This window comes from Nannobrachium achirus (assembly GCF_963921795.1).
Source record: "Nannobrachium achirus genome assembly, chromosome: 1".
Taxonomy (NCBI): Eukaryota; Metazoa; Chordata; class Actinopteri; order Myctophiformes; family Myctophidae; genus Nannobrachium; species Nannobrachium achirus.
Genome location: NC_137810.1, coordinates 29,832,448 through 29,904,536, shown reverse-complemented (window position 1 = coordinate 29,904,536; position 72,089 = coordinate 29,832,448). Strand labels below are relative to the sequence as shown.

At 44.1% G+C, this 72,089-nt stretch overlaps 3 protein-coding genes across 4 annotated transcripts in view; 1 reads left to right on the top strand and 2 right to left on the bottom strand.

Moving 5' to 3' along the window:
* rfx2 (regulatory factor X, 2 (influences HLA class II expression)) overlaps positions 1-1,577 on the bottom strand; it is a 39,928-nt gene extending 38,351 nt beyond the window's left edge. For both annotated transcript variants that reach the window (XM_080736295.1, XM_080736296.1), the window contains exon 1: positions 1,452-1,577. In XM_080736295.1, coding sequence (XP_080592421.1) covers positions 1,452-1,477 — 26 coding nt within the window. In that variant the 5' untranslated portion in view covers positions 1,478-1,577. The remainder of the gene's footprint in view (positions 1-1,451) is intronic.
* A 25,956-nt stretch (positions 1,578-27,533) lies between these two features.
* On the top strand, positions 27,534-50,021 carry acsbg2 (acyl-CoA synthetase bubblegum family member 2). Its single transcript, XM_080736274.1, has 15 exons — positions 27,534-27,667; positions 32,595-32,718; positions 33,323-33,453; positions 35,810-36,081; positions 37,767-37,855; positions 38,955-39,075; positions 39,286-39,366; positions 39,883-40,032; positions 40,338-40,514; positions 42,737-42,918; positions 43,145-43,387; positions 44,207-44,424; positions 45,128-45,267; positions 46,630-46,876; positions 47,560-50,021. Exons 1-15 carry the CDS (start codon positions 27,661-27,663, stop codon positions 47,676-47,678), a joined length of 2,301 nt encoding a protein of 766 aa, XP_080592400.1. The 5' UTR covers positions 27,534-27,660; the 3' UTR covers positions 47,679-50,021.
* An 8,092-nt stretch (positions 50,022-58,113) lies between these two features.
* mllt1a (MLLT1 super elongation complex subunit a) overlaps positions 58,114-72,089 on the bottom strand; it is a gene marked incomplete at its 3' end in the record, with an annotated part of 14,264 nt that continues 288 nt past the window's right edge. The window contains exons 2-11 of the mRNA XM_080728056.1: positions 71,022-71,104; positions 67,462-67,605; positions 66,853-66,969; positions 65,638-66,282; positions 63,962-64,049; positions 63,280-63,391; positions 60,997-61,096; positions 59,725-59,793; positions 58,562-58,633; positions 58,114-58,242 (exon numbers count right to left, since the gene is read on the bottom strand). Of these exons, the coding sequence (XP_080584182.1) occupies positions 58,114-58,242; positions 58,562-58,633; positions 59,725-59,793; positions 60,997-61,096; positions 63,280-63,391; positions 63,962-64,049; positions 65,638-66,282; positions 66,853-66,969; positions 67,462-67,605; positions 71,022-71,104 (1,559 nt within the window). The remainder of the gene's footprint in view (positions 58,243-58,561; positions 58,634-59,724; positions 59,794-60,996; positions 61,097-63,279; positions 63,392-63,961; positions 64,050-65,637; positions 66,283-66,852; positions 66,970-67,461; positions 67,606-71,021; positions 71,105-72,089) is intronic.

The window sequence follows — 72,089 nt, the reverse complement described above, 5'->3', positions numbered from 1 at the left end:
AACACCAGACTTCCGACTAACATACAATGACTTATTGTGCACAAGCTGTGAGGAATGTGTAGTTTCAGTATATCAAGCCCACCTCTCTTTGAAATGAGACCGTTAGGACAGACAGACATGCAGGACCACCAAAGAATAAATAATCATCACAGCGCCACCTAGCTGTAATATGCGATTGTTTTGTCTGGCGTGTGTGTGTTTTACTCGCAGAAATCTTTACTAACTCGTCTGTTCCAATAAGTAACAACACTAAAGAGGCGATTCAGTTAAGTTGCTTTGGGAGTGAATTCATTAACACTAGTCTGCAGTAACACTGAACGAGGTGCACAAGGCAAGTTATGTTGTGTATACAGTGGTGTAAAGTAACTAAGTACATTTACTTAAGCACTGTACTTAAGTACAATGTTGATTTATTTGTACTTGAAACCTGTACTTGCGTTGTGAGCTTGTAGATCTGCAATTTATTTCAAACATTTTGTACTTTTACCTTTGGTGCTTTAAGTACATTTTGATGCCAACACTTTTGTACTCAAGTACATTTTGGATTCCAGACTTTAAGTAACAGAGTATTTCTATATCGCAGTATTGATACTTTTACTCACGTCAAGTAAAACATTTTAGTACTTTTCCTACCACTGGCATTCAAAGAAAGTTATGTTGTAGGCTACCTACGTGATCGACAAAAATAGATATATAACCTATAAAAAAATACAGCATTTTGGTTGAGTAAGGTTAAACGTTGACGTTAACGTACCGACACAACTAGAATGAACGACATTGGGTTTGCCTGGAGAATGTAAGTAAATCCCATGATCGGTCCGTTCCAGTCAATAGTCTGTTCCCATGCAGGAGCTACAGACTAGTGCCACCTGCTCCCGATCAAAATGAGCGAGCAAAACACAAACAAAAAAAACACACACACAAAGCTCGATCAAACTTTAGGCGTGATCGTTAACGACAGAGACACATTGGCAATGTTCTACGACGGAAAAGATGTTGCACACTGCACGTATAACAGCCGTTCAAACATCGCTGTGGAACTATTACGCCTGTACGTGTTAGCATTAGCGAGCCACCTGTAGCTCGAACAGCAACATCTCCACGGCGTTACTTGCATAGCAACGACTCATAGCGACGACCAAGCCGCTTCCTTACAGTATAATATTTAAACAGCGCGTCCAGGAATGCCCCCGACATTGCCGATGCTTTTTAGCCAAGTTGTTATTACTTATGAGTTGTTGTTGGTGTGGATTTAGTTACATTAAATAAAGAACTGGGAAGCCCCGTTAACGTTACAGTGAACTTGGGGCAGCAGGAAGGAAGCGACAAGGAAGGGAAAGTTATGACATGGAAGGGAAACGGAGGCTGGCAATGCAACTCGATCCGGGTGTATTTTAATAATCCAAAGTCAGATTCATGTCATGTCTCTAATGCTGTAAATATATAGTCACCTTTGCCTTGAGAAAACTTCTGCCATGGTTGTTGTGCTCTCTTTATCCCTCTCTCTCTCTCACTTTCTCGCTGTCTTCCAGTTGCTGCAGGCTGCTGTTGCTGAGTGTTGCTGGTTGGTAAGTAACTGTCTCCACGGCTACAATCACTATGGTGCGAGCCTGGGGTCTCGTTGCTACCCTCCACTGGCTACGTCACTGAAACCACTAAACCCCGCCCAGTTCAATATGACCGCTAGGGGGCGGCCTTACCACTGAAAATATCTAATTGATTGATTGATTGAAGGCTTTATTAGAAGTTTGCATAGGAAAATGTACAGATTCATGACGGTACAGTTCACTGGTACAAGGTCTACTAAAAGGAGATCCATGAAAAGACTAAGCTTATTTCAACAGGAAACCATTAAAGTATCTCATATAACATTGAATGACAGACAAATAGAACACAGTACTATGCAGTAGATATGTAAAGAAAAAAAGAAAACAGTAGGTCTATACAATCAGTAAGTACAGTATATACAATATATACAAGGAAGGGGCAGGTAACAGTAAGTCTAAACAATCAGTATGTACAGTATATACAAGGAAGGGGCAGGGAGGGTAGGGTTGGGCTAGGTTTTTTACCAGTTGTGAACGGCTGCTGCCTGTAAGTGGTTTTTCAGGGCATTTTTAAAGGATGCTAGTGATCCACACTCCTTTATGACCTTCGGTAAGGCATTCCACATTTTTGTGGTGTAGCAGAAGAACGAGTTCGACCCTTTCTTTGAGTTGACTCTGGGTTGAACGTGATCTGTGGCACTGCCTCTGGTGTTGTAATTATGGACATCCTTAACGTTTATAAAGTATTTTGACAGGTACTTGGGTATCATAGTGGTGTGGTGTATCTTGTACACCAGGCCCATTGCAAGTTGCTGTACTCTGTCATCTACTCTGAGCCACCCTACTCTTAACTGGTGAGTAGCGGTGAGGTGAGTCTGATAGGGAAGGTTAAGCAGGACCCTAATTAGTTTATTTTGGGCTGTTTGGAGTTTAGTTTTAAGGGCTTGTGGGGCGTCACGATACCATACGTGGACTCCGTAGTCAAAGAGGGGCTGGATTATTGCACCAGCTATGGTCTTCAGTGTGTTGAAGTTGACCATTGGGGCGATCCTCTGTAGGAAACGAGTTCGTTGGTTGATTTTTTTTATTACTTTTGAAGTCATCTTTTCGCTGGAAAGATTAGCTTCAAGGATACATCCTAAGTAAGAGATTTCGTTTTTTCGTGTTATGACCTTGTCACCCACTTTGATTGTGAAGTCATCTACCTTTTTGAGATTATGATTTGATCCAAAGAGGATGGACTCGGTTTTTCCCAGGTGAATTGATAATTTGTTGTCGTTAAGCCATGTGCAGATCTTACTCAGTTCAGAGTTAAGTGTCTTTTCAACCTGCAAGTGGTCCTTGCCCGAGACTAGGAGAGCCGAGTCATCCGCGAACAGGAACAGGTTGCAGTCGCAAGCAGATGCCATGTCGTTCACGTATATTAGGAACAACAGAGGTCCCAGTATGCTACCTTGAGGAACACCACAGCTTACTGGGAGGGGGGGGGACAGGGTTCCGTTAATCTCCACCACCTGTTCCCTCCCCACCAGGTAAGATTGCATCCAGCTCACTGCTGCGCTGTCAAGACCGATGGCTTTTAGTTTCTCAATCAGAATAGCATGATCCACGGTGTCAAATGCCTTCTGGAGGTCCATCATGACCATGCCACTATATTTGCCCTGATCCGCTTCGCGTTTGATTTGGTCAGTCAAATAGAGAAGGCATGTGTCAGTGGAATGGGATTTTCTGAATCCAGATTGGAACTCGTAAATCAGATTATTCTCATCGAGATAACTTGCAATCTGTTCGTAGACTATTTTCTCCATGACTTTGGATATGGAGCTAAGAATGGAAACGGGGCGGTAGTTTCCAGGGTCTAGTTTGCTACCTTTTTTGTGCAGGGGGGTTACTTTTGCTAGTTTGAAGTCCTGGGGGACATGACCCTGTTCGATGGAAAGGTTAATTATGTGGGTAATGATTGGAGCAATGGTGGCGGCTGAATCTCTGAGAAATCTAGCTGGGATTTTATCAAGGCCAGTGGCCTTGTGCTGAGGTAGGGCGCTCAATTTTTTAAACACTTCATCAGTTGTCACTGTGGAAAGTTTAAAGCTGTCTTTTCTGACGCCCAGTTTTTTTTAGAATTTTTTAATGGGGTCGTTTTCACAGATGTTGTCAACAACGCCAAAGTGCAGTAACTACGAACAAACAAATGAAAAATGGGTTTAAAAGTGTTTCAACTGGTCAGACAAATGAGATATGGCACATAAGCGATATTACACTAATTGTATAGCCTATCTCTTCTTGAGGTAGGTTAATTGTTTATCCCCCAAAATCACAAAGGCTAACCTTTGGGATACACAAACGAGTCAGTGTATCCAAAAACGTAATTACTGCACTTTAGCTTTGTAGGGCTGAATTGTATACTCATCCTCACACCAAGTGAAACATGAGTTAAGTTAATTTGTTTGGAGGATAACACATAGGGAGGTTTACAGGTAAGGATACCTGACTCTGAATCAAAAACTTACCATCACACCACCAGTCAGAGCCTGCATTTAAATAGCCTACACTAGAAATCAATATGCCTGTTGGGCACTGGCCCACAATACCCATTGTGCCCATTGTACCCATTGTCAGAGCAGAGCAGAGTAGGCCTACCTGTTGTATGTTGTCTGAGTGAATACGCATTGTATCCATCTGTCTGTTTGTATGTCTGTGTCCCTTTTATACTCATATGGAGATGATGAGCTCTTTATCTGTCTGTCCTTGTCCCTTTTATTCCCATAAGGCAAGACCATGCAGTAGGCCTATGTTATAGGCCTATCCTCCTCAGACAGTTACATTTATTATAGGTTAAAATTCTCATAAAAAAAATGACCGACAGTACAAAGGCAGGGCATCAATTAAAACATACAAATGTGACTGAGAAGTGAACCTGAAATGTTCACCTAACTTGAGAAATGATGTCCCAACCAGGTAAAACAGTCACATCCGGTCCGGATTCCTGTAGAGCTTGGATGTGTGCATTCTCCAACACTCAATGATGGATTTTTGTTCAGGTGCATCCATCATGAAAACAAATAATAATAATAAAAATGAATACACAACATATACTTAATTTTTGCTATTTTTTAAAGTCTATCTAGAGGCTAAAGACTTGCAGCAGTTTTGGGTCACCCATTACATTATTTAGGTGAAGGCTGCTATGAAGTTGCGCTGCCTGGCAACCTCCTGTTTGTTATGTGGAGTGTGGTGGACACAGAAGCTTCACCTGTGTTTCAGATTCAACTGGTGTGAGGGTAAGTAGATAAGGACATAATTTAGATTTTGGGGTGAACTATTCCTTTAAAGCTGTACATATGTGGCAAGCTGGAACTATTTACTACCTTTACCACTACTGCTTATGTTTAGTATTTTCCAACCAACTCAAAACTTCTGTCACCTATACTGCTATTTATCACACCTGTTTTGCAATATATTTTCTTCTTTTGAGTTTTGAAATGCATTAGGCCTATATTATTAATCTTTGCGACTGAATAAAATATATTTCTGTTGTAGACTATTATATATATATAGGCTAGAAATGACTATCCTCAGACAGTTTACCTTCCACATGCATATAGGCTCCAATATTGTTATACAAATTGTTCATATTGAAAATCACGTGGACACATTGAATGTGTGTGATTTGTCTTTATTTTGTCCTAATTGTTAAGAATTAAATGTATTTGTAATGCAATTTTATGGTCGGATGTTAAAGAGAGAATACTTGTAATGAAACAAACACCACTAACAGGGTAAGTGATTTTCTTTGGTTTAAAAGTGTTAAATAGCTCTATATTCTGATAGTACTCATTGCTATAGAGCGTTTGTTCAGTAACAGGAACAAACACTCTTGCTCTATTATTAATTATTATAGTATGTCTCTCAAGCCCTATGTTAAACAGAAAATGCATTTTCAGGTCAGGATATACCAATTTTATCCAGTCAGGATTGCAAACTCTGTCAGGATACAGATTAAACAAGTGAAATTGGAAGTGATGACAGAAAGAGATGAGCTGACAAAATTAGAACTGGGACACTATAAAAAAATTAAGCTGATAAATGGGTAATCCTACTCTCTCCTGAGTGGCTGAAAGTTTGTCACCTACCTGAAAATGTGTTTTCTGTTTATTAAAGGGCATAGAGAGACCCCTGTGACTGAACAAACACTCTATACCAATTATTACTATCAGAATTGAGTGCTTTAACCTTTTAACAAAAAAAAACCTAAGTTTAAGCTCAGTGTGCCAAGTTCAACTTGAAATTGGCAGTTTTGTCTTCCTCCTGCTATTTGAATCTCAACCACATGATGGCAGCACATATCCATTTTATGGGACAAAGTGTTTTCTATCAGCAAGGTCAGCTGGGCTACTAAAGTTTAGTGTGTGTGTGTGTGTGTGTGTGTGTGTGTGTGTGTGTGTGTGTGTGTGTGTGTGTGTGTGTGTGTGTGTGTGTGTGTGTGTGTGTGCGTGTGCGCACGCGTGTGTGTATGGCATGTAAGTGTGCGTGCGTGCACGTGTGTGTGTGTGTGTGTGTGTGTGTGCGTGTGTGTGTTTGATTGATTAATTGAAGACTTTATTAGGTTTGCATAGGAAAAGTTACAGGACAGTACAGTTCACTGGTACAAGTGTGGCGGAGAGAGTCGCAGCCCCATCCTGAAGCCTCAAAAGTATCTGCTCTCGTTCCATAGGGATGTCCCTTTGGAGTGATGGTTAAGATATTGGACTTTCACGTGGGAGACCCGCGTTCGAAACCGAAGCCGCTTCCAAGGAGTGGCTTTGTGTGTCCCGTACCTGTCCCGTGCATCCCTGCGCTGTGATTGGTTAGTTTTGTCTGTCCCGTACATGTCCCGTGCATGCAGAATTGAGGATTGGTCAAGCTTCACATGACAATTTGGCCCTCCAGACAAAATCATCCATTCATTCAGAATTCATAAAAATATAGAACTAAAGCACACACAGAAAGTATAGATCTAGAACACCATAGAATAAAAATTCACCGCTTCACTTCGAACTGAGGTTTGATTTTTTTCAATTGAGGTCCGCATTAAATGACAGAGAAATAAATGGTGTGTGTGTGTGTGTGTGTGTGTGTGTGTGTGTGTGTGTGTGTGTGTGTGTGTGTGTGTGTGTGTGTGTGTGTGTGTTAAATGGCATGAACACTCCTGCCCTATAGGCCTCATGGCTCGGCAAGGCTTACTTATACTAATTTAATAAAAACTAGAGCATGGCAAAAAGTGAATTAACTGTAACGACGTACCCAAAAAAGAGGATTAATGAATGATTAATGAGTGATTAATGAGTGAGTGATTAATGAATGTATGGTTGCAGAAAGAAAACAAGTACTATATAACTGTTGATCTAAAATCAAATTGATCTGGGGGGGGAAAAACATTAAGAGGGGGAGGAAATATGAATAATAGACCTGAATTTTGAGGTTATTCATTATGTGATAATATAGCAAATATCCAACCCAATGCTTTCCCAGCAAGGACCTGGACCAATCAGTGACGTCTCGATTGGGGCCAGATCATGTCAAACCATGACTAGTCAGATATGGCCTAGAATATCACCTGATTTCAACCAAAATAAATCCTGCCCACGAAAACGGACGTCCTGGATTAATCAGAGAGGGTCCGATCGAGGCCAGATATCTATCATAACTAGTCAAATATGTCCCAGAATATAACCTTATATGCTCATATTTCAACTAACATTACAAATGATTACAATAATCCTGTCAAACAAAAAAGTTCATATGACGTCCTGGTAATGACGTCAAGATCATTCCCATATGGGCTGTGATCTGGCCTTGTTCTGAATGTCACCGGAGTCACTGGAGGATGTTATCATAACATCATCATGACGTCATTTGGCTTGCAGGGTTCCTGCCTTGGCTAGTATGTTATGGAAACTCACATTGTATGTTCTATGCTCAGGTTGATAACCCTGCCTTATCAAATTGTAAATTCAACCATGGTTACCTCTGTGGCCACCCTACTTCTTTATCAGCACCAAATGGATTATGTAATAATGTCTATCCGTTTGTCTGTGGGTTTGTGTGTCAATGACCAATATATCACAACACTTAGTTGCCAGTCTGCATTGCAATGAAATTGTTGATTTTGATGATCCCATCATCCCATGACCTTTCCTCTCATGCCACCATCAAGCCACATTTTCAAAGTTGAAAACTGTTGAGATTTTTATTACTGTATGCTTTGTCAGAGTGGATTCTTCCAGTTAGAAACTGGTTCCATTATACTGTATGTAAAACAACTGGAGACGGTTTATTGTCACAGTAGTTTTCCCCTTATTTTTCCAAGACACACTCCATCATCATACAGTCACATTGTTTGTGCACATGGTGCATCTTGTGTGCTTTTGTGTGATAGCATTACACATGTTTTCCTTACTTCATGAAGATATTCTCAAAATCTAAGAAATTATGTTAATGCTTTAAAATAACTCTCTTGGTAACCTCTATAGCAATGGTGACCTAAGGTAACATAAAAATCAGGCATGAGGGAAACAACTTCAAGCAAGATCTTTAAATAGATTAGAGAGTGGAAATGGAAAATGTATAGTGAAATGAAATGCAGAATAAAAATCCTGCCTGCACACAAGTTCCAAGTCTGCAAGTTCCATTTATTTATTTGTTTTATTTATTTGTTTTAGTTTTTGTTCTTTTCATAAAATAAAGGAAGCAGAAGAGCGGGGCAGACTGTCACGCCTCTCACAGCGCCGTATTAGAGTTCTGTTTGGGCACCCCGCTCTTTTATTCTACCTATGAGGGCGGACAGTGTATTTCATTGGGAATGGAGGTAGAATAAAAGTGTGGTGTGACCATGCCCTTCAGAGGTAATTTAAGGTCTGATTTTGTTGCACAACTAACATTATCAGCAACCAAATGCAATACCTTGGTTGACTGTTGACCTATTTCCCCTGAGAGAAGTTTCTAAATTTAAAAAAAGTGGTGGTAGTTGGGAAAGAAACTGCCATGTGTGTAAATAACCTTTGGGCATGTACACGTGCATGTGTGTGTGTGTGTGTGTGTGTGTGTGTGTGTGTGTGTGTGTGTGTGTGTGTGTGTGTGTGTGTGTGTGTGTGTGTGTGTGTGTGTGTGTGTGTGTGTGTGTGTGCACTTGTGTACCTTTGGGCTACTCAAATACATACACTTCCTTTTAGTGTGGGGATTTAAGGGGAGCAAATGCTAATTTCGTGCAAATTTGTCTTAAAGCGCACAATTTTGCACAGATGTAGCCCAGGGCTGGCTCTAATGATTTAGCTAGGGCGCCCGAGCCGACGACCTTCGGGGTCGCCACAGCGGCCAAATCAAGTTGGCCTCCCATTGACTTTCTATACAGGAGGAAAATACCCAGAAAAACATTTTTTTTTCTGGGTATTTAAGTAGGATCTGAGGGGTCTAACTAGGGGTTTGTCATAATGCTGAATTCATTGCAGGCATTTGTTTTACACAAAAAACATTCCTTGGGCTAGAAATGGCCTCAGAAAACGATGCATGTATGGGTGAGCATTCATGTTAAGTACCATGCATAGTAGTACATAAACAACGCGGGGATACATAACGAACGGAGACGGAGAGTACTTTGATCCGGTCTCTCCGTAACTCCGGACGTAATTGTCTCTGTCCGTAACGTTACGGACAACACTCAACCTAACGGATTAAAACCGATAAAAACGTACGTACACATGAAGTACCCGTGGCGAACTTTTGTCAACCGTGGGGGCAGTAGAGGGAGAAATGTTTCGTCTTTTTTTCTGGTATCCATTTCGTAGTAGCAGTAGTAGGAGGAAGTAAAAAATAAATAAATCACAAACGCTGAACAGTGAACAAGCCGTTCAGGACGCAGACCTGTTGCCACTTGTACAACTGCAGTGCACACAGCAGCAGCGGAGGCAGAACGCAGAAGCAGCAAAGTGCCAGTGTCAGATCATGATACCATTTTAAATGATTATGATTGGTTTTAAAAGTTGTTCTACTTTATCCAAATAATAATATTAATAATAGGCTTAATAACAGCATTTTCCGACGGCGACGGCGTGCAGGGACATCAACTATGGAGTGAAAATAGAGTACGATGCCATTGAAAGAACGCACAGCACGGCTGTAGGCTATTTACTTAATGCATGTAATCGCCGATGCCTATCAACATGTTTGCTCATTGGGAAGATGCATTTGGGTGCCATCTATTGGATACAGTATGTAATTGAACCGTATATAACACAGAGAACGGACGGAACTATGCATGTCGACGCAATTACCGTAAGTTCCTCCTGAACCCCAAACGTACACAAAATCATCCATCCGTAACTATAAATGGCCCTTTAGTCGGAGGCCTTAGGGTTTTTTTTCTCGTGCTAATCAGTCTAAAAGTGCAAAATTTTGCACAGATGTAGCTCAGGGCATGCTCTAATGATTTAGCTAGGGCGCCCGAGTCTGCGACCTTCGGGGTCACCACAGCTCCAGAAAACACCCACAAAACTCTGAAAAGTGATGACTCATCACTTTTCATTACTAAACACAAGTGTTTCGAACGAAACACCTGTTTATTTAGGTCTGGAAGGAGGTACTCCCTCCTTTGGGTGGCGCTATTGCGTCAGCCTCACAACAGAACGTACTCACGTTAACTCCCGCAGGGCGATCCCTGATTGGCCGGAGGGCTTGTCACTCAAGTTTTACGGTACTGGGTCAGTCCCCCATAAAACCTGTGGCATCCCACAATACTGTCTCTTGAAAGCATCTGCTCCGAAAAATCGAACAGAGGGCAGAGACTCGGAGGGAGTACCTCCTTCCAGACCTAAATAAACAGGTGTTTCGTTCGAAACACTTGTGTTTATTTTCGGTCTTCCAGTTCGGTACTCCCTCCTTTGGGTACGTCAACTCCCGTAAGCGACGTCGGCCAACGTCCACTCACCATACACATGAACGGCAAAGGAGACGTCTTCCAGACACACCTTCGCCCACAAGGTCCCCCCCTGAGACCACCGGAATCAGTCGGGGGCAGTGAGTAGGAAAGAAAAGGAAGAGGAGCGCGCCAGAAAGCACAAGGGCAGTCCAAGCGCTCCAGACGAGGAGGAAGACACAAGGGTCCTCCTCATTCTGCAGAAGAGTCAGCAGCCACCTGGAGGACTGAATGCGCTAACGAGCGCGGAGCCACGTCCAACTGGTAATGAGCTGCAAAGGTGGACGGCGAAGTCCAGTTCGCCGCCAAACAAACCTCCTGAATGGTGGTCCCTTGCCAGAGACCCCAAGAGGAAGACATCCCCCTAGTGGAATGAGCTGTGAAACCCACAGGTCTAGCCACATTCGCACTATCATACGCCAACCTAATGGCGTCGACAATCCACCCCGAAAGGGTTGCTTTAGCAATCTCCATCTTCGCGGTGGACTTGCCGTGAGGAACAAACAGGCTGCGCGACTTCCTGCGCGCCTGAGTCCTCTCACAATAAATCTTCAGTGCCCTCACAGGCAAAGAAGATTAAGGCGCCTGTCCTCCTCCGTACCAAAGGGAGGAGGATGAAAGGCCAAAAGCCGCACCGGAACATGCTGCACCACCTTATTCTTCGGAATGAAGTGAAGGTGAGGTTTAAGTAGCACCTGCCGGCCGTCCGGAGAGAACCTCATGCAATCCTCTGACACTGAGAGGGCATGTAGGTCACTAACCCTCTTGGCCGTGGTTAAGGCCAGAAGGAGAGCAGTCTTGTAGCTAAGGAGCTTCAGAGAGATGCTCTCCAGAGGCTCAAACGGGGGTTGCCTCAATCCCCGTAAGACCACCTCCAAGTCCCAGGCGGGGGCCAGGGGTCTCGCCGTCAGGGAGTCCCGCCTAACCGCTGCCATAAACTGTACCACCCACGGGTGTTTGGACAATTGGTCGCCATCAAGGCTCTGGTGACAGGCCCTAATGGCTGCAAGGTAACCTCTCACCGTAGAGGCCTTACAGTTCCTATCCACCCGATCTTGTAGGAACTCCAGAATGATCGGAATTGAGGAGAACACCGGGTTCACCGAAGGGTGTTTAACCCGACACCACTCCTCAAAGGCTTCCAACTTGCCCTGATACACCTTACGTGTAGAAGGAGCCCTGGACCTCTGCATCGTATCAACGACTGAAGGGTTCAGGCCGGCTGCGATCAGCCTTTCCCTCTCACGGGCCAGACCCACAGGTCTAACCTCTGAGGGTCCGGGTGGAAGATCTCGCGATCCGCTTGACTCAGCAGATCCCGTATCTGGGGCAATTGCCAAGGATCCCTGTACAGGAGCGGAGCTATCAGTGAGCTCCAAGTCCCCGTCCTCGGTGCTATTAGAAGCAGTTCGTGACCGTAACGACGAACCCTCTCGAGGGTCGGAGTAATGAGGTCCATCGGTGGGAAGGCGTACAGCAGGCCCTGGGGCCAATCGTGCGCCATAGCGTCTATCCCCAAGGGTGCAGGCCCCCTCAGGGAGAAGAACAGTGAGCACTTCGCGTCCTCGCGAGAGGCGAACAAATCCACCACCGGATGACCATACTTGGTCCAGATCTGAAACGCTACCGACTGGTTCAGGGACCAGTCCTCGTCGCGAACCCTCCTCCTGGACAGCAGGTCCGCCCCGCTGTTCAGAAGACCAGGGACGTAGGAGGCCTTGACCGACTGTAGGTGCACCGAGCACCAAAGGGCCACTTTGCGAGCCAGCACGTCCAGGGCTCGCCGCCGCCCCCCCTGTTTGTTCACATAACACATTGTTACGGTATTGTCCGTCCTGATGAGGACGTGACAGTTCCGAATGAAGGGCTCGAACTCCTGGAGCGCCAGGAACACCGCCATCAATTCCAAGTAATTGATGTGCTTGTTCATTAAGTCGGGGCCCCAAGGTCCCCTCGCCGTACGTCCTTCCAGGGTTGCACCCCAACCCAAAAGACTGGCGTCCGTGGTGACTACCTTCCTGTGAATCACCGCCCCTAGCCTGGCGCCGCTTCGAAGGAAGCCGGGAACCAGCCAAGGGCTCAGGGCCGTCCGTGCTCGCTCGGAGACCCGGACCAGAGTGCCGCCCTGGCAAGAGGGGATGTTCAAAGAGAGCATCCATTTCTGGAAAGGCCTCAAGTGAAACCTTCCCAGACTCACAAGATCCACGGCCGAAGCCATCAGGCCCGCGAGCCGCTGCACCAACTTGAAGGAGACCTCCTCCTCGGAAAGGAAGGTGCTGGCATGGGACAAGAACTTGTCCACCCTCTGCTGAGAGAGGCGGGCGACCATCTCCCGGGAGTCCCACTCTGCACCCAGGAAGGTGGTCCGCTGAGATGGGTTCAGCACACTTTTTTCGTAATTGACTGCGAACCCCAAGGACTCGAGGTGCGCTATCACCACCCGGGTGTGTAGCGCCACCTCCTGGCTCGAACTTGCGCTTATTAGCCAATCGTCGATGTAGTTTGAGATCCTTATCCCCTGCCGCCTGAGAGGTTCTATAGCTGCCTTCGTAACCATCACGAAAACGCGTGGACTGAGAGACAGGCCAAAGGGGAGGACTGCGTACTCGTAGACCCTCCCCTGGAAAGCGAACCTCAGAAACTTCCTGTGAGGAGGATAGATCGACACGTGCGTGTAAGCATCCTTCAGATCTATTGAGGTGAACCAATCGTTCTCTCTCACGGTTCGAAGCAGGCTGGCAACGGTCAACATCCTGAACTTGAAGGTCATCAAGTACTGGTTGAGACCGCGGAGGTCCAATATGGGCCGCAGCCCTCCCGTCTTCTTGGGAACCAGGAAGTAGTTGGAGTAGAACCCTAAATGGAGCTGACTCCACGGGACCTCCCGTACAGACCCCTTCAAGAGAAGGGCCTGTATCTCTTCCTCCAGAATGCGGGCGTTCTCGCCCTCGGCCCTGGTGAAGCTCACCGTGGGGGAAAGCGGGGGCGACATCTTGAACTGTATTCTGTAGCCCCTTGTAATAGTGCGATAAATCCAATGGTTTGGATTGCACCTCCTCCACTGATCTGCACAAGGTGCCAGCGGAGCGTAAAGATGTGTTGGCAGCACCTGCCGAGCTATCGGCCGCGACACTGTAGGCCGTCCGCTGTGGCCAGAAGAAGCTGCCGCCGGCCTGGCCGCGTGGTGCACCGCAGGCAAAGCAGGAATCCACCTGTGATCCACTTTCTTTACCTTTGCCCGACTCGGGCCTACAGAAAGCGTTTCCACCACCTGAGGGGAAGCGCGCTTTACCCTTAGCCTTCCTGGAAAGGTCCCGGAAGGACTCATGGTTTTTAGCATTAGCAGGTTGTCCCTGGGCTGCCGCAGTGGGCAGTTTACCAAAACCTTGTGAGGAGTGGAATGTGAGCTGGGTGTGAGTGGCTCTTGCAGAAAAGGAACTGGAGCCTGAATAGGCAGAGAAACCAAACCCTTGTACAGACTGTGTGAGTGCGGAACTAGCTGAGGCAGCGAAGGTGCCTGAGGAGGCTGAGCACATACAACTTTCTTTGCAACAGAAGATGCACAGGGAAGAAAGACACAGTTTGTATCGAACACACAATTCTTTACTGGTATTTTCGATTGGCAAGGCACGAAATTTACAGCATTGAGAATTTTTGCAGCACACAACACGGGCGGGTTCACAACACAAACACACTGCACACAAGAACCCGCCCTTAAGTGAGGGGCAAGAGGCCCCTGGGGAGGCCGTGCCTCCCTGGGCAAACTGTCATTTACGCTGCTGCCTTCCGCGTCCCTTCGCGGAGCGGGGCTGGGAACGCTGCTGATGACGGTCTTCCTTGGGCCTGGAAGGAGGAGGGGGCCCATAGGTCCGGGCTCGAGACCCCCCTCTGGAGGAAGACCTGGAGCTTGATCCCGAAGCCCTGTCCCTGTAGTCGTTCCTCTGGACGACCTTCACCATAGAACGCGGGGTACGCTGCCTGGTGGTCGACCGCCGAGACGACTGGGCAGCAGGTGTCGGAGGTACAGTCTCGACCACCAACTCCCTGGTCTCCCTCCTGGCAGCCGCCCGCGCCTGGAAGAGAGCGAGCCCGCCCGCCATGATCTCCGTTCCCGAAGAGGGCAGGTTGCGGAGCTCTTTTTTGTCCGCTTCATCCTTCTTCCAGTCAATGGGCTCCAGCCAGCGGGTGGACTCCATCTGCATACACTGGTCCATGGAACGCCCCACCCTAGCCATGGCATGGAAATTGAGCTCGATCATGAGGTCCAGTGAGGCCTTGATCTCAGCCGCCACATCGAGGGGAGGGTCAGAGGCCGGTGGGTTCTGGAGGAGCTTCACATAGGCCGCCAACAGGCCCGCGGCATTGAGAGCCCTCACAGCATGTCCATCAGCTCTGTAAGCCTCCTGGGTGGCCTTGGACATGAACCTTTCCCACTTGTCCTCTAGAAGCGGGTGGACACCCGACAGTGAGTAGGGACTCGGCTCACCAGGCTTATCATGGAGGAACCGGGCCTGGAGCATGGAGGCCAAGGCAGGGCTGATGTGCGGGCATCTAGGAACGCCCATCTCCTGCGCCCCCTCGAACTCCGTGGGGAAGTCCAGTTTTTCCGGATCCTTGTGAGTGGCCCAAGTCTCCTGGAAAACCTGCTGTAGGCCAGTGATGGCCGGCAGGCAAGCCATGACAGGCGGCAGGGGTGGAGCACGGTCCACACCCAGCCGCGGTTGGCAAGAAGTTGCAGGCTGCTGCCGTACAGGGACGGTGAGGTTCTGCAAACGAGCGGCCCTCTCCAGGACAGACCAGGGGTCCATGGGAAGGGGAGGGCTGGCGCCAGCGGCGCCACTTGAAGCTGCTACGGTGCCGGAAGGAGGGAGCTGAGACGCGGACAGGGCCGCCGCCTGTGTCAGACTCGAACTGCCGGCAGCAGAGGGGGCCTGTGACCCCGGCAAGGCGGAGGGAACAGGCTCGGTGCCACCAGGAGCTGGGGAAGCAGCAATGCCTGCTTGAGTCCCAGCCTGAGCGGTGGTAGGGGAAACAGAAGCTGCTTGGCTCGGGGCGGCAGCGAGGCCTGCCGGAACCCTGGCCATAGCAGAGATGGAGAGAGGCGAGTCATTAACATCAGGGTGGAGATGGATCACAGGGGACCCTTCTTCCATCAGGACTACGACCTCATCAGGCTGCTGGGTGGGGGAAAAGTCCCCCTCTTCCCCAAAAGCCTCTTCCTCGCTGTCGTGACGGTCGAGGGCAGAGAAGGAGAATTCAGATGAAAAGCTGTCAGCCCTGGAGTGGGCTGGAGAAGCACCACCATCGGCTGGAGGAGCAGTGCCGTCAGCCGGAGCGCCGCCGTCTGGAGAAGCGCCCTCATCGGCCGGAACGGAGGCGCCGCCGCCGCCGCCTGGAGGAGCGCTGTACCGGCCTACAGGGAGGCCCGGGGACACAGCAGAGGCGAGGCCGGAGAGAAGGGAGATCGTGTCCAGGCGGAGCCGACGCGCACCTAGAGGTAGGTCACGACACTCCAAACACACAGGAGGATCTTCCTCTAAGGCATCCAAGGCGTGACGCCAGCCCATGCAGGCGATGCACGCACCATGGAGATCGTCCGGGGCTACCAGCAACCTACAGGCCAGGTTGGCACAACGGCCATAGGAGCGTGAGGACGTCATGTCCACACAAAAAACTTTAGCGTCGATAGAAGATTCGAGAGTCTAAAGCAGAAAAGCGTGTATTAGCGTGAGCACAGGCAAGGCCAGTAGCAAACAGCAAACGCCAACAATAACAAAGCTAGCAGAATACAACGAAGCCGGTAGCTAGGAGCTAACGCTAGGCTATCGTGAAGCTAACAACAAGGAAAAAACAGCTGAGCGCTGCGTTAGCACAAACAACGAAGCCGGTAGCTTAAGAGCTAACACTAGGCTATCGTGAAGCTAACAACAAGGAACAAACAGCTGAGCGCTGCGTTAGCAACAACAACGAAGCCGGTAGCTAAGAGCTAACACTAGGCAAAGTAACGTGAAGCTAACAACAAAAGTAAACAGCGGTGCTGTGAAACTTTACGTTGAACATTTGAAGAGAAGAATAGTCCCGAGACCGGTGGACTGGTCCTAAGCTGTCGCTCTCGGTTATCCTCGAGACGATTATATCTTCTAGAATAGGTTGAAATATACTTACAAATAACGTAGGTCAGGAGCTGTGAGATTCCGTCCGCGCTGTACCATTTGAGGAGCAGATAGCGAAAAGAGACAGTATTGTGGGATGCCACAGGTTTTATGGGGGACTGACCCAGTACCGTAAAACTTGAGTGACAAGCCCTCCGGCCAATCAGGGATCGCCCTGCGGGAGTTAACGTGAGTACGTTCTGTTGTGAGGCTGACGCAATAGCGCCACCCAAAGGAGGGAGTACCGAACTGGAAGACCGAAAATAAACCATCGTTCTCTGGGGCCATTAGTAGCCCAAGGAATGTTTTTTTGTGCAAAACAAATGCTTGCAATGGATTCAGCATCATGACAAACCCCTCACATCCTACTTAAATACCCAGAAAAAAAACTTGATTTGGCCGCTGTGGCGACCCCGAAGATCGCAGACTCGGGCGCCCTAGCTAAATCGTTAGAGCAAGCCCTGAGCTACATCTGTGCAAAACTTTGCACTTTTAGACTGATTAGCACGAGAAAAAAAACCCTAAGGCCTCCGACTAACATGAATGCTCACCCATACATGCATCGTTTTCTGAGGCCATTTCTAGCCCAAGGAATGTTTTTTGTGCAAAACAAATGCCTGCAATGGATTCAGCATCATGACAAACCCCTAGTTAGACCCCTCAGATCCTACTTAAATACCCAGAAAAAAAACTTGATTTGGCCGCTGTGGCGACCCCGAAGGTCGTCGGCTCGGGCGCCCTAGCTAAATCATTAGAGCAAGCCCTGGGCCATCTGTGCAAAATTTTGCGCTTTAAGACAAATTTGCACGAAATTAGCATTTGCTCCCCTTAAATCCCCACACTATTTAGCTGAAATTAAATAGTGTGATCCTTTTTTTGGTCTAAAAATCCCAACTGGACCAAAGTGTTTAAAACCAACCAACATTGCCATTCTCAGAGCCCCTTCTCTCAGTAGTGTTGCTAAAACTGGTCAGTCTTATTTTATTAGTGGTAGAAATGTGAATATTTCCTAAAGGAGGTGCTAGATGATATGCCATGGGGCCACCCTGCAATCTTCCCAATAATTAGTGATTGTTGATATTTTGGCCTGAGGAAGGCACTAGAGCCTTAAACAATTAGTCTTTATCCACCACTCTCAGCAAGATAACTTACATTTTGTACTATTTTGTGTCCAAGTGTAAACTTTAGCCTAAGGGTGACAATAGAAGAAATGCCATGGGGAAACCAACATCTGTATGTTTCATTCTCTGGGGCGCATTAATGCACTCACAGTCACCTTTTCCACCAAAAGAACTTTGGTTCTAGAACTGGTTCCGTTCTAGATTCTTCAAACCTTGCTGCTCAGTAGATTTTGAGATATCCTGTTTGAAACTTAGGCCTAATGAATTAGGCCTAATGATTCTGATAGAGGAGAGGCCCGGCCTAGGGCCTTTCCTCTAGCACAGCAGACTTAAGGGTCATTCCCACCGGGCAAGATAAAGATAAAAATATCTTTCTCAATTGAAGTGGATGGGAGTGGATGGTAGCGTCCAGTGTGGAGAACGATGTGTAATCGAGAACTATATTTTGTATCTTTATCTTTATCTTGCCTGGTGGGAACATGGGAATGACCCTTTAATCTACTGATTTGAGTGACCCTAGGGCCTAGGGTCATTCAAATCAGCAGATTTATTTATCTGGGGAGCATGAAGGTGCACATTCTATACAGTTTTTTTTATTCTTGTGGGGATACAAATTGTGTGAGCATACGCTGTAATTCTTTTAATCACTCCGCTCAGAAAAGGCTGCTCAGTGCTATTGAGAAGGCAACTGTTTTGTGTGTGTGTGTGTGTGTGTGTGTGTGTGTGTGTGTGTGTGTGTGTGTGTGTGTGTGTGTGTGTGTGTGTGTGTGTGTGTGTGTGTGCGTGCGCGCGTGTGCGTGCGTGCGACGTGCGTGCGTGTGCGTGTGTGTGTGTGTGTGTGTGCGCGTGCGCTTTGTGGCTGCTTCCTTTTGTGGTGTTACTAAAACAAGTAGAATAGCAGTCATTCATTCTTCAAAATTAATTATTTTACCAGGACTGCAGTGCAGACTCACTCCCCAATTTCCACTGCAGTCCGAAAAGTCACTTCTTCAGAAACCTAAACCCCCTAGCCTAGTACTAATTTCTTTGTGCAGATACAGCATTATGGCGTCAGTACTGTACATGACATCAGCACTGTGCATGGCTGTCTATATGGGTACCCACCAGCATTGCCCAGGTTATTACGCAGTAGTTTGAGACTTTGAGGCCACCAGGTTATTACGCAGTAGTTTGAGACTTTGAGGCCAGTCTATTGCATCAATCACGTTGGCACTGTGAACACCAGTAGGCCTATTGTGATGTTAGCCATGTCCGTATTTGGACATAATCCGGAAACACAGACCAAGCCCCAGGCAGACAGACCAACAATCTCAACTTTATATAGAAGACAAGCTGACAGATCAGCCTTTTGGATCGTCAGTAGTCGTTGTCAGAGTACTTGCAGGCCAGTCTATGACTAGCCTACATCAGCAGTGCCTGCCAGTCCCTGTCACTGCCTGGGAGGTTGGCAGCATTTCAGGTACTACAGTATGCAATGACTATTATTTTCTGAACAGAACATACTGAAATGATGACTCCTCAAATATGATTCTCCTCCTGTATATTTCACCATAGCCATAGTAACCCAATTGGGTCGGAAACTGGGAATGGGTTATTGCAACTGAAATTATAGGCTACATAATAACCAGTAAGACTCCCTAATCGGGAGATAAGTGACCGTAGGTCGCTTATCTCCACAAATAGGGCAAAAATGTGTTTTTCCAAAATCTTCCTGATCCATGTTGATGACATGAGTGTAGACATGCTGTGTAGTGATTTTCGTGATTTGAGGGCAAAATCTGTAGGAGCAGTGTCCAAAAATTTGTTTTTAAAAATCGGCCTGAAGGTGGCGCTATATGGGACAGATTCATGTTGATGGGATGAGTGTAGACATACTGTGTAGCGATTTGCGTGATTTTAGGGCAAAAACTGTAGGAGCAGTGTCCAAAAATGTGTTTTAAAAATCGGCCTGAAGGTGGCGCTAGAAGAGGGCCATGTGAGAAATGAGGGGTGGGGTCTCCGCGTTGCCTTGGCGGACGAATAGGTACCGGCCCCGGCTCTCCCGGGCGCTCCTAGCCCGAGTTACGGCATTTTATGTGAGCTGCAGTGGAGGGGGTCCTCCACTGGGGGCGTCACCACTTTTGCATCCGTTCTGGAGCACCAGGAGTGGGTGGTCCCCGGGAATTCCCCGTGAGCAGGCCCGTTGGGGTTGTCATTTGGTCATTTTTGCACATTTGGTCATTTTTTACACTTGGGGGTCCCCCAGGGACCTGGGGGTCCCTGGAGCTCCGGGGGTCCTTGGAGGTTGTAGTTTGGCAGGTAAGGAGTGTGTGTGCAAAATGTGGCATGGATGGGGGCAACGGTTGTGGAGATACGAGCAGGGCAAAAGTGTGACGTGTGACTCACGGACGGACATTTTTTTACACCTGGGGGTCCCCCAGGGACCTGGGGGTCCCTGGAGCTCCGGGGGTCCTTGGAGGTTGTAGTTTGGCAGGTAAGGAGTGTGTGTGCAAAATTTGGCATGGATGGGGGCAACGGTTGTGGAGATATGAGCAGGGCAAAAGTGTGACGTGTGACGTGTGACTCACTGACGGACGGACGGACGGACGGACGGACGGACGGACGGACGGACGGACGGACAGCCGGTGGAGGTTTTGGTAGTAAATGCGACCTACGGTCGCAATGAATAGTAAAAACAAATTCTGACTGAATTTCACACTGGTAATATCTGGTGACAAGAAAAAGGACCTCCAGTTTGGTATGCATTTAGACCCCATAATTCTGACACCAGTAAGACTCCCTAATCGGGAGATAAGCGACCGTAGGTCGGTTATCTCCACAAATAGGGCAAAAATGTGTTTTTCCAAAATCTCCCTGATCCATGTTGATGACATGAGTGTAGACATACTGTGTAGTGATTTTCGTGATTTTAGGGCAAAATCTCTAGGAGCAGTGTCCAAAAATTTGTTTTTAAAAATCGGCCTGAAGGTGGCGCTATATGGGACAGATTCATGTTGATGGGATGAGTGTAGACATACTGTGTAGCGATTTGCGTGATTTTACGGCAAAAACTGTAGGAGCAGTGGCCAAAAATGTGTTTTAAAAATGGGCCTGAAGGTGGCGCTAGAAGAGGGCCATGTGAGAAATGAGGGGTGGGGTCTCCGCGTAGCCTTGGCGGACGAATAGGTACCGGCCCCGGCTCTCCCGGACGCTCCCAGCCCGAGTTACGGCATTTTATGTGAGCTGCAGTGGAGGGGGTCCTCCACTGGGGGCGTCACCACTTTTGCATCCATTCTGGAGCACCAGGAGTGGGTGGTCCCCAGGAATTCCCCGTGAGCAGCCCCGTTGGGGTGGTCATTTGGTCATTTTTGCACATTTGGTCATTCTTTACACCTGGGGGTCCCCCAGGGACCTGGGGGTCCCTGGATCTCCGGGGGTCCTTGGAGGTTGTAGTTTGGCAGGTAAGGAGTGTGTGTGCAAAATTTGGCATGGATGGGGGCAACGGTTGTGGAGATATGAGCAGGGCAAAAGTGTGACGTGTGACGTGTGACAGACAGACAGACAGACGGACAGCCCGTGGAGGTTTTGATAGTAAATGCTCCCTACGGTCGCAATTAGAAAGTCCATTTGTACACTCGCAGAAGCTACAGATGGTAGGCTATAGGGTCAATATCAGCCATTTAGCTGAGGACCCCTTACAACCCCCTCAAGGACCCATGGGGTCCCCCATCCCCAGTCCCAGACCCCATTTTGAGAACCACTGGTTTAACATAACCAAACAGTATAGGCCTATACACATTAATATTATTCAGGATTCAGGAATGGGTCAAACCACTAAGAAACTAAAACTCTATATTAAATAGGCAATATTATCCTACTGCACCAAATTATAATCAGATAACCAGTCAACAACACTAAAGCAAACCACAAACTAACATGGAAAACCCATGGTAGTTTGATAGGGAAAAGGAACAGTATGGTGTAGGCCTATGGCCATATGCAGCCCTTGATGATATATGATATGGGGGTCCGTGGCCAAATACATAGGCTATCATTGTGGGTGTCCTTGACATGACATGACATGACATGACATGACAAAGTTTGAGAAACAATGATAGCAACATAAGTTTTTTCAGGAAAACTGTTAGGATTTAGAAGACATTTTTAGAATGTGCCTATGGACCCCCAAAATGTGTTTTTGGCCCGGACCCCCATCTCAAAATATTTTGTTCCACGGATGGACCCCTATCGCAAAATATTTTGTTCCAGGGACCCCCAGAAGCAAAGATTAGATTTCGGTCTATTCTGCATCTATAGCTTATTTAGCTTATTTTAATAGCTTATTTTATTTACATATCTAGGCTACTACTGTGTTCTATTCGTCTGTCATTCAATGTTATATGAGATACTTAAATGGTTTCCTGTGGAAGCTTAGTCTTTTCATGGATCTCCTTTTATTAGACCTTGTACCAGTGAACTGTAGGCCTACCGTCATGAAACTGTACCTTTTCCTATGCAAACTTCTAATAAAGTCTTCAATCAATCAATCAATCAATCAATCAATCAATCAAAAAAGGCCACAGACCCGTTGGGAAACGAGTTTGGGTCGACTTTGTTTTAGGTCGACCTTTCATGTATTCCCTCCAGCCTAGCTCAGTCTATCACTGAACACCTGCAGGTGAGAGGAGTCAAGTGCTTGTTCTGCGCAGCCCGGAGGCTAGCCGGTAATTCACTGCGCATGAATGATTTATTTTGCTTATTTATTAGATAATACATTAAATCAGCAACCAGCATCAATTAGCCAATGCCCAATGCTATGTTGGCTTCTAGCCTAATTACAACAGGCTATACCAATGTGGGAATTTGGGGAAATCGAATTATTTTATGAACGAGACTCATGCACGGATGTGCACCCGACATTAGCATAATTGTCTCATATCATATTTGGACACTCAAATTGGTCTGACTGGATACTGGTAAAGTACATTTACTTAAGTAGCCTACTTGACTTCTATACGCTAGTAGCCCTACTCCACTATATCTCGACTCGGATCCAAATATTGCACTTAAGTTTTACTCCACTACATTTATTTGAAAACTTTATTAGCCTAATTGGAGATGTAGGTCTAAATTATATAGCCTAGGCTACAAAATATAGGTCTACCTACATTTACCAATTTAGCCAAGCCATTTGAAAATAGCCGATCTACAAGGTCAGAACTCTGAACTCCTTGCATTGCAGTATTGTTACCTTTAAATGTTTAGGGCTAACCCCTTCTCTCTTTCTGTGAATTATTCACAGATAAGAGGAAGTTCGTTAAATAGGCTATTTGCATAGCAGTCCTCGGGTCTCTCCCATAGGCAACCAGACAAATCACCCGCTTTATTTGCTTGCAGAGTTTTGCATTTATAAGCTTGATTCCTTAGATCTAGTTCGCTTTTTAGATCGTCGATAAAATTAGCGAAACAAGTCATAATATCACCCTTTCTGCTAATCATTTAAAACGGCTAAATTTTTGAGCTGTGCAGCAACATCATGTTGACAACCGTGTGAACGGAGGAAACACTGTGGATTGTGGATGGAAAGAATGAGCTCAACGGATGTCAATGACCGAGTGTAACCTCATTGTAAAGTGCATCATCAGTATAGGCTTACTAGGCTACTAGGTTCAGTGGTGGGAAGAGTAGGCCTACTCAAGTTTAGAAGAAAAAAAAGTAGAAATACTCTGTTACAAGCCTACTTGAGTAAAAGTAGCCTACATTTGGCTAATTAGGGTAAGGTCACACGAAAGTATGTTTGCCAGCTGATAAGCGGATTCTGCCAATGAATTTCAATGGGAATGGGGCATATTTTTGGGAGAAATCAGCAAATGGCAGATTTCTCTAAAAATCTGCTCCATTCCCATTGAAATGAATTTGATCTGCTTAATCAGCTGACAACCATGGTGACTGTAGCCTACTCTTATGCAGAATGTCCCACTCATTTCAAGTTTTCAAATGTAGCCTATAAAAATCTTTAGAAAAGAGCAGATCTACAAGATCACAATGCATCGCATCACCACATGTTGTGAGCTTGTGGATCGGCTATTTTCAATAGTCTGATGTATATATATGGCTGAAGTTAGGTTAATGTATGTTTTGTGATAATAATCAAAATCTACTCAATACAAAATGAAGTAATAAGTAAATGTACTTAGTTACTTTACACCACTGCTATGGTTTGCGCATCAGCCTCTGGCAGTCATGTGATGCTGTGGTGTGTTTGCTCTGTACGTCTTCGTCTCTCTTGGTGATTGGCTGAGACTGATCTTGCTATAGTAGCCTCTCAGGCCTAGTAGCCGAGTAGCACAGGAACCATTTATGATGTCATTTCTCATGCGAGCATCTTTACACAGGAGAATGCCTGATTTGCCCTTCAAAAAGCCACATCAAGACAGCTGTGGTTATCAACCTTTTCAGGCTGTGCCTGCCCAAAATAATCACATTTGAACTGGCCATGATAAAATGTCTGCAACATTTCTCAGAGACTCAGCCGCCTCCATCCATTGCTCCAATCATTACCCACATAATCAACCTATCTATCAAACATGTCCCCCAGGACTTCAAACTATAGCAAGTAATGCCCCTGCACAGAAAAGGTAGCAAACTAGACCCTGGCATGGCTTCAGAGAATCCCATTCCACTGACACTTGCCTTCTCTAATTGTATGACCAAATCAAGCACTAGGTGGATTTGGGCAAATATTGTGGTATGGCCATGCTGGACCTCCAGAAGGCATTTGACAAAGTAGATCACTCTATTCTGATTGAGAAATTAAAAGTTATCGGTCTTGACAGCGCAGCAGTGAGCTCGAAGCATACTAGGGCCTCTATTGTTCCTAATATATGTCAACAACATGGCAACATGGCATCTGTTTTCACTAGTTTAAATCATTTTAAAAATGATAAATACAAAACAAACGGTTTTGGACATACAAGGTTTCCACCCGACAACGACGATATGCATGATGACTGACATTACTTGGGTATCTGATATGGCCATTTCAACTCTGACTTTTAAGAGGTGAAATAACCCTTGGAATTACTTATGAATATTGGCTAATGTACCTGTATTGTCTCAGTGTGGCTGACCTTCAATTCCTCAAATTAGTAATACCCTGTATATCCTGTCTACCCTGTTACGGAAGAACAATGTACACTCGTACAGGAATGGATTGTCATCTTGAAGTGATTGCCACGTGTAGGTCTTACTTGTACAGTACACTGGTGGGGGGCGTGGCACTACAGTATCACAGCCCACCAAACCGAAACCCGCCACCCTTGCAAACCCTGGATGTTTCACTAACAAGAGACCATCAGTTTTTCTAGATATTTTCATAGAAACTTTCATAATAGACAATGGTTGTACTAATAATTGCAAATTGCAGCAGAAAAGGTAGGCTATATGCATGTATTGTTGATTTAATTTCTTCAGGTCCTCTAGGCCTATATGAAAAATAAAAAAAATAACATAAAACATAGTCAGACATGTAGAACAACAGTATACCAGTAAGACTCCCTAATCGGGAGATAAGCGACCGTTGGTCGCTTATCTCCATAAATAGAGCAAAAATGTGTTTTTCCAAAATCTTCCTGATCCATGTTGTTGACATGAGTGTAGACATACTGTGTAGTGATTTTCGTGATTTTAGGGCAAAATCTGAATCGGCCTCATGGTGGCGCTAGAGGGCCATGTGAGAAATGAGGGGTGGGGTCTCCTCGCCGCCAAGGCGGACGAATAGGTACCGGCCCCGGCTCTCCCGGTCGCTCCTAGCCCGAGTTACGGCATTTTATGTGAGCTGCAGTGGCAGGGGGTCCTCCACTGGGGGCGCCACCACTTTTGCATCCGTTCTGGAGCACCAGGAGTGGGTGGTCCCCGGGAATGCCCCGTGAGCAGCCCCGTTGGGGTGGTCATTTGGTCATTTTTGCACATTTGGTAATTTTTTACACCTGGGGGTCCCCCAGGGACCTGGGGGTCCCCGAAACTCCGGGGGTCCTTGGAGGTTGTAGTTTGGCAGGCAAGGAGTGTGTGTGCAAAATCTGGCATGGATCGGGGCAACGGTTGCAGAGATATGAGCAGGGCAAAAGTGTGACGTGTGACGTGTGACAGAGGGAGTGACGGAGGGAGTGACGGAGGGAGTGACGGAGGGACAGCCGGTGGAGGTTTGGATAGTGTGCAAGTAACTGCGACCTACGGTCGCAATTATGCCTCAGACCTCATCCCCTAGCATTCTAGTGTCATACAACTAAGCCCATGGCTTTGCAGCCAAATCTACGTATGTAAAATCAATTGCTACATTATGTATTAACCATCCTAACCACAATAAACGTGTAAAAAACATTTCTAAATAAAACAAAATCATAATGAAGGACAATGAACAATAAGTGTGAGCGCTGGGAAATCCTGCCAAGCGAGTTGGCAGTGGCACACCTTAGGATATATTACCTCTGAACTAAACAAACATCACATTCTAGTTATCACAGTTAATCAAGTTAATTTTAACACAATTTCACATTTATTCCTTCTGTCCCCACTATCCGTCTCTGCAGATGATCTCTTCTGACGCTCATTAAAATGTACATGCCACAAATGCCTAGCAGATTACCAGTTTCTGTCTAACAACAGTAATTAAGTTTGTCTTTGTGCACTTACCTTTGTACAGTACATACACATAATATTATTTTTGTGCCATTGTGGATCATAGCCACTCTTTCATCACAGCTGGGACTAGAAAGAATCAGCCTCTTCAGTGAATAGATTTTCTATCATGGCTCAAACATTCTTGTAGTTTATATGTCATAGAGATAATACCCAAAAAGTCTCTCTCTCTCTCTCTCTCTCTCTCTCTCACACACACACACACACACACACACACAGCATGTTGCAAGTGCTCATTACATTTGGTTTACTTAACACAGTAAGCATGATGCAGACTGCTACTATTGTTAGAATTTCTATTTATGTATTTATTTTGTGAAAAACCTATAGCTAAATGTTTTGTCAAAAACAAATTATAGCTAAAAAGAATTTAGAATGATGAGTTGGTTAAATGCAAATGTTCTACACAATTGAAAGGAGCCCTGATAGCCTATTATGTAATCGCAACAGCTGTTCTGTCAGGTTCTATCATAGAGGTAATTACAGTAACGTTCTATTCTGTCTTGAGAACTGTTGCATTTCCCTCTTCTGATCTGCCCTCATTTTCCTGTCTCTATATCCTCATACCTAAATGCACCAGTTTCCCTCACAAAAATAAAATCCAAACATATCTGGTTAAATAGTTAATAATGTTCTTAATGAAATCATACAGCCAGCCAAGCCAGCAGCTGCAAATAAATAAAATCAAATTTGCCTACACAACGCTATCCTATGCACAATTGTGTGTGCGCGTGCGCAAACACACGCGCCCGTGTTTGTCCTGTAGTAACCCCAACCGGTGTCGGTATCTGCATCGTGCGTTTGTCTGTGTGCGGAAGTGGGTCCGTGTGTGAAGGGGGAAGGGTTTTGAGGAGCACATCATCGCTGTGTGTATTCCTCAAAGCACGCCCCCTGTTCCCTTATTTGGAAGATGTGTTGTGGTGTGAGCAATTTCAGCCAATCATGTCGCTGTGGAATGTCAGCGTGTCTGAGAAAGGAAGGGGGCTGTCCGGCCTGGGTGGGGTTTCTGGGGGAGGGACCAGCCAGGGAAGCCGGCCGGGGTTTGAAAATGAATGATGATAATGCTGTACACATAGCTAGTGGGGGAGAGGCTGTCATATTTTTGTCTGGAGTCTGAGCAACCGAAATAACAGCGTTTACATCAGAGTGAGGACTTGGCCAAGGCAAAGAGATCCAGAATATTTCATCTTCAAAAAAAAAAAGAGGGGAAAAAAATGCAATGTGAGTATTTCATTTATTATAAGAGGTTTTATGTTTGATGGTTTTCAACTGGGCTGATGGAACTCTTGATAAGTAAATGGTCTTAGGAGGATGGTGGCAAGATGCTACTATGATGTATTTTGTAATTATCTCTGAATTTCGAGATTTTTAGTTAACCTTCAGATCAGCGTTGGCTGGGCTTATGCACCATTCATTTATTGAATTTGCTAAAGGTTTCCTGTCCGCCCTATCATCCTCCTTAGAACATGTGCAGCCAGTCTGTAGCAACTAGGGTGGAACCTGACCACAGACTATTGCTGAGCTGTCAGTTGAACTGAAGAGAGATTGAAACATTACATTAGTTTAAAGAGGCTTGTACTTGTGTATGAAGATTCATATTGACCAATAAAACCCTGGTTCGATTCCATAGATTATGGGAATGCATTTTCACTACTGGTGGTGGTTAATCTGTGAGCAGCTGGCAGTCTGGGAGGCTGCTAGCTGACAGAATGGAAATCCATTTAGTTCTAGTTTAGTTGTGGTTAAAAGGGCTCGGACATGAGGTTGGTTTTTTACTCTATACACGTAGAGAGTAAATGTGATATTGAGAGACCGATGCTCAGATGACCTTTATTGATCCCTGGAGGGAAATTTGTGGAAAGCGGGTAACAGGCACGCTCTAATTGTTTTGCCTGTGGTTTTGTAGTGGTGGGGTATTTAAATGTGCGGTGGGGTGTGGTGGTATCACATACGGGGGAAAGGAGGGAAGGCTGTTAATTTGAGAAGGATGCGCTGTGTTGGTGGGGGTGGAGATTAGGGACAGACAGTTTGCCTGATTTCTTATCCAGTATTTGTGTGTCATTGGCAATACGCGTGCCCCTGCCTGTAATCTGTCCAACTGTTGAATCCTAGCATTTTCTGTCTGAATGGACAGTTTGTGATGCTGACCTTAATCCTCCCTTGGTATAAATGATGGGGCATTGTTGCCACACTGTTTATGTTTACAGTTCAGTTCATGTATAAAGCCAGTTTATTTGAGACAAAAATGTCACTGTGTAACTTATCAGCTGGAAGGCTTGAGGCAGGGGTTGACACTAAGGTCTCAGAGGCACTTGCCCATCGGGCAAGTACAGGTCATGTTCAACTTGCCCGAAGGTAATGCTCACTTGCCCGAAAAGTAAATCGTCCATTATAAAATGATAGGTACGATTTTAATTACCGCTCAATTTATCACTTATTTCAGCGACAGTAAAAACAGCACATTATAGGTAAATAGTGCTCTTATTTTACATTCCACAGACCAGAAGACACAGCGCACTGGCCACGTTCAGGTGTTTAGACAGATATATGGTGTTGTGTTTATAGACATTTGTGTCCCCTCTCAAATGAGCACTTGCCCTGTCGGGCAACCTGAAAGCCAACTTCACCTGCCCTGATGTTTTATTTACCTGCCGGGGGCAGGTGGGCAAGCCTTAGTGTCAATGCCTGCTTGAGGTATGCAATGCAAACTGTACATAATACTTCTTTCTAGGCAGGAGGGAATATGAATGAAGTGCCCTGCTTTTGGCTGTCCGCAGTTCCCTTAATCAAAAGAAGGCTACACCAGCACAAACATCCCTGTCATGTCAGGCATACTATTGCTATCACATTAACCACATCACTGTAGCAGAAGGTAGACTGTGATGAATGATTCATTATACAGTGGCTTACAATAAGAATAAGATGAGCATATAATGATACTTGAGAAGAAATTGGCACAAGAGGGAGGGTGGAGGGTGGCTGATTACACACACACACACACAAACACACACACACACACACACACACACACACACACACACACACACACACACTACACCCAGTAGTTTATTTTTGGGTGCAGGGAATACAATATAAACTCATTGACCATCCATATTATTTAGGCCAGGTCCACAGAACTCTTGTTATCAGTATTCACGTTTGTTGATGCCTGACTAGTAGTCCCGACTCCAGTCCAGTACCGTGACGTAGAAAAGGCTGCAGGGCTGTCACATTTGAACATAAATCAGCCAATCAATTAATTTTGGCCATGAGGAGTCACATGACAGCATCTCATCATGAGAGAACGGGTGAGGCAAAGAAGGAAAGGAGGGGGAGGAGGAATATGAGGCGAGCAAGGAAAGAAGGTCGCACGATGTGTTGCTCTGAAGCTGTGTCAGAAATGATAAAAATAGAAGAATGCCAGATATATAACCATTTTTTAAAGATCACCGTCACCCCTCCCACCCAAACTTCCCCATGATGACCAAAACACATAACAAAGCAGTTCTCACTGGACCTTTAAAAAGAGATTACCACCACCCTATCATGATCCACGCCTTCATTTCACTGTCCCCTAGGGACTCCCACACAAACCTGTGCTGTATGAGCCAAGCACGCAGCTGTGTGTGTGGAGAGGTCTTTGCGGAATCTGCAGCTGCTTTCAGAGGAATACTGAAAATAAAATGGCAGCCTGAACATGTGTACCGTGGAAGTGGTGAGATCACCATGTGACATCTGCCGACTCCGCTGAAAAGGCAGCAGAGTTCTGTCAGAATCCACAATGAGCAGTCTCACCAAGGTTAAGCAGCTATCTGCTTCACCAGGGCAATGCCGCGGTGCAATCGATAAAAAGTCTGTGACGTACCAATGGAGGCTTACGTGGGATGGCTCTCAAATACAGCTTCATTATACAGTATATGATGAAGCGGTATTGGGTATTATGTTATGGGTTTTAACCTTTCATTTTTTTGTATCCACTCTAGTCCCTCCCCCATCCCCGAACCTAATATTTTTGTTCGTGCTCTCTGACCCCTGCTCCGCCTGTTTGCTATCCCCTCCCTGGCCTTGCCCCTGACCAATTGTCCTGACTGGTGAGCGATGATAGGCTACCACCACAATGGACCGAATAGACCGCTGGTATGTGTTTTCCATCCCGCTAAATAAACGTGCTAAGAGGAGCCCAGACTTGTGTCTTTTTCTAAAGTGGAGGCCAAGCGAGGCTGTCGTGTAGCGACCAGGGGATCTGGTTTTTGACGGTGGTCACGGGTCATTGTTCTGGAGGGATGGCATACTTCCTGTGTTGACTGTCAAAGGTGGAGGAGGCTTTTCTTTTCTTTTCTTCATCTCCCTTTTCCCCTCCCTAATTTGGATATGGACGGTATAACTTGACCAGGTCTCTCACACATGTCAGAGTAGAGGTGGTAAATTTGATTGAATTTCACTATGCAGGGAGAGGTTTAGTGAGAGGAAGTTAAAATGAGGCCATCTTAAACCTCTACTGTGTTTTGTAGTCCGTTTTGGATTTGAGTATATGGGCTTGAAAGACACCACCATTGTGTCAACAGTTACAGTTTGTGTCACATGATTGATTGCTTGATTGAATACTTTATTCGCATGTTAACAGTACGTCAGTACAGTAAAAAAAAAAACAATGGTCCATTGTACTCAATGCATCAACAAGACACAAAATACATTACGGTATTCGGTAACAACACCAATGGCATATATTTATAGAAAGAGGGGTGGGGCGCCCGCTGGCCTACCAGTCCAGGCACATACCACATAGGCTCTGATGCCTGACCGTGTGTCGCAGGTTCGAGTCCGAGTCCCAATGACCTTTGCTGCGTGTCACTCCCCATCTCTCTCCCCATTTCCTGTCAGTCTACTGTCCTATTAATATAGGCATAAAAGCCCAAAAACAAATCTTAAAAAACACTGGGGGCAGAGGATGCCACTTTGCTTGCTCAGGGAGTGTGTTTGACTCTCTGGGGCAAGCTGGTATGGGAGAGAATTCTAAGTATGCATTGTGTGCAACCAATAACATCTTATATTATTATTCAGCATGAAATATTTTAACACATACGTTAATTGTAAAATATTACAGATTATTATATCTAATTCCAGATCAGTGTTTTGGCACTATTCTTCACAGTAACGAAATTCACCCTGCACGCGCATAAAAACTAGGATCAAGCCATGGTAGGAGGATGTGGCACCATAATTACCTCTAAACACTGCTGTGTTATGTTCCACTAGTGCCTGATCCTTTGACTCAGAGCCAGCATCACTCTGGTGCCAGTCTTGTGAGCACTGGTAGTCGCTGGCAGTCACATGTAGTTGAGGTTTATTTTAGCAGGTGGCGGTGCTAAAGTAAGGACGTCTAGCGTGCTTTTACGACATGGCTCCTAGAGAGTGGGGATGTCTAGAAGTGTGTGTGTGTGTGTGCTGTGGACTTCTTTGTGAAAATGTTGCTAAATCCCAGATTTTTCGTTGCTGAATGATATGCTTATGTAAACTTATAAAGAGTCATATGTACTATATAAATTATATTATCAGACTTCTGTCGCAATATTTACTTGAGAGGACATGTCACATGCTACAATTATGACATGCCGTATGTCATTTGCTATAAGGCATCCTTCCTTGAGTCTCAGAATATAGATGTCAGAGTTAAGATGCACTGGCTATGTTGATGATTCCATCCGCTTTAATTTTGTTACTCACTGATAAAAAAGAAAACCATGCAACAAAGCAGAATGTTAAAGGGCTCTCAACTAATGAACTAAATTAAATAATATCATTCCCACTCTGATCCCAAATCATTGTATTAATCACTGTTCCCAAGTATTTATATTGTTATACAATTTCATATTCTGTGTGTGAGAGAGCAAGAGATGGAGAAGTGTATTCTGTTTGTGTTTGTGTGTGTAAATATCAGACCCATGGCATTGGCAATACTATTTGTCCATTAATACAATAATCACCTTTGACTTTACTTCTGTATACCATATCGTGTATGGGTAACTTTAGTTTCTGATACGTATCTGAGCACCAAACGCACCAAATAAAATCCATTAATCTCTGAAATAAAGGTGTTAAATAAATGTCATGATGTGCTGTTATATTGATCATGTGTCTTCTCCCTCAGTGACTGTGTGTGAGCCCAGTGCCATGTCTGCAGCTGTGGTGATGGAACCGCCAAATGATAGCGTCTTCCTACACTCGTCCTGTGATGCTGAAGACAGCTCAGCCTCCTTGGAGAATGTGGCAATGTATGCACAGTACACACACACACACACGCATGCACGCACACACACACACACACACACACACACACACACACACACACACACACACACACACACACACACACACACACACACACACACACACACACACACACCACTTGTCTTAAAGGTAGTGTAAGTGATATCTTTTGGTTAGAACCAAAGGTCTTTGGTGAAAAAGTCAAAGTCCTCGTCTCTGCAGCTCTGTAATAAACAGAAAAGTCATTTTCAGGTGGGTTGCCAATTTAATCCAATCAGAGGACATAACTTATTCAATTTTATAGTGAGTGAGTCCTCTCTACAGGATGAAATTGGTATCCTCATGACCTGAACATTTTCTGGACAGACCCCTGTTACTGAAGAATGTCATTGAAGAATGCACTTGTAATATGAAAGGGCAAGTGTACAGTCATACTGACTACTATAACGGTAGCATCAGATGGTACTTAAGTGTTTACTTGGACTGGAAAGTTATTCCCCTTCTGACTCACTGGAAATTGCTTCCCCGGTTGTGCAATCGGCTTGGGGATCCACTGAATTAGTGTGTGTGTGTGTGTGTACTGAGATGAACTTCCCACTTTTCCTTCAGTGAGTCCACAGAGGAGGAGTCAGCTGGGGAAAGGGAAGAAGACACTGGTGCCAACAATGAAGTCAAAACCACAGAGCCTGCAAATCTTGAAATCTCGACTGAACAGTCCCACTCCTTACCCACACAGACAGGTGAGCAATTGGTCCACTTTTTCTAACCACTTACAACCAGTGGTGCAGTGGTGATTCAATGTTTGGGGGGTCGCGAACGTCGCTCGACACCTACTATACATTGATATGCAAATAGGCTAGTTTCTTTGTTAAACAGTTGTCGAGGTGTGAACTTCAGGGGGTGCGAGACCCCGGCTCAGAAAAGATATGGGTCGTCGGGGGCTCGCGACCCAAGACTACGGCAACACTGCTTACAACCTATGCTTTGTTTGTGGGGAGAGCCCCAGGGGTCTATTATGGGAAAACCCTTGAAAAAACATGTGTATGTCATCCAATGGGAAAACCCTTGAAAAAGACACAGGGTGACATCACCAACTTGGTGACCTCACCGACAACAAGTGTCTGTGTTTACACCCGTAGCCAATCAGGGACCAGCATTCTTGGTGACGTCACCATGAACAGCCAATGAGGGACCAGCATTCTTGGTGACGTCACCATCAACAAGTGTGACCTGATATAAATAACAAGGCACGCGCTCCTGGTGCACAAGTAGGCCATACTTGGCACTTCCTCTAGTTATACTTTAGGCTATTACTGAAATAGTGTGTGACCAACCATGAATCATTATTATTTCACAATGACTCATGTGATATGTCATTGTCACTCTGTTAAAGGCACACTATTGTTCATATTGTGGTTTAGATGTTTGATAATATTGATAATAGAACACCGCTCTGGTCTTGTGGAACATAATAAACCAGGCTGTATGGAGCAGGCTTTGTCAAACCTGGATTTGGCTTAAATCCTGGCTTATTTAATGTATTGTATTAGAGAATACACAGACACAGAAATTAGTTTAGGTAAACAGTGAAACCAGCAACTTGAACCTGAACATTTGCTGCATCCCCCACACAGCATTAGGGTTTGGCCAAAGTCAGCACTTATCTCTCTTGTTGCTCGCCTGACCTTTTCCCACAAGGAAGTGGGCTAAACGGAAGTGACCGAACACCACATTCTTTGCTGGTACGTGTTGACTTCCTTTTCCTGCCTCTAATCTCCACTGACTCAGGCCAAGAACAATCTGTCTCCAACACTCCGTCCTCCCAATGGCATTGGTGCCAGGAGCCTGTTTTACACTTTCAGGATGTACTGATTCCATTCCATGCTTGCTCAAATGCATTCCACTTAGTATAAGGAAAGCAGATTAGTTCTTTATTTAAGGCATGGTTGAATTAAAGGGGCCCATTAAAGGGAACCTTGACAAAACACTGCAAAAACTAAAGTACGCATTATTCTAAGCAGTGTGCATTTTGTCACACTAGTCTCATGAGAATATCCTCTCCCAAATAAAGATTTTTTTTTTGAGTGAAAAAAAAGTGTTAATGTGGGACCCCATTGCACACAGCTGACTTATGAGCCCATCCTACTGCACTACTAGCTCTGTATGTTGACAGTCCTTTGATTGACCTCTTTAGTTCCTTAACTTCCTTCCTACATACATTATGCACATAAAGCCTTGTATGGACACAGGGTCAACCTGCTGTTACATGTCTATGCCATTCTCACTGTGTCTATTTGTCTTATAGACTTTTCACACCAGCAGACCAGCATGCTATCCTCCTTATCTAAACAACATTTATACAACCAATATAAAATTACATTATCTACACGGCCGTCCGTATCATAATCACCCTTTGTTAGTTCACACTACCACTATATATTGATCGGTGGTCTGCTCGTAGTGTTGTAAAAAGGCTTGTTTATTTCCTATTCATCACAGTGGCAGTACAATTTCATGGTCCACGTGGCAAGTGGAATACTTGGATGAATTGATTCAGCTTTGTGACAGGAAATTACATTCTGAATATACTAATACAGACTAGAGTATAATTGCTATTCCCCCTGCACTCAGACAGTGGTAAATGGGAGGTTGTTGGAAAACCTCAGTACCTAAAACCTCTTGATGGACCTCGGCTTGTTTTCCTGTGTAACCTCTCTAAAGAGAAAGGGCCATTCAGATTGATTGCTTTGGCTTGTTCACACTGAGGTTGCCTGAGCATAATCTGATGAATTGAATTGATTTGCTTGTGCAAAACTGTCAGCATGGTGAACTGAACATGACTGAACTTCAACGTGATGCTTTCATCACGTGCTTGTCAGTAAATGTTCTCCACTCAAGTTGCTTCATATAAATAATCAGGACTCACACACACATTCTTTTGACACACCAAGTTGCTCTGTCTGTTGTATACTGGCCCACGCTGTTCTTTTATTCCCTCCGCTAATTTAAACAAGAACCAAACCTAAACAAATCCTCTTCCTTTTCAACCAATCCCCTCCCACATCCTCCTCTCCTCCCCTGTTTCCCACCCTCCAGTCAGTGTACAGCGCCCAGACTCTCTGTCGGTGCCAAAAGCAGGGGAGCCTCCTATGTGGACATCCAGGGGCAATGAGGAGGTGAAGCTGAGAATGGGGGAGTCTGGCATGTCTGCCGAGGCGCCAATGACGGTCAACCAGATGTTCACCTCAGCAGTGGAGCGCTTTGGTAACTTCACCGCTCTGGGCTGGAAGGAGGGCGAGCAGCAGAAGGTCCTCACCTACACAGAATACTACCAGGCCTGCCGCACGGCAGCCAAGAGCTTCCTTAAGGTGAGGCCTGGCCAGAGACAAATCAGTAAATGGTGCATTTCTATAGCGCCTTTATCCAAAGTGCATTAGGGATGGGACGATAATCGTTATTATCGTTTATCGTGATACAAAACACTCACAATAATCGTTTCGTGGAGAATTACATTTATTGTGAAATTATCCTGTCTTTTTTTCACTCTCTACCAAATCTCTTTGCCAAAAAATAGCCGATCTACAAACTCACACAAAGGGTCGCAACACGATGTGAGCTTGTAGATCTGCAATTTTTGGGGCAAATGTTCCCCCCCAGGTTAATGGATTTTGGGGATATTTTGATTATCGGGATAATATTATAAATCACCTTATTTATTTTTGGTCACATTAATCGGGACATGAAATGTTCATATTGTCCCATCCCTATTAAATCCATCCGTGCATTAAATCCACCCATTCGCACATTTCGGGAGCATTTAGGGGTTCAGTGTCTTGCTCAAGCAGGATGAGTCTGGGAACATTGCGATTCCAAGGCCTCTCTACCTCCTGAGCCTCTGCTGCCCACTAGTACCCAAAGCATTAAAAACATAAACTAACTGGACAGGAGTCAGCTAAAGCCTATCTTCTACTGTGTCACATGAAGGTGTCACCTTCATGCCAAATAAACTGCTTTTTTGCAACGCCATCATGTGACAAAAGATCCTTTATCAGCTCATATACAGTAGTTAACAGTAAGGTCTTTTATCACAAGGTAGTGAAATTGTAACCCTTGACAGTGAAGCATTAAGATCTTTATCACAGGGTAATGAAATCAAAAGGTCAAAAATGAAGGGATGAATGTCTGAGTAAGAAGTATGCTTTATACAGAAAAGAGACTCCTTTGTTAACTGCCTGCCGAGCAGAAAATAAATGACCTGTCTCAAAAGGTCAATTACTTATTCATTGGTAAAATAAAGAAGATCTGTTGTCTATTGAATATCCACCCCAGTTCGATGAGTTTAACCTCCTGGCAGGTCAGGTTCCACTACGTGCGACTCTGTCCCACAGAGCGGGGTGAAATGTCAGCCATGTGAGAGAGGCAGCCAGTGAGGCAGGTTGTCTTAGGACAATGCTCAGCTGTACATACAGAACAGTATGGGGTGCACGATAGTTTATTGTGAAACCCAATATTGTTTGTTGGCAAAGACTTGCCGTGAAGTTGTGCACAGTGTGTGGTGTGTTTGCATACAAAGACTTACTCACATGCGTCTTGTCTGCAAACACACACATGCACAAAGATCTTTAAGCTTCCCTGAACCTGACGCCATACACATAGGCTGTTCCTGAACCTGTTGCCCTGCACCCCCAAGCACATATTGCCAAGCATAACAGTGTCAGATGGCGGTGTATCAACTTTCTGCACTATGGAGACAGCACTGCAGCCGTGTTGTATTTCTGAGGTTTGGTTATTACACCTCGTGTCATGTTCCCACTATCATTATGAAAGACTTCATTAGTTATTTAAAACGCACATCCACCATGACATACTTGGTATATACAACATTGTCATTGTGATCTCCAACACGTTTGGCTCCTTCCTTAATTAAACTACTGGGGAAATGCGCTTCCAAGCAAATCCCTCTCCAGCTGGTGTGTTTTTCTGTACAGAAGTTTTTCAATTCAACACATGCAGGTTTGTTTGTTTATTCCAAGTGTTTTTGTGTTCTGTTCAGCTTGGTCTGGAGCGGTATCATGGTGTGGGCATCCTGGGCTTCAACTCCTCTGAGTGGTTCATCTCTGACATTGCTGCCATCTTGGCAGGGTGAGTGTCCAGTCTGTCCACCTATGTGTTTTACTATTTTATAGTTGGTCATGGCCTCATGGGACATCAGTGTCATGATGTAAAATGTCCATCTGTGTGTTATGAGTGAGTTCTACTTTCAAGTAAGTGTGTCTGTCTTCCACTTGATGACACACGCACATTTTGCTATAGGACATGTGCTGGATGCCACCAGTTGGAATGGAACCTGTTCTAGTGAAAATGTCATGCATGAGTTGCAATGAGCTGCAAGGGATCAAACGGCAGTCATCGAAACCTGTCGAAGAACTGTACATGCCATTCATTAGATAAGGCACTCTTTGCTCCAGGGTCCAATAACAGATGGGTTATTATGAGACTCAACATCTGTCATCATCTGTAATCAGCTGGTGTTTCACAGAAGCAATTTTAACTATCTGAGCTGCATTACGTTGCCCTCGTCGTGATCCATTCACTATAGCTCTCAGAGCTGTGAGAACAGTGTGCTGGGAAAATATCTTAAATCCCTGCTCTGCAATTAATCCCAGCACAATCATACACTGTTATCTGATTTACTACCCAGGCTTTCACAATGAGTTTCTAGTCGGTGCTGAAAATAATGATGTATTGAAACTGTACGCTGTCAAATCAGTCTTGATGAGAAAAAACTCTACTGTTCACAGCATATCATGCTGCGTTACCTCTTGTTCCAGTACATGCGCCCTCCCTTCCTGACTGGCTGGAATTTCTTGAGTTTCTTGCTGTCACTCTAATGTCTGGCAAGGCTAAATCCTCCGTACAGCAGATTTCTACAACAAGGAAATGCAAAGTGTTTTGCAAACATAGACACATGGCATTAAGAGTCCAAAAGAAACAGATTACAAAAATACCTTTGAAAATAATAAGGGAATTAATATGACATGCTTGGTATAGGGACACTATTTCTACATACTTAAACAAGTAGGAAAGAGTGCAGAGATTAGAGTTGACTCGAGACATTTGCTTCTGTAATCTGTCCACAACCCACTTTCAACATAACAAAACAAAAACTGAAAAACAGCGGGATTCAGACTTCAGATGACGTTTCGAGACTGCTCTCTCTAAGTTTGCCTCCTGTTTGCAGAGGGTTTGCTGTGGGCATCTACACAACCAATTCTCCTGAGGCATGCCAGTACGTGGCAGATAACTGCAAGGCCAATGTGATTGTGGTGGAGAACCACAAACAACTTCAGAAGATCCTCCAGGTGAGCTTTAAAGCATACAGACAAGAGTTACAAATGCTAAACTTGTGACACAGAAAATCTTTCTTCCATGAGTGATATTGAGTCAGATGTTGATATCCCATTGCCTTTTGTCATTAAATCTCTGTTATTGCTACGGAGGTATTCATTAACTGTTTCCAGTCATTTGATCACACAGAAATGTATTCTGTTCTTGCTTACCAATTCCCACAGGTTCAAGACCAGTTGCCACACTTGAAAGCAATTATCCAGTACAAAGATGCTCTAAAAGAAAAGAGACCAAATATTTACACGGTAAGAATGTCTCAAAATTGCCTCCTAACAGAAACTCTGTGTAAAATGTGTTGAGTCTTTGTCAGTAGAGCAGTTCTCTTGTGAACTCTCTATGAATAGGCAGTTTCAGCATAGCAACTTGTCTCACTGTTACAACATGCCTATGATCTCTTGAAGAGCTGCATTCTTATTAGTTGAGCATAATTATGCACACTGTAAAATGTGCAGTGTAATCAAATGGAACAGGTCAGTTTAGTTCCATTTGTAATTTGACTCAGAAGAGTGTACGAATAAATGGAAACAAAGGGACTATTAATTAACACCAGATTTATATTTGTAGAACCTTAAACACTTAACACTGTGTGTGTGTGTGTGTGTGTGTGTGTGTGTGTGTGTGTGTGTGTGTGTGTGTGTGTGTGTGTGTGTGTGTGTGTGTGTGTGTGTGTGTGTGTGTGTGTGTGTGTGTGTGTGTGTGTGTGTGTGTGTGTGTGTGTGTGTGTGTTTATAATTATTTTATGTGGTATTTTTGTTTCTTAGTGGGAGGAATTTATGGAGCTGGGACGCGATGAGCCTGACGCTCCTCTTAATGACATCATCGCCAGCCAAAAGCCCAACCAGTGCTGCTCACTTATCTACACCTCAGGGACCACAGGACAGCCCAAAGGAGTCATGCTCAGCCACGACAATGTAAGTTACAATGGACCATGGCATGACTATAAGATCACCTGTTCCATTCTACAGTCCAGCTTACAGTCTGTATCGGAGGAAAGCAGCATGTTACAGTAATTGAATTGCAATTCAAACATAACTCAAGCATAGAAAATTACCCCAAATTGCCAATCACAAAATCAGTTCTTAAGACGTTAAACATTGACACGGCTGCCCTCATACATAAAAAGATGAATAAGAGGACAAACCAGTGTGGATGAGGTGTGTTGGACACTTCAAATGCTGGGATTTGACTCTCCCTTTCCCCATCTCCCTCCTTGTAGCTGACGTGGACAGCCTTCGCCACCAGCCGTCACGTACGTCTGACAGACGCCACCGACTCCCAGGAGTCTGTGATCAGTTACCTGCCCCTGAGCCACATTGCCGCTCAGATGGTTGACATATGGGTCACCATGAAGGTCGGAGGGGCCACCTACTTCGCACAGCCAGATGCCCTCAAGGTAAGGTTTTTATCTGGTGTAAACCAGATCATTAAAGAGATCATTTTCTGGCGAGACATTCAGGCGACCTAGGCGACCTATTTGCCGATTGGCTGTCCAATGTCACATGGTAACCGAGCTAGTTTCATGATTGGAAGCGGCCCTCCAAACGATGGGATGGGGGGTACTGCATTAGGGCCAATAGCAGGGGACTTTCCCGCTCCTCCAGGCTATGGAATCCTAGACTGGTGTAATGAAATATTTTGTCCAGCAGGGAGCACCATTCCTTCACACTTCACAGGTCAGGCCCTAGAACTCTATGGTCAGGCCCTGTGGTCACACATTTCTGGACACCAATATCTGTGTAACATCCATGCATTTATACAACTGCGAGTCTGCCGCTGCGTGCTTGATTTGGCTGTACACGCTGACTTGTTCATCAGGAAACATGCTCCCTCGTCGATTGGATTTTACAAAACAGACCCGCGTCGTCACATTGAATCCTGTTTAAGAAGAGCTTAAAACACAACTTTCTAATGTTACATTGATGACGTGAGGAACGCTAAAGTCGTCTTGGTTACATAGTAGCTGTATAGTAGGCTATGCGAAAATAACAAAGCTCAGAGTCGCAAATTCAATGATCGCTGCATCAGCACACACAAAACACGGGCGTGAGAGAAGTAAATGAATGAAATGGACATCACGTTTAGCCGATTCAACGATTCCAAAAGTCATACGATTGGAAGTTATTGCTACATGCGGCTACATGCGTCTCATGCTGGTTTTGTTAGGCAATAGCCAGGGTCCAGGGAGTGCACAGAATTTTAGAGGGGCATGGGCTGACATTTCTAAAAGGGCCTTTTCATACGGATAAAAGTTAAGGGCTCAAGCCCCTTTTGCTGTATGTGCGCACGTGCCTGGCGACCAGCGCGTCACATTACAGACTTATCATTTCAATCCGTTTCTTTGCAAAAACACATTTCTTTTAGAAAACATTTGTATTCTTGTTTCTCCCAGTGTTATGGTTTTTAATGTGTAAATATAGCACTTTATTATGGGGAAAAACGTGTGTAGGCCTATTTTCCTTTTTTAAATCGCTAAAATAGCGCATTTTTGAACACATTTCCTTAACGGTTAACGGTTAATTAACTGATAAGGCCTGACGGTTATCGGTTAAGAAAAAATCTCCATTTGGCCATCCCTAGACATATAGCCTACAGTAAGTTAGAATATTATGAAATATACATGAGAAAGAACACCAACACTAACTTCAACACACCAATACACCAGATTTTAAATTGACTGTGTGTCGATTCTTGTTTTTGTGGCTGTCATGTGTGCATGTCTACTCTTCAGCATATTTGTATGTAGAATACGAAGACATAATGTGACCTTGAGGGAATATTCTAGCACTCTAGCCTAGAGAGAGATGGCCACCACTAATTAACATTCTTCAGTCATAGTGCATCACTGATCTATTTAACCATGGAAAACATATATACTTAGTTGACTGGGGTCCCCCCCAAAAAAGGGCAGCCTTTTCTCTGAAGAGTTTGCAATAAAAACCTGAATGGCCCATCCACCCTTCCATCCAATGCCTTCAGTCATTCAGGGTTTTTTCACAGGAATCTTCGGGATTGGTTTCACGCGTTTCAAAAAGGGCCTTAGATATGAGACCATATATAGACCATGAGATCATGTGCACGCTCTCGTGCCCCCCATCATCCTCCACATCGTCTGGATCATCTTGTTTTTCTTATTTTATCTGATTAACACACAACAAGCATGTAATCCAGTTAGGATTACATAGATTAGCTAAGCCTCTAAGGACAAGTTAAAGAGATACCCTCCCTGGGGGTGGACACATGGACTCAGATGAGAGAGACTTGTTTGTGAAACGGTTATGTGTTGACCCTTTGAGGGCATGCATGCTTCAAACAAGATCTTTCTACTGCATGAGGAGTGTGTTCTTACAGTAGTTACTTACAGTAGTTAATTGCAGCATGTTGCATTGGCAGATATTGAATTATTTGTATTCTGCCAAACACAGTGTGGATTGAGGATTGCATGCATGAACACTGTCTATTTACATGTGTTGTCATCCCCATTATCATCGCTCCTCTGTGTGCCATCCATGTTCACACCAGAAAGTGAGTGAGTGTGAGTGAGCACCCTGTGAATGTGGTCAATTGTCCTGTTGTCTGCTAGTAATTACACAGTTATGTCTCTCTTGGGCTTCCCAGGGCTCCCTGGTCAACACCCTGAAGGAGGTGCGTCCCACAGCCTTCATGGGCGTCCCCCGTGTCTGGGAGAAGATGCAGGAGAAGATGAAGTCTACTGCGGCCAAGTCGTCCACCGTTCGCAGGAAGGTGGCCATCTGGGCCAAGGATGTGGGGCTAAACACCAACCTCAACAAGATGAACCAGTATGTACAGTCACTGATTTATGGACTTTGATCTATTTCATACATGCATGTACCGTACGTTTACTAGTTCAGGGATTAAGGAGAAAAACATGAAAGAAACGTGTCAAAGAAAAATCAAAGCTATCTACATACACGTACTGTAGCATAAAAAGGAATGTTTGTACTGTACATGAGTTTAGTCATAATAAGGTGCAAAAGGTGACACTCTTTCCTCCCCTCAACTCAGAAATGGAGCAGTTGGTCGCACGCCACTCAACTACCGCGTGGCCAAGAAGCTGGTATTCAAGAAGGTGCGCAAGGCTTTGGGCCTGGACCGCTGTAACAAGTGCTACACAGGTGCTGCCCCCATCACCAAAGACACTCTGGAGTTCTTCCTCAGCCTGGACATCCCTGTGTATGAGCTGTACGGCATGAGCGAGAGCACAGGACCTCATACCATCTCCCTGCCAGATGCCTTCAGACTCACCAGGTACCCTGCTTTTAATCTCTCTCTCTCTGTCTGTCTCTCTCGCTCTCATTACACTAGAGGTACTTGGCTGGAAGTAAAGGCTATCAAATCATATCCACTAAGACGCACAAACACACACGGAGGTCTGAGGGGAATAAAAATCAGTACTCAGAAAGAAGAGCGGGTCTGCAGTCAAAATGTCCAATCCACATTTATTCTTCCCACGGGGTAAGATTACACTGCACAGATTTTTCCTGAGCAAAATGTGAATGTAGACTCTAAAGTAGATGATACTGGATGGTCTATGATACCATGGCTAAAATTAACTGAACAACATTGATCATTCAGCTCTGTGTTTATGTTCCACTGTAACGGAAATATTCAGCTCTGTGTTTATGTTCCACTGTAACGGAAATGACTAGAAAAGTGTGCTCTTCCGAGTCTTGACATTTGTAAGGTAGTCATAGCCATCTGAATCTGATACATCTTGATCACATGGTCTCAGAGATAAATGTATACCAATTTGTTTGAGGTTTGTACAAAATCTGTAAGAGTAGTAGCAAAAAGTGTTTTGAATAAAACTCAAAATGAAATCTTGTCTGAAAAAAAATCAGTAATTCTAACAGGATACTGACCATAATACTGATGTCAGTACTACTGACATGATACTGACCATAATACTGACATGATACCAACCATCAAATCTAAAAGTACAAACTCACAAGTCATTTTGCAATACGTTCTGGGCTTGTAGATCTGCTGTTTTTGCCAAATGTTCACACCAGTATAGGGACATTGGGGTTCATGTGGACAAACGGTTCTGAATAAATATTCCTGCAGCTGCGGGAAGGAGATCCAAGGGTGCAAGACAAAGCTTCACAACCCAGACGAGGAGGGGAATGGCGAGATCTGCTTCTGGGGCCGTCACGTGTTCATGGGCTACCTCAACATGGCTGACAAGACAGAGGAGGCTCTGGACGCAGACGGCTGGCTGCACTCTGGGGACCTTGGCAAGCATGATAAGGACGGATTCCTCTTCATTACCGGGCGCATCAAAGGTAAACTGCTCAACATGTATTTTGGCCATTTGAGCATTAATTTCACCATCTGAACTGGCCCTGATCTATTATTGTGTCAAAATCAGACATGACACTTCCCAGTAAAGTTTCGGTACATTTTTAGCCTCCATCAAAACACATTGTTTTACGTAGGCTAAATCAGGGGGGTCCCCAAATTATTTTGTGGGGATGATTAACTTAATGTGCAACATTGTTTTCTCACTCAACTGTAAACAAACCAACATAAAGATTAAGTGTATAGGGGGTATCTGCCCATTTTTAAAGTGACAATTTAAGGACTTTTTAATAAATCTAAAATGACAAATTAAACATTGGCCAAATTGTCAAATGCCTCAACTCTTAGTGTGTGTGTGGGGGGGGGGGGTCGCCATTTAAAATATTATTATATTGGGGATCGCGGCCTGAAAAGGTTGAGAACCATTGGGCTGAATACCAGTGAAATTCTCCATTCAATGGAGGCTATCAGGCTGATACTGGCTTCGAGTTGAGGGAAACACAGGGCCACACGTCACGCACACATACATTTAGAAATTTTCTTTCCGAGATCTTTGTTTATTTTTTCCTAGATCTTCCCTAAGCCACGGTAGCAGTTGTCATACCAAGATTATCAACACCTAAACAAACCTAACTGTTGAAGCTGTTCACATCAAATAATTGAACCTTGTGTGTGTGCACTGTGCAGAGCTGATCATCACAGCAGGAGGAGAGAACATCCCTCCTGTTCCCATCGAGGATGCTGTGAAGGCTGCTGTACCGCTCATCAGCAACGCCATGCTGATTGGAGACAAGAGGAAGTTCCTGTCCATGCTGCTCACCATCAAGGTAAGCTTGGGAAAGCCACACACTGTAACCTCACATACAAAGGTTAACATTGTCGCTGTCTCTTATCTACATATTTTACATTGTCAAAGTTCAAAAGACAACATAAACTCTTACCCAGCCATTCGTTTAAAACAGACTGTGTTATGGAATGTGATAAGAGTTCTCTTAGACACTCAAGACTATCTGATGAGAAATAACTACAACGCATATTATCTTGTTTAGTGATAACGTATCTGACAAGCATTTTGAATCAATCTTGTGTTAACATCTTATCTATTTAAATGTTTTTTTTATCTAAACGTTGAAGGAGGTTAAAATGCAATTATTGATTGCAAGAGAAAGTGTTTGAGAAGGGCACTCCCAGCTCCCAATGCCATTTTAGTGCAGAGACTGCCACCCAGTGGACACTTGGTCACACTGCAAGATGGAACATGCTGCCCACGATGTCTCTATTTCCCAATAATTTACTCCATATAGATGTCTATATAGATCTACAAGATGAATCGTATCTCACACTTAATTATTTTAAGATCATTTCACATACTTTTCCAATGCTTCCAACGGTCATTTGGCATGCTTCTTTTAAAATGTTAAACTTTTGTTATTACTCTTTATATTGGTTAGTAATAGTGTAACATATTGTAGTTGACTTGTAGTGAATTTCTATGATGATTCACAGCCATCCCTCTGGCATCTAGTGGTAGAAGAAACCGACATTCACGGGTTCCATAAACATTTCCATGGTAACGGTGAGCTCCACCAATCGGTGAATGGTGTAGTAATTCTCTGACGCAAATGAAACAGCTTTTTCTTAAAACTACCTGGCTCATACAAACTTGTGGCTTCTGAGCCGGAAGTGCAAAATGATTCTGGGTCTGGGACAAAAAATTTCGCTACATTATTCCAATTTAGCAGGAAGCTGACTAGAATATTTTATTTTTCATTCATTCTTCAAAAATGTAATGTTTGGTAAAACTGTATAATTGAGAGATAATTAGGGATGGGACAGTAAGCAATATTATCACTCACGATAATCGTATCGTGGAGATTTAATTTATCGTGATATCGTCCTCCGTCACGCACTGGGATCATTTCACCTGTATTTGCTGAGCTGCATATCCAGTACCACTTAAACCCTCTATAATTGGTAAAAGGTACTACAGTACGTACTTGATACAATCTTTTTTTTCCACTATCAAATGTCTTCACAATGTGATGCATTGTGAGCTTGTAGATCTGCTATTTTTTGGCAAACGTTCCGCCCCAGGATAATAAGAATGATTTCTTTTGTCACGATAATCATGATGTGAAATTTTCATATCGTCCCATCCCTAAAGATAACGTTTTATTTTCCTGGTCCAGTGCCAGGTGAATGGGGAGTCGGGTGCCCCAGAGGATGAGTTGACACCCGAGGCCGTGGAGCTGTGCAAGAAGCTGGGCAGCAAATCCACACGGGTCTCTGAGATCGCCGGCGGGCGAGACCGCGCCGTCCACGCCGCCATCCAGGAGGGAATCAACCGGGCCAACGAGAAGGCCAACTCCAACGCTCAGCGCATCCAGAAGTGGATCGTCCTGGACCAGGACTTCTCAATCCTCGGAGGAGAGCTGGGTGAGTTGGGGGCAGTGGTGTAAAGTAACTAAGTAAATGTACAATTTTGAGGTATTGGTACTTAACTTGAGTTTTTCCAATTTCCAGTACTTTTACCTCTACTCTACTACATCTCGGATCCAAATATTGTACTTTTACTCCACTACAATAATTTTTGGCACTTTAGCAGATTTGGATTATTACAAAACATAAATTAACCACTTTAGCCCATTTGAAAATGGCCGATCTACAAGCTCACAATGCGATGCATTGTGGAAAAAAACCTTTGGTACTTTAAGTACATTTTGATACCCATACTTTTGTACTTTTACGCAAGTACATTTTGAATACAGGACTTCTACTTGTAACAGAGTATTTCTACATTGCAGTATTGATACTTTTACTAAGTAAAGAATGTGAGTACCTTTTCCACCAGTGGTTGGGGGACCATGTGTGCTCAGGGAAGGACACCTGCTGGTAGTCATTTATTTAGCTGTTAGACTTGAGCATTGGCACTGAAACCTAAATGGCTCATAAAAACCATAGCTGATGATGAACGTTTTGACTGCCAAGTTCTGATGGTGTGTGTGTGTGTGTGTGTGTGTGTGTGTGTGTGTGTGTGTGTGTGTGTGTGTGTGTGTGTGTGTGTGTGTGTGTGTGTGTGTGTGTGTGTGTGTGTGTGTGTGTGTGTGTGTGTGTGTCAGGTCCTACCATGAAATTGAAGAGACCAGTGGTCATGAAGATGTACAAGGAGCAGATTGAGAACTTCTACAAAGAGGTGGCGACCCCCAGTACTCCTGACAATCCCCTGCCTCCCAAATAGAGCTGCATCATAGACAATACACTCTAGAGAGAGACACAATGAAAGACTTGATCTACTCATCACACAAACACCGTACACGTTATGCTTTTTCACAAATTGACTCCCATCTCACCCTCCCCTCTTGCAGCTTTCTTCCCCATGAAACCTGATGTGCCAGCTTTCTGCCTTGATCGTTGGGCTTTTGTTTACATATTTTGTGGGTGTTGTGTGAAAAGAAAATATCTGCAAGAAGCCATTGTAAAATATCTTTATTCATTCAGCGAAATTATTGGTTTGCTGAATTGAACTATTTATTTGTATTATTGTGTTGAAGAACAATAATCAATAGATGAAGTAGCTATGGCTGTACATAAGAAAAGGCATTGTTCATTGTACTGTAATACTCAAGAAACAACAGTGGCAAGTCTATAGGACATGATGATTTTTTTTCTTCTTTTTAATCTTGCTCTTGAGTTATTTATTGTTTTCAGTTTGCCAAAGTTCTAAAAGCTCTTACTATCCAACTGTGATCCTCACATCCAGTATTGCCTGGTCTGCCTAAATGAGTAAGGTGAAATGAAGTTTAATGGACAGGGAAAGGAAAACAGTGAAGAAGCATATCATTGTCCTATTTATTGTTTGTATACTTTTTGTTTTGTTCTTTGTCAGTCTGGTTTCAGAGTTGTGGAGGAAAAGCTAATGTCATTCATGTTGCAGGTAGGTAATCCTCCTACATCCTTCTACACTGTCTTGATTACCGCATGGCAGGAGTAGATGACGTAGAGAGGATTTCACAAATTGGGAGCTTCAAATACATAACTCATAGAGAACAGCCAAATTTAACTTTCCTCAAACTGTGAAACCATGTCACTCAAGCCATATATATCACAGTAGTTGTAATTGTTTGTAACCGATAAATATGTATTATGTTATGTGTGTTTATATAAAGCATACGCACATGACTGGTCCTGTTGGAATATTTAATAATTCTTTGGTCGGTGGAATTGCTGTGACCTTGTGAAATACTGCAAAAAATGATTTTATGTTTTATTTTTTTATTTGTTTGCCTACATGTATGCTTGTCTTTTGTTTCTTTTTCTTGTTGAATGTTATTTCAAATCGCTGTGGACTGATCCAACAGCCCAGGAAAGATTGGTACTGTATGCATGTAAGAAAGAAGAATTGAGATTTGGATGGGCATAAGTCAGATTGTGAGTTTTAGAAAATATATCCACACTAGAAGGTTACAGTCACTTCGGATGAGGAATTAATGCAATTGTCCTTTCAAAGTTTCTGTCAACCCCATCAAAGTGGCTAATGGGTAACAAACCAGACTTTGGTATAATGACCAAATTGTGTCTTATTGATGGTGTTTCTCACTGAACCAGATTCTGAAATACTTGAGTTAGACTAAATCTCTTTCTTTAGAGGAAAAAAAAATGAGACCGGGACATCTACAATCCAAAGAGCTGATTGCTGTCTGTATATTATAAATTGTAGATATTCTTTGCGTGTAATATTGTCATAGTGCAAAGTGAATACTGGTATAGCTTGCTCAAACCAGTTGAGATTCAGGATAACGTTGCAAAGGAATCTTCAGCCCAGAAGGCATATATTGTAGCGTTGTTTAATGAGGAAATGACGGTAATCCATAGCATGTTATGATGTTTGGGTGGTCCAGTTCTCTGGTGACTTGAGTTTCTGATGCTAATTACGGCTGTGAAGGCACCGCTAAACGCCTCAAGCATTGTTGACTGCATTGAGTTCCTGCTCCATTCAAGTCCAAAAACCCTGCAAGGGACAGTAAACCTCTTTAACAGCGTGGCCTTCTAACCTGTCATGTTTTTTCTTTTTACAAAGAGCGTAGGGTTTCTCTTTGTTTCTTTGGGGAAAAAACAAAACATGCCAGATACCGTTACCACTTGAACCCTAGTGTCCCTATTCTGGGGTGAACATGTAGTGAAAATCTACAACTGCAACATGTTCAGCTTGTAGATCAGTTATTTTTGGCAAAGAGATTTGCTGTTGAGCAAAATACTAGCGGTAATAGTACAGAACCGGTCAACAGGGAATAGAGGGTTTACCGTTTAAGTGGTTCAAATGTTGTTCTGACAAAATAATCTGAAGTCACCAGACCTTACAGTTCCCCTAGACAACTGAATGCTGTGTTTACCTGACCCTCGTTATATTTGAGAGCTTGGATAGCCTTCCTACACAAGAACATTGGGGTGGGAAGATGAAATATGCATGTTGCTCCTGCTCCTGTAGGATGGTGGAGCAGGGCAGTTTATATCAGCAACTGTACAGTCTACAGAGATCAGAATGTCCCATGTGTCTGTGTGATACAGCGATTTAAAAATAAAATAAAACATGTACTCTTGAAATGTCTCTGGATCCCTTTTGAATTGTTATATTGTATTATTATTATTATATTGTATTATCTGTGGTGGAAAGTACATTTACTCAAGTACTATGTATTTTTACCTGTAGATCTGCTATTTTAAACAATTGAAATGGTACACTGCCTAATGAGTATGTTACTTTTGGTACTTTAAGTATATTTTGATGCCACTTCTTTTGCATTTTTACTCAAGTACATTTTGAGTACCTGACTTTTACTTGTAACTACATTGTGTTATTGATACTTTAACTTAAGGAATAAGGTTGAGTACTTCTTCCATCACTGGTTACCATGGTAACATGTTACCAGCCATGTCACAGGGATGTCAGGGCCTGTTAGAGTTATGCACTGGGGCAGCACCATAGGAAGCAGAAGACTGAGTGAGGGAAGCACCGTAGAAGACAGGGAAGCACCATAATAGCCAAAGTACCGCTCCATTCTCATTGAAACGCATTGGTGAAATGGAGAATCCACTCTCATAGGTAGTTTGGTGTGGGTGCACCTTTAAGTAAAATACCCATTCCCAAGAATTGTACTTGAGTAGGCCTACAGTACTTGAGTAAATGTACTTAGTTACTTTCCACCACTGATGATACCATGGTAACATCACAGGGCATGTGACAGGGCCATGACAGCTATGCCATTCAGTGAAGTGACAGGGACTGACATCCATATGACATCCATTCTTCATATAGAATATACTATAGTTATAATCATAAACAGGCTTTCTCTTCCTGGGAACTGTTAATCACACACTAACAGCAGAGTTTAATGTAAAATCTGATATTTAGAAATCAATGTTTTATTAAACCCCTGACCTTATTGCTCGTGCCACACTGGCATGGAACATGCAAGTGAGAAAGAAAATACTGAACCTTTTAGAATTTGGATGGAGAAAATGGTGTAGTGGTCTAATAGTGGTCCCAAACCTTGAGCTTACAAATCAATGACACAGTTCTCATGCCATAGATCAGGGGTGGGTGGGCAACTTTGATGATGGAGAGGGCCACTATATTTCCACACTCCAGAGGGCCACATTGCATATACAGTCAAAAATTGTAAAAATAGCAGATCTACAAGCTCAAAAAGCGTAGCAGTGTGACGCGTTTTGAGCTTATAGATCTATTTTTGCAATTTTTTAATTGGAATCCTGAATTATTTTAAGAAATTTTTGAATTGGTATCCTGAAAAGTAACATTTTCATTTCATTTCAAATGCATTTATATGATGATTCAAGTTTCTTCATTAGGCTTAACCCCTTGAGATGTGCCATCTCGTTTTAGAGGGGGGCCCCAATATGTTCTCATGTTAACTTTATGAACTTAGAAATACAAATAAATTGGACATATTTTCTTCTTAATACTAGTCATTAAGCTACTAATATAGATTGAAGTAATTAAAGTGGGTGATGTTTGCATGTTTGGAATTGTGAGGACTGCCCCATTGGTTCGACAGCTGAAATCAATAATATACCTGCGGGCCGCATTAAGTGAAGGTGGAGGCCGCATGTGGCCCCCGGGCCGCCAGTTGCCCATGTATGCCATAGATGCATAGAAGATGCAAGTGAGAATGAAATACATACTTAACCTTGTAGAATTTATATGGAGAGTGAAAGTTTGGTGTTATTAAATCTACAATTTGTAAATCTACATTTTGTAATATCAAGAATGTATGAACAGGGATTTAGTGGAAGGGGAGCGATGCTTCCTCACTTCTAAAATAGTTTTTTTTAACCACTTGAACCCCAGCATCATACCATCTACGCGTTGTGAGCTTGTAGATCGGCTATTTGGCAAAGAGAGTTGGTGTAGAGGGAAACAATCGACATTTGTAAAATCAAACCCAGTTTGAAGTGAGCAGCGCATTTGATCAGTTCCATTTCATTAAGCTATACCGTGTGTGTGTGTGAGAGGAATGTGTGTGTGTGTGTGTGTGTGTGCGTGCGCGTGTGTAGCAGTTCATTTCATTAACGGCCTCTCAAACGGCCTTATAGTGTGTGTGTGTGTGTTCTGTTGGCTGCTCCTTGGCTGTGTGTGTGGGTAGCACTACATTACACCTGCCGAATAAGTTAAAAAAAATTACTTACACCACTGATTATTAAATAAAATAGAAAGTAGTGGCATTAAATTGCATTTCTTTTTACCATCCCAGTAAACATAGCTTTTCACTTCAGATAACAGGTACTCATGGACATTCACCCCACATGGGAACATAAAGGATAATGGCAATGTTTTCTCACAAAAGCAGTCAACCTTCCAGTGTCACAGTGCACGCCACGGTTGTCCTTATTTATTTTGGCCAGTTGCCAATAAATGTCTATACTAATAGCAACATTTCCTCAATAGATTGCCCATGCATCATGACCATTGTCTGTCCCACTGCCTGTCCTTTTAACCCCATGGTCTGCAGGACATCACTGACCCCACCATGAACCCCACATGAACCCTCTGCAGAGGTATCACCGGGTCAACCGCAGGGCAGTGAACGGACGCGGGGCCACAACAGCAGACAGTACTCAATGACTTTATTAATATGATTTCAAAATAAAAAATAACATTAAAATAACATTTTTTGTCCTCATTAACAACTTGCATCATATGACCACATGGTGGCATGGTAATGCCAAGTTCCTTTTTTTTTCCTTCTCTCCTTTTTCTTTTTTAAATACCAAATTGCCTTGTTCTTCTGCCGTCCAGTTCATTTTGTTCGGCCCATTATGATAGCATCAACCACATATATGAAACACATTTTAGACGTACTCCCACCCCTATCCCAACCACCCGCCACCCCCACCCACCTCAAAAACAAATAAAAAAAATAAAAATTAAACCATGATAAATACAGGCAACCCTGTCCCGTCACAGACACATTATGACGACCACTGACACAGGAAACAACCCCCCCCCCCCCCCCCACCCACACATGCCCCCCCACCCAACCCCCACATTCCTCACAGCATCTGGAGAAGAAACACTTATTCGCTATGAACCATTTGCTGCTTCTTTCTGCAATGTCCTCAACCTCTTTAAAATCCACACAGTAGACATTCTACCTGGTTTATTATACACTTGTATATAATAATATAGTCTCCCCATCCCCCTATACAGCCCTGCTACTGTCTCCTATGGGGGTGTTAAAACGCTTTCCTTCAGGTTCAAGGGATCAGAACTGAATTCTTAAAAAAATATATGAAAAAAACAAATAGTTAAAAGAGTGAAAGAAGTTGATCGTTGTGTGTCTGGGCAGCGTGACCAGAGTACATGAATACTTGAGTAAAAAAAGAAAAGGAGCTGAAATCAGAACTGACATACAGTACACAGAAAAATACTTAAAATTAAAAAGTCTACCAGTTCACCGTTTAAAACCAGATATCGACATGGTTAGCTCATCCCAACACCTGTTCCTTAAACCTAATTTACACTTTGTCGCACAACCATGTCACTCAACGACAACTGATTTGCAAGTGAAATGTTTTTTTTTTAGTTGAACGACAAAACCCACTAAGTTGAGCAACTAAGTATAAATTAGCCGTTAGTGTGCGACTGACTTGTCATTAGGACCATCATAAAAATAAAAGCCATTCAGGGAACACCCCAGAACATAATCATAGGCCTAAAGATGATTTTATGGGCATGTTGTGAATAACAAGTACAGTACATGCCAAAAATACAAATAGACAATTAAATAATTTGTTTTTTTTAAATGGTTGGCAAAGAACAAAAGAAAAATCAATTATATTGTATTGCATGTAAATATTGTATAAAAATCCTTAAAAATACAGTTTACATAATTAAGTACTGAAGTCACCACAGCCAAAAGTGCAGAGGTCCATAAATAAAACGTTGACTGTGGGCAAGACGAGTGGGGCATCTATCCAGGTTGGAGCTACCGCTCGACGTCATGCCCCATGTGACCCCACTCCACCACACAAAGGACAGAATGAGTGCCTGGTCAAAGGTCACAGTTCATGAACTAGGACTTGGAAGGTTAAAAGTTCACACATCATCCATGCACAGAGGAGAGGCCAGGAACATTCGCTCTCTCTCCCCCTCCCTTCTATCGCTGACATACTCGCAAAAAACACACACACAAACCTCATTGTACAATCACACGGTTGCAAAGTTCATTCTCAGTGATCACTGCCAGGGAGTTATGTTGACATAGGCACACCTAGATTATTTGAGAGGGAGGTGGGGGAGGGCGGGTCGACTGGATGCTGCAGGGCACGTAAGGCGGTGGGGTTCAGTTTGTTTCGCGCTTCTTTTGTTATTGAAAAAAAAGAAAAAAAAACATGAACACACTCCAGGTCCTTGATGCTGTGTGCTTTGCTCACAGAAGACTTTACGCCTGATTTATACTTTATTGCACACCAGTGTCGATCATCGAACACGATGATCATCGATCTACAAGCTCAACTCGTGTCACGATGTGATGCATTGTGAGCGAGTAGATCGCCATTGTCGCTGTGTGACACGATGCGCAACAAATGTAAATCAGGCATTACAGTAAGGGCTGGGGTGTGTACTTCGCAGAGCCAAGCTGGCGAAAAAACAGTTAAGTATTAAAGCTTTCATAGATTCAGAATAAATACACTGTCGGTATGTATGAAGACAACAGAGAGGAGGGGAGAGAGGCAGGGTGGAAGTCACTCATCGAAGGCTGACCGTTGGAGCTTGAACCACAGTGGGTTGGTGTGTGGTGTATTTTGTGTGAGAGCTAGAGGGGCCACATAAACTAACATACATATTTTGAGGTGGGAAGAAAACAGTGCTTGGTTAATCATATTTGCCATAAATATTCCATTGTTGATATCAACATTTCTGGTAGCTTGATATTAAGCACTCTTAAGTTCATTCAAATATGTCAAACTTTAAAGCTGCATTGTGATATTTTTGATTATACAGGTTCATTGAGACACAACGACAAATATGTGCACATGCCATCAGTCTATGTCGTTTGCTTTGTCTAATGGTCTAATCCACGGTGCTTCCGGCTTGGCTGAACACAACTGGCCATGTTGGTGGGTAGGGAGAGAAAGATCTCTGTGGCTGCATTAGCAACTCCTACAGGTTGGCCGGGTTGACTGTTCAGAAGGGAGCAGAACTGAGAAGGATTGCATGTTTCTTCTCATGCGTTACATCCTCTGGGTGAAACTCACTGTCAGGTGAAAAGAAGTGGCTGGCATTAACTTAGCTGTTCATTAACAATATAGTTATATAGAAGGAATGAATTTCAATATGAGTGGGTGCTGGGCGGCGAGAGAGAGCGAGAGGGTACAAATACATGGACCCCGGGTCTATTTGTACCCTCTCCGAGTTAAATTAACACTGGTAAATTGGTGCTGGAGTGGTCACTGACTGTTGTAGCCTATGTGCCAGCAAACACAATAAGCCCAGAATGGAGAAAAACACAGTCGGTGACCAAAGATAAAATCGAGAGCTGGATTAAGAAACTCTGGTGGTTCTGGCAACATAATTTGGATAAATATGCTTCAGTTTACAAATGTGTGAACAGAAACACTTCCGCTGCTTTGATTCCGAGTTGGAATCGAACCCCGTTCTCCAGCTTAGTAGACTCAGCTGTGTATAGAAAACTAGCTCACGTAGGGGAGTCTTTTGCGGCAGCGCTACAATATTATTAATGAATTACATTGACATCGCTTTAAAATGGCACTATAAATGAATGTGGGGTCGCCAAAAATGTTCCCCCATAAAATGGAAAAGTTTGAGAACCCTTGGTTTACACCCTCAGCAAGACAAATCAGTGGGGGTCAGCAGTCAGCCTGGGGAAGGGGAAGGGGGGTGGAATCTATTCCAACTCAAAGCTCCTCTTTAGACTTACGGCTTGTTTCAGTTGCTCATTGTGAAATGCAGTGGCTTATCATACTTCCCCTCGTTTATCAGTAGGGGCCGCGAATTTTACAATGCAGCTTTAAATGGTTTTGACCGGTTTCACAGGCTTGACAAGCGAGCCCGGACATGGCAGCCCAGTCCCTTCTCCGCCAACAACCGAGAGCACTAAGAAACTGACAAATACAAGACACACAAACACAAATGTAACTAGAGCTAGTCAACATGAGCATCAACAAGGCAGTCATCCAATGCTCTGACGGTGTCTCTTACAACACCATGAACACAGTATCTGAGAGGTTCTTGTTCGTGTATCTGTTAACAGAGAAAAAGTTACTGGGAAGAAAAGAAAAAAAAAAAAAAAAGAAAACAGCCGACAAAGTCACTGGGTATGGAGGAGAAACTCATGTCAGGAGCCATAAGACAGAACAAGATGTTCAGGCATCCCCTTTAACACTTGTTCCAAAGGAGGAGGAGGAGGAGGTGGAGGTGGGGGTCCTCTCTGGAGCCGGCACTAGGCTTACTGACAACAGAGCAAGTCACCCCTTCCCCTCCCCTCCCCTCTCACACTGCGAGTTGCAGAAAGGCACTAAATAGAGGGTTTGTTGCTAGCCCTAGAGAAATTAAAAGCATATACATTCATATCTCAGAAAAAGTACACCAAAATGCATTTGTAGAAAAATAAAATGTAGGAAGAAGGGAAAAACGAAAACACGTGGCCCCAAATAATTAACTTAAACTTCTGAGATGTCTGGGAGATGTTAAAGTATGGCTACTTTTTCACGGCTTTTTATGATTTTTTTCTTCCTAAAATGCCCCCCTCCACCCCCACTTCAAGGCAATACAGGAGTGATCCTTCACCGCACTGCGCCCCCCCCCAACCAGCAGTTGAGCCCTTTCATGCACGCCGGTGTGGGAATAAGGGAGAGGGGGAGGAGGAACGGGAGAGAGTGAGGGTGCAGGGAAGGTTTCAATAGGAGCAGAGGGCGAGGTCAAGGCTCAACTTTCAGTGTGAGGAAAGGAAGGGGGGGGGGGGGGGCACGACAGAACATGTGGTCACACAACAGAGAGAAATCTCATTCCCCCAAAAAGCCCACTGACAGATATCAGTGGCTTTGCATGTACAGTACAATGTACATGCAAAGTACAGCGAGCATGTGTTTATATGTGGGTGGATGGTGAGAGAGTGTGAGTGTGAGTGTGTGTGTGTGTGTGTGTGTGTGTGTGTGTGTGTGTGTGGGGGGGGGGGGGGGGGGGGGGATACAGACTGCCATTTGTGCTCGGGCTTCAGGAAGAGTGGAAAAAGTCACTAACCACAAAGACATCTCTTTTTGAGCCCCGGGCAGCGCTCAAGAAACAAAACACACACACACACACACACACACACAAAAAAACAAAAAAAAAGAAACAGACGACTCAGGGATATGCTGGCAGAGAAATGGGCTCCAGCTGAGAACAGAGAGGGAGGGTGTAGCGGTGGGGGGGTTTGGAGTGTTCTGCCGAGTAAGGAATTAAGAGTGTGGGGAGGGGAGGGAAAGGAAGTGTTGGGTTTGCAAACACTGGGGCAGCGGTTCTCAAAGTGGATATCAGGGACTCTCTAGTTTCCTTTATGGGGGTCTAAATTGACCCTTACAAGTCTGTAACTTTGACAGTGTTAAGGGGAGACTGTCAAAGTTAAGGGGAGACCTTCAAGTTTCAAAGTTTGAGAACCACTGCACTAGGGCACCAAGAGTGCGGGAGGGTGAGGGAGGAGAATTGGGAGGGGGGTTGGGGGCATTCCACAGTTCTGCACACGGGCATGACGCTCTGAGAGACTTGTAGTGAAAATCCTGAACCGCTGACAGTCACAGTCCAGCTAGCGGTAATGTCCTCCAGTCCAGGTTTAAAAAAAGGGACAGCAGCACACCTCTTCTCTTTCCCTCACACACACTCTCTTTCTCCTTCCCGCTGTGGATACCCACAGACCCCTGCCACCACTCTCTCCAGTGCCAGTTGATGGTGTGTGTGTGTGTGTGTATATGTTACTTAATGTGTGCTTGTGTCTGTGCGTGTGTGAGTGAGTGAGTGTGTGTATATATATAGTAGTTGTTCTATGGTTCTTTCAGGTCTGTGATACAGCTGTGACAGGTGTGGCCCCGCCCCCTCTTTGAGGAGGCGCGACCACGGTCTCCCTCCACTGCCGCGCGCCGACCCCCGCCTCTTCCTGTCACGTGGCGGTGGCCTCCAGGTAGCTCTGTAATTTGCGGACGGTGGACTCGTCCAGCGAGAAGAGGTCGAAGTCGAAGGTGGTGTTGGTCACGTTGAAATGGCCCGTCTCCTCGATCAGGTTGACGATCTGTGACGAGACAGCAGAGCAAAGCTAAAGGCCCCCTCCTGTAGTAGTGCTGTTAAGCAGTGTCCTTCACAGCAAGGACATTTTATTTATTGGGGGGACAGGGGACGGGGGAACTGGTAGGACGATAATAGCGTGACTGTATGTATTCCCTCACCCTGGTTGTGTAAAACCAAAACTTTGAATTATTATTTATGCAATATATAATATTATATCATTTATGCCATTTTAAAGACTAGTAATTCATGATGATTCACAATGGAAAATGGTGTGGCATCATAAAGCTAGCATTGTCATCGTGGAAAGGTCAAGACACACATACCTGCTGTAGGACATTGCGCTCTCTCAAAGCCATCAGTCTACGATGAAGGTCTACCAGTTCTTCTGTGTAGGCCTGCAGAGAGGCAGGAGAGGTGGAACAAGACAGGCAGACAGAGAGGAGAAGATCAGTTCTGTATTGTGGCTCTGGTGGAGCTTTGAGACAGCAATGATGGGGGATCTGTATGGTTTTATCTGCTCTGAGGAAGACTGAGACTAGCCAAACCATTCAGGCCGGGTACACATTTCAGTGTATGGGAGGGGCTTACAGTACATGTACAGTATGTATCAACATATTTGTTTTTGTAGGCTAATTTCTGATTTGGGCCTAACTATAGGTTAGGCCTAAATGGGTTAATAAATACATTTACGGAGTGCTGCAGTTTCCATTTTGGTGGTTTCTTTCGATTAGTTATCTTTGTAGCTGAGCATCCACCGCAAAAGAGACGTTTGAAGAAGGCTCATCTCCATATCCAGATGTACGACGGAAGCATTTGTATATTGTGTGAGCCAACAGTAATCTCAAGAGATTTATCAAGTATTACTATTAGGGATGGTCCGATCAGGTTTTTTGGAACCGATCACCGAGCACCGATCACAAAAGTTTGATCACCCGATACCGATCAATCACCGATCCGATCAAGTTATTATTTATATATTATTTATATTTTCTAAATGTTAATGTTTTAACTTTAATTAATTAATTCACTCATTAATTCATTTATATATTTGCCTTATAGTTATTTACCAGCATTACTATGTATTTATTATCATAGCAGTAACTAATTATTCCTTCAGCACTGTGGAAATCAATACCCCAAAATGGCCTCAAGTGGGCATACTGAACGGCTGGTTGATCGGATGCACCGATCGGATCGGATCGGTGAATTTACCTTTTGATCTAAACCACCGATTATCGCCGATCACGCTGTGATTGGCCCGATCCGATCCATTGCCGATTGATCGGTAACATCTCTAATTACTATCAAGTAATCTTCCTTAAATTGTTGTGATTTTTGTTAATAGGATGTAGGTGAAAACATAAGACATCTGGTTAACCTTAAATTAATGTTATGTGCTGAAAACCAAGCTATCGTAACATTGCATGAGTGTGAGATGGAGTGTAGTGCATATATATAAAAAAGAAGTTTGATTTACCCTTCCTACCTTGTCGTATCCCTTCTTCAACACCTTCTCTGAACGGAACGAGGGATCTGGACTCTTTCTGCCCGACACCTGCACACAGATGGAGAGATCAGAGAAAGAGAGGCACAGAATGAGTGAGCTGGAGAAAAAGACTACACAACGGGACAGCTTAAAGCAGAAATAAGCAGTTTTCTGCTGACATAAGCAGGAATCATCCAATTGCTTATTTAAAAAGTAAATTTTATTTTATTCAGGCGGCTAACAATGCTTCCTAAAGAAATGTTGTCTCTGTGACACTTCCTGGGGCCACAATCTGCCTCCAAAACTATATATTTTTTTATCTGTGAGAAGTTCTGTCATTGGTCGATTAAACTGGGTGCCCATCCAAAATAACAGACCAATCAGGACCGCCTCTTGTTCTTGTTCAGATTGGTTGGCCTGTCTGTCAATCCGTTTAGCCCCGGGCAGGTGGTTCATGCACCAATAAGCTGCTAATGACAGAACTTCTTACAGATAAAATAATAGTTTTGGAGGTAGACGGCAGCTCCTAGAAGCGCCACAGCGACTAGATTTTTTTTAGGGAGCATTGTTAGCCAAATCAATATAATAAAATTAAAATAAGCAATTGCATGATTCCTGCTTATGTCAGCAGAAAACTGCTTATTTCTGCTTTAATTTATACTTTGTTGCACAATAGTGCCACTCGCCAAAAATGCAGTTGTGACAGTCGTGGGACAAACTAAGGTAAGCTTGAGGAGGTGGACATCTAAAAGTGTCACTTTTCACAGATTTGGATCAGTCTCAGGAAGCCATTGTGCATCGACATGTCACTGTCAACGGTCAATAGAGAGCTGGACAAAGGACAAAGATAGTGGGACACACAGCTAACAATTAAGATGGCCGACATGCAAGCGGAAGGCTGGTACACACTAACAGTCCTCAGAGAGTCTAGGGTTCCGTGTCTGCCTGGCTGTTTGAATGGCTTTGGCTGCCTAGTTTTGACATCAAATACTTTCTCATCCTGATAAAGCACTGTTATTTGGATAAACGATTTCTTTCCCCCAGCTCTTTTCTAGGTGAGCTAAATGACATAGATTATTCTTTCCTACTTTTAAGAGTCAACACTTCTGAGCTGCACTTGGCAAATAACATCGGAGCACAGAGGTTGGCTTTGTTTTTTCATTGATTCACAATGACACGCAGGTCATCTTAGCACCAGGATGCTTTCTGGGAAATCCCAAAACATGTCAGTATGAAACAATGAAGCTCAAGTGGCAAGTTGTCCCTCCTCACCTTGTTATTGGAGGAGCTGTGCTTCGTTGGGGGCGGGGCAGGGTCTCGACTGGGGCGGTGCGAGCCGTCACTGCTGTCACTCTCGCTGTCCAAGCTGAGCCTGAAATGGGACAGGGCAGGGAGACACGTCAATCACACACAGAAAGAGCACATACTATCATACAGCTTTGCATTGGTCTTGGAGTAATGCCTGATTTATCTTAGTTGCACCCCAGTGTTGCTAAACCTAAAATAGACGATCTACAAGCTCACAATTTGTCACAAGATGTGACAAATTATAATCAGGATATGGGTGATTATGTATCACATACTAGCTTAGCTGTCAATCAGAGCTTTTGGGTCCACCTTCCAGTGCTTTAATTTGACCAACATGGACCAATTTCCTGTTGAGGCCTTTATTTGTTTATTTGACACTTTCTCATAAGTAATTAAAACATTACCAAATCTGTTGAAGTCATGGGTTTTTGAATTTCATCAGTGAATCTAAACTTTTCGAATCAATCCACGCTTTAACATTCATTCAACTAAGTAGGCTGGAGTAGCTTATTGTCGTTATCTTGACTGCAGTGATGACATAAATTCCTTTCTCATGCTAAATGACAAAACAGATTGTTCTATTCTGCCTCACAGACAAAACTAATGATATATGTACTTCCCTTGGATTATTATCTTCTTTCACTGAACCACAAAACCTTGGTGTGTTGTGTTGTTCAACTCCACCCTCAAGTTTGAACAGCAGATATTTGTTGTAAAGGGAAGCTTTTGCCAACAAGGGCAGTTAGCCAAATCAAGTCCTTTAGGGCATCTTTCTTTTTTTCTAAATATTTATCCCACGATTTCTTTCACCCAGTGTCAATTGTCTAATGTAATCCTGAGCGCTACTGGTAGCAACGGACTGACCTCATGCTTCCTTCAATGCATGAGGAGTCCAAGCCGCTTCTTTTCACCTGCTAGCTGGGAGTTTCCCCAGTTGGACGTAGCACATGGAAGGAACACGTTATTTCAACCAATTCCTTTCCCCTCCATCAGTCGCCTCGGCTGGCCAGGGGGAGGCAGTATAGAGAGACCAGGATTACTGTATGTTTTTTTGTGAGGGTACCTACACTAGGAGAAACGGGGAGAACATGCTAACTGCACACAGAAAGGCCCTTTTGCCAACTCCACCTCCTAGGGTATGGCCACTGATGACGCGGAGGAGAACACGTCCACAACATCTCCAGCGGGAATCGAACGCAGGACCTTCTAGCTGTGAGGCGACAGCGCTACAGACTGTGTCACCATGCCGCCTTCAGGGCTTTTTACACAGGAAGCAACTGACGCACCTAGGAATTCATTTTCACTGAGAGGCGAGTGTTCAGCTAGGTCTCAAATGCCACCTTTGTGTGTCAAGAGTTGAAATGTGTTGAACTTATACATGATGCATTGAAACATGGTCTTTGAACCAGTCTAAACTGTGCTCTGTGTCATATACGCCACCTTTTTATCTTCGCCACATACAGACATACAGTACTTAAAGCACATACTAGTTACCCAAGCTGTAGTGTCCAGGATCGAACACAGAACCATGCCATTCAAAGGCGAGCATGCTACTAAACCGCACACTGAAAAAATGGTTGGCAGTATTGTCAACTATAACGTACTTAATGAGCTAAACATACCAGACTACCAGTATGGTTCTTTAATGTGGAAGTGGGAAGTTAGTAGCCTGGTTCAGAGTTCAGACCCTGAATCGCTAGCCACGCCCCTTTAAAAATGTGTTTCGGCGATTCAGGGGTCTGGTGGTGCTCTCATTGAAGAGGTTTTCCTTTAGAACTGATGTGTGATTCCATGTAACCCAGCGCCGCCGCCGGACCGGACCACACATTCCCAAACATAGACATTGCGTCGCCCGTCGCGGTAATATGCGATCGTATCGATCTCGCTATGAAACATAAGTAGCAGACATTTTATGTTGTGTTTGATTACTAGTTCGTAGCACTCCTATTCTGCCTGTTTCTTTGGTTAGCAAGTAGCACTAGCAGCTAGCCACTAACCAGCCACATAGCACTACGTCATCTGCTTTGCTACTGTTGTGTTGGTCAGGCTGTGAACCAATGGCAGAAGACTGCCTCTTTGGCAACGTCCATCCCAGAAATTGCCTTGGATGAAAGCACGTTCAGGCTGAATAATGGAGTGAAACGAAATGCAATTCAGGCTGAGTGTCAGGCAAGGAAGTTAGAGAAAAGAAGAAGTGTGTGTGTGTGTGTGTGTGTGTGTGTGTGTGTGTGTGTGGTGGGGGCTGACCGAGAGTCGCGGTTGGGAGGGTTGGTTTTGACGGGGGTCTCCTCTTCCGAGCTACTGTCATCGTCATCTGACTCTTCTGACTGGATCTCCTCCACCATTGAGCGAAGGGGGCCTAGGGAAGTGCAGGGGAGCAGCAGAGAGGTCATTTAAATGAAGCACATCTTTGACCTTTAATCTATACTTCTATATGCAGAAACATCATTCAAGCAACAATGTGTCACAATGTTAGGACACAGATAAATCCTTCTTTATTTGTGTCTATCTTGTTAACTCTTTTTTAAATCAACAGTTGTTGTTTTTCCTAATTTTCTCACCAATTTAGTAGTTTCCAATTCTCCCCATGTATAACAGCCGCCACCCCCTACTGTCTGGTGTGGGCAGGGTGTAGACTGCCATGCGTCTCCTCTGATACATGGAGTTGTCAGACACTTTTACCCTGACAAGCGATGAGTTTCACCGCCTCCTAGTTCCACTCGCCACTGAACATGTCAACCTGTAGGACTCACTTGCCGGCATCCCACCCACGAACAATCGTGTTCGTTGGAGTGCCCAACCAAGCTGGAGGCACCGTGGAGAAATGGAATTCCAGTCTCCACCCGGACACCCCTTGTGATGTTAAAATCTCAAGTAAAAATGGCTTGTGGGCTTATCTCTACAAACGGTAAAGAGCGCAGACCGCTACCTTGGCCTTGTTTCTGTCCTGGTTCAAAGTCTGAGTCTGAACTGGAGTCAGAGCTGGAGCTGGAGTTGGAGGGACTGGAGGGGGCAGACTGCTGTGGATGGACAGAGAGAGAGAGAGAGAGAAAGAGAGCAATGTATGAAGTAGTTGATGGGTGGGGCAAGAAAAGAAAGAAAGACAGACAGGTCAGTAGAGTCAGAGTGAGAATGATACCTCATGTGAGATTGTACATCATCACACAAGAGTAAAGTTTCAAATATCACAAATCATTAAAATAGGCATGAAATGTAAACAGAACCATGGATCACATTGTATGTTAAAACTCCACAAATAATACCTTATCACAATCATTTCTTGGTGCATTCTATATGATGATCCTGCAAACAACCTAAATAAGTAGGAGTCCTAGTAGGGGTCCATGCGCACTCCCATTGTTTTTTTTTCTAGTCTGGATTTCTGGTATCCATAGGACTAAAATAAAAACATTTGTGATCCAAAGACAAAAAAATAACATCTTCTTCAATGTTTTATTACCCCTATGAGACCGGGGGAATTGCTGTGTAGGAACGCTGTCAAGAATCATTTGATTCTAGACAAGATCAGGTTTTCAACGGGACCAATCTTGTCACGCTACCTTGTCGGAAAGGGGGCTAAAAAGATTTTGGGAAGGGAAAACAGTAATGACAATTTTCCAAATGGTCCCTTGACCTATCACCTCAGTGTGAATGGAAATGGGTTACATGGGTACCTACAAGCCTCCTCTGTACAGCCATGCCAAACTTCTGCTTGTGTCATGCACCGCAAAGGCTTGGTCACCCCTGGTTTTTAGCCTGGTCTTTGGCACAACCAACAGCAACTGGACAGCTGACCTCAGGGCTCTGCATGGGCTAAGGTTACAAACAAGTTCTGAATGGGGTGGGGCATCCACTGTACTGTATGCGAAATCCGTAGGAGACGGTGTTGAATAAATTAGAAGCGGCGGCCTGTGATTGGCTGGAGCGGAGGTCTGAAGAGCTCGGCTGTGGTCACTTGGACAGCGCGGGTGAATGTTAATCTCTATGCCTAAACCTAACCCAAACCCTAACCTAAATAAAACTATGCCTAAACCTAACCCTAACCTCAGTAAAACTATGCCTGAACCGAACCCTAACCTCAGTAACCCTGACACTGGTGAAGCGAAAAGAAGCGCTCCTTCCCCCACCGTCTCCTACGGATTCAATAATAGAGTACTGTATCTATATGTAGCAGCAGTGGCTCAGAGCCTCTGCCTGATGACCAAAAGCCCAATATCTCCCCCGGGGACAATCATCTATCCCCGGGACTAGCCTACAGGGGACTTCCCCTTTAGAGTGGTTAAGATGTTGGCTTTGTACACGGGTTAGGGGGGATCATCTTGGGATCATCCAAATCTATTTTAGAGGTCCTATGGATGCCCAAAATCCAAACTAGAAAAAAAGAATAATAATAAATCCACCCAGTGGGAGTGAGCTGTGCCTTAGGCTGCTCAACAGCGCCACTCGAAGGTAGGTCACCAGCGGTATTGCAGCTGTTGAGGCCGTACTCATACGGACAGCCATACGCACTCTGTCAAATGTTGCAGCGTTAAGCACCGCTCAAAAATAAGGGGGGTGCGTGGAACCCTCCTAGGGACGCTACGAAAACCAAGCAGGCCCACCAACCTCTGACTTGGAGGAGGCTTCGTCCTCAGAGTTTGACTCGTCGGACTCCGGAGGTTTTTTGGGTTCCTTGTTCAGGTCCTGCGTGTCCGTCTTGCCTTTGGGCCAGCGGCCCTTCTCTTTGGGGGGCTTTTTCTCGCCGTATGGCTGTCCAGTGGCAGACGAGGAGGAGACGCGGGGAGAGGTTCCAGTGAAGGCCCCAACGGCAGCCCCCTTCGGCCCCTCAGAGCTAGCCTTCTTCTGCTTTTTGGCGCTGGGCTTGGGGGACTCCACCGTGGAAGGCCGCTTCCCGGGGGCTTTGGAGTCCACAGGCCCTCCCCCTCCTCCCCCGCCGCCTCCTCCTCCTCCTCCTCCCCCCCCTCCTTTGGGGGACATGCCCTCCATCTTGGCCTCCTTCAGAGTGAGTTTGGGTTCCTTAAAAGCGGCTTTGGGCAGCACCTTGCCCTCGTCTTTTACTTTGATCTCTGCTGGCTTCTTGGAAGAGGACGATGAGGAGGAAGGATCGCGTCCGCTCTTGCCATCACGGTCGCTGTCCCCTTTCGATGTGGCCTTGCTTTCAGAGTCTTTGCGTGGCCGTTCACGGTGCTCCTTGGTCAGCTTGTGAGGTTTGGGGCCTTTGCTGCTGCCACCACTGCCCTCTTTACTGGGCTCCTACACAGACACAGGAACACAAGCGTTATCATCACATCTACTCTTCTCTGAAAGCACTTACAGGAACAACACTGCATGCATACTTAAAACAGACTGGATGACTTGAGTGACTCAAATCATAATCATTCAATAGAGACATTCTAAGATAAGAACTACTAGCTCAAGTTAAAGGATCATTCCAGACTAGCGCGTTTCTTACCATAATCTGATGTCATTATATCCATTAACCTTTCGATCGCTGGACGACTTTTTTTTTCTCTGTCTTTCATAATATCGGAATACTCTCCACAGCATGTTGTCCTAAATGGACTGCCGTAAAAAGGCTAACTGGGCTACAGCGCGCCAATGAGTTTTTTCCCTCCACCCCTGGTTATTGGATATAACAACATCAGATTACGGTAAGAAAAGCACCAGTCCAGTAGTGCAACATCCAGGTACAATGCATTAGACTGAGACAGCGTGGAGCCTTGGGGAATTGAAAGACTTTGAACACCACTCTGTGCTTGGAGCAGTGGAGCATTGGGCTCCGCTTCCATTGTGCGTCTGACCAAAACTAACCTTTGACACATGGGAGGTCTTGGTCTTCTTGGGATCTGAGAAGGCGGAGAGGGGGATGGTGGGGAGCATGGGGTAGTCTGGACTGGGTCTAGATATGGCTTCAGCCCCCTCTGGAACCACCATTACCTGAGAGAAGAAATACAACATTGGTTACAGCTCATCACACATATGAACATCGCGCTGCGATGCGTTTTGAGCTTGTAGATCGGCTATTTTTTGCTTCTTTTGATTTGGAATCCTGAATCATTTTTTTTTTATTTTTGAATTGGAATCCTGAAATGTAACATTTTGATTTAATTTCAAACACATTTAATTATAGTCATGTTAACTTTATGAACTTGAATACAAATACATTGAACATAAAAAAAATACATTTAATACACTACTATACTAGTCATTAAGCTACTAATATAGACTGAAGGAATTAAAGCAGGTCATGTTTGGAATTGTAACAGCTGAAATCAATAATATATCAGTGCTCCAGCATTAACCTGCGGGCCGCATGTGGCCCCCGGGCCACCTGTTGCCCATGTATGATGTAGAGTTTGCATGCAGTCACTGCTTTGTTTATATGCAGTTGCAAACTAAATACACAACAGTTGCTTCTGATACTCTTACCCCTCCAGCCTTAACCAGCTTCTTCCTGAACTCTTTGGTGGGGTTGTTGAAGGTGAGCTTCTCACAGCGTAGGTGGTTTACAGGTGGGTTCCCTTCCAAATTCAGAAACAGGTCATAGTTAAAGGTCACCTTCTTTGGCTCCTCCTGCGAAAACAGAAAATGTATTTAATAAAATTAAAAAGGAGGATCTGAATTCTGTCCACAATCCACATATAAACCTTTCACGAGATATGACTTCAGGTAATATCTGTTGTCTGCCATCCTAGATAGAAAAAAGCAGCCCTCTAGTAAGTATTTCACAGTAGAAGATAAAAGGCAAGCCTGACCCTATGCAACATCCGGACAGATTTTATCAGCACCACCATATCAGTAAGATAACAAGCCATCACCTCGGAAGTCAATAAGACACAGAGGCATACCTGGAGTCTGAACACTGATAAGAAATACAGCCAGCATTCCATCACTGCCGGCTAGAAAACTTGTATGTCATGACTTTTCAGGAACTGGAAAAGGAACCTGTGTTCCAATGGATCCAATGACAGTTATTATTTAATCACAAGCTCTTGTTAACACCTTTCAATGGTTCAACATATGTAACACAACTAAGTACTTGCACGTTCACATCAGCATTCTCACACATTTCCAAAACCTTTCCTGAATATTTTACCCAATTTCCAGGCATATATTACAATCATTCAGCACAATAATGTTACTCCTAAATTACTCCTATGTGCAATGACCAAAAACAGGCAGTGTAGCAAAAATAAAGCATAGAAAGGTATTATGGTATAATTCCATTCAAAATTTCGTGCCAAATTCTTTTCTACACCACCTATCCTAGGGCATAGTGGATAGGATACTTGTTCAACTGAAACATAATCATATAACTAGGAGTTCAATTGCTTATGCTTCATCACCAACGATTCACATGTTGCTCTGAATAGTTAGGTTGCACTGCACAGGCTGGTGTCATGTGACAAAGGAACAGATCTACAAGCCACGCTGCAGCACTTTGTGAGATTGCAGATCTGTAAATTAGATAACATAAATTAGGTTTAGCAGCCTGTTCGGTGAAAAACTACTTATTGTGACAGTCAGGTCGCAGTTACTATGAAAAGCTCCACCGGCTGTCTGTCTGTCAGTCAGTCAGTCACGTCACACTTTTGCCCTGGTCATATCTCTGCCACCGTTGGCCCTATCAATGCCAAACTTTGCACACACACTCCTTGGATGGCAAATCACAACCTCCACCATTTCTCATTTCTCACATGGCCCTCTTCTAGCGCCACCATCAGGCCAATTTTTGCTAAACACATTTTGTACACTGCTCCTACAGATTTTGGGCTGGTCTACAGTATCTTTAAAGTCATGTCATCAACGTTACATATTTTGTGTAATGTTATACATGTTTTAGAAATTTTAGAAACAAAATCAATAGCCAAAAACAATGCATATCCAAATATTGTTCCACCAGGACCTTCCAGGACCCTTGATCAATTCCAAAACGTTTCCAGTATTGGAAAAAGAGTTTTCTAATTTCAAAACATTTCCAGAAATGTCATGACCGTGGTGGGGACCCTGTCACATTAAAGAAAATTCAAATATGTGAATCGTTGTGAGCTTGTATATTGGCTACTTTTGCTACTTTGTGACACAGTAGTAAGTAGGCATTAATTCACAAAGAAAAATAACAAAAAGTTTAAATATCGAGATAACAAGGTTTCTGCAAGGTACAAGGTACAGCAACGATTCCTGAGAGTTCTGTTTTTCAAAAGACAAACCGTAAAGGATTAGCGCACAGAGAGAATGGGGAGAATATTCATGACTATAATAAGCCTTGGGGATGTAAGCTGGGGGACAATTAAAGCAGCAGACGCTGATGGGGACATTCATCAGAGATTTAATTATAAATATTGTCATTTAGTCACCAGGACTGCTGGAAGATTTGGGGATTCTGAAAAATGTGCCCTACTTCATCCTGTCCTCAAAAAATCTTGTTAGCGGTATTAAACGATGCAGGTGAAAATACATATTTTTTTTTACCACTTTATTTATGGCTTTTAGATATGACACAAAATTGTGCACAACTGCACAATATTACACGAGCAGTGCTTTCACAGACATCAGATTGAAAAGAAAGAAAGAAAGAGTTATTTTCCTGAATGTTACAAATCACATCAATCATAGAGGTACTACAAAAGACTAAAATATGAAATATAGTATGATCCATGTTTCTTGATTCATTTTTAACATCACTCAACAGCATTAGGTGCCTATTACCCTTAACCTTTCCAGGTATCAATTTTCACAAGTTAATCAGTCAAAGCAGACATAAAGCACTACCCAACATTTTCAGCGCACTCAACAGAGAAAAGGTACGGTACAAAGTCTGTATCCCCTGCAAAAATGTGTTAGCAGGTACTCTGGGTACTATTCAACATATTAGATCACACACTGTAGCATTTAAACAGGGCCAGTGTCCAGAGGGTCCAGGAAACCCTTAGCATTAGTGGAAGGTTTAAAGGGAAGTTTGTCGCTAGGCCTACCTGTCTGATAGTCAGTAGGATCTAGCCAGACTGACCGATAGGCTGTCCAGTGTGACAATGAGACAAAGGCAACTGTATAATTTACAAGCAGGTCAAATGCCACACATACTGTAGGCAAGCAGACACATTCTAACACATATACTCACACACGTGTGACTCGTGAGTGTGCACAGGATAAATGAGCCAAGTCAATAACAGAGGAACCTGGCTGAAACAGAGACAGTCTGAACTTGACATGCAGAAACAAAGGCACACCAAGCCAATTATTTTAGGCAATTTCTGTTGTCCGTCTGAATGAACAATTACCCTATTGTTGCATAGTTGCTGTGGAGCTGTCAAGCAAACTATAGCTCAAAATAGCTCACAGGCAATTTCTTCTCTGTCACAACAGCTCATCAGCGACCTCAAGACAAGTGAATGCTTCAATGCTAGCATCATTCTATCACATGACTTGTCGCTGCTCAATTCCTAGTCAAACCCTGACAAACTAAACCTGGAAGAGGTAGCCTTTTGCCAACTGTCCATGACTGTGTGTGTGCGGTGTGTAACCAGCTTGTCGCAAGGTGACGGCGAACGATGCTAAGCTATTTGAGCTGATTTCGAGTGAAAGTGTGAGGAGAGGAGGGAACTTGATCTTAGGGAAAAAAGAACCATGTGACAGAGGCTGATATCCTGAGGGACAGGGTGGCCCTCGTACCAGAGAGCAGCTTCCAGATCTGCCTTGGTGTCCTCGTTGTACCACACTCTGCGCTATGGCACATCTTTTATGTTCATTTTTGACAGCGATAGTGACAGGAAAAGAAAGGAAAGGAGGAGAAATTATGGGAATGACATCCAGTACAAGCCGTCAGGGAGTTGAACCGGAGATTCACTGATCGTGGTATGCGCCCTAACCACTTTGCAATCGGATCACCCTAGCAAAGATTTCTAACAAAAGGGAACAGTGTGACAATATGAGCCGGACGTGAACCCACACATTGGTCTACTAGGATGTTGGGGGGCCGTCTCTCTCACCTTGTTTTTGAAATAGACCTCAATGGGCATGAGGAAGCCCGCGTAGCCCGACTCCTCCACTTTGTATGGTGGCTCCTTGCATACTGTAGAGACAAAGACACACGGTGAGAATAGTACTGTATTATCATTCTTATATCTGAGTCAAGTAGGAATCAGATTTTATTCTGTAACATGAAAAACGAAATCATGATGATAAAAAGATATCTGGAGGCGCCAACTAATAAACAAAATGCAAGAATGCAGCTTAAGACTCTGGGTGTCCTTCATAAAAGGAGGGCTTACCCTGATGCTATTTATTAGGGTGTCGGAGGAGCTAACTAGCGTGGCCCTCGATGGTAATGACGTTCAGTTGATCCATGTTCAGTTATTCCATGTTCAGTTATTCCACCTCTGTTCTCCTTCGATCAAAGCTGTGAACCATCTCCAGTATATATATATATATCTTGAATGTTAAACTTTACTTGTGTCTGTCTTCCCGCAGTATCTTTTATTTGTATTTTACCAGGAAGTCTCATTGAGATCATAAATCTCTTTTACAAGAGAGAACTGGCCAAGATACTGTAGCAGCCATATAAAAACAACAATAATCAACTAACATAACACACACACAAAATACAACATAATATGTTGTATTTTGTTCTTTTTTTTATTGTGAATTTATAAACATATTATGTTTATAAATTCACAATAAAAAAAGAAACATTATGAAAGCTAATTCAAACTAATTGCTTCTCAGGAAAAAAAATGACATGACTCCATTAATGCATCAATGGAGATAAATGTGTCCACTTTGAAATCTTTGTTTAGATTATTCTATAACTAGGTGCACAGTGGAAGACTATTTACTACTCTGTGCTCAGATCTAGGCTACAGTCTGCCTACTGTATCCGTAAATTTTTACAACACAAATACATCAACGTGCACGCACACAGATCGTTTATTCTAAATCGGATAGCTAGAAAAATGAGTCCTGAGAGTCTATAAATATGAACTAAATAAATAAGCAAAAGTGTGAACCTTTTAATTTTTCGACCTCTCAATAGTGCGACATAGGGTTTAGGGTTTAGG

Bases quoted from the DNA above. Each gene is read 5' to 3' on its own strand.
- acsbg2 (XM_080736274.1), top strand. The intron at 36,082-37,766 runs GTGAGGCCTGGC...TGTTCTGTTCAG, and splicing joins CAGCCAAGAGCTTCCTTAAG to CTTGGTCTGGAGCGGTATCA. The intron at 39,367-39,882 runs GTAAGAATGTCT...TTTGTTTCTTAG, and splicing joins AGAGACCAAATATTTACACG to TGGGAGGAATTTATGGAGCT.